The sequence below is a fragment of the Myxocyprinus asiaticus genome, chromosome 35 (assembly GCF_019703515.2).
Source record: "Myxocyprinus asiaticus isolate MX2 ecotype Aquarium Trade chromosome 35, UBuf_Myxa_2, whole genome shotgun sequence".
NCBI classification, from domain to species: domain Eukaryota; kingdom Metazoa; phylum Chordata; class Actinopteri; order Cypriniformes; family Catostomidae; genus Myxocyprinus; species Myxocyprinus asiaticus.
In genome coordinates this window covers 41,000,596-41,072,684 of record NC_059378.1, presented here as the reverse complement: position 1 = coordinate 41,072,684, position 72,089 = coordinate 41,000,596, and the positions used below count along the sequence as shown (strand labels likewise).

Genomic DNA, 72,089 nt, shown 5'->3' with positions numbered 1-72,089 from the left:
CAAAATGTGCCTGATATTTTTTATGTTTTATATTTATTTATTTATGACAACAAAATGGCAACCTACATGTTGGTTGCACAAAATGAAAAATATGTAAAAAAAAAATGGTAGCTTTTTTTTTTAAAGAAATAATAATTAAATATTATTCTGCACTATTAATGCCAACATTTTATTTTTCAAAAAATATTAGCTTTAAATGAAACTTTGAGTTTTGTTTACTGTCTCAGGACAGTATAAATAAATAAACAGACAATTAAGGCCAAGATAAATATCAAAATGACTCTATTTAAAAACATGTTAATCATATTTAAGTGTTTTTCAAGAAACTGTTTGGTGTGAATTGCATATTTAATGTTTTTTTGAATTTGAACTGAATAAATCTGGAGCATCGTGTCATTGACATTTAAACCTTTAACCATTCTTAAACTCTAAAAAAAGGTTATGAATAACACTCTGTAAAGACATGTACAGTGTGAGAAAGCTAAAAGTTTGGACAGTTTAATCTCTCATTCAGAAAGAGAACAGCTTTGACACACTGAGATTTCATTAGAGTAAAGTGAAAGTAAAACCTTCACTTCTGTCCGAAGATGTCCTTCACCTAAAAGTTCAGACTTGATTGTAAAAATGAACAATGGGAATTCTGAAAACATTTGATTCAGGAACTTTGAAAGATATTAGTCCAGGACTTTATAGTTCATTAACTGACATATATTCATAATTATTGAGCTTTCTAATTCACTTACAGTACATGTTTACTACAGTAACCTGAGTGTAAGTGTTTGAGGGTTTGAACCTACAACCTTTCACTATTCACCCAGGACTAAACCACAGCTCTCAGAATATGAACTTATGACAGGAAACTGTGTGTGTGTGTGTGTGTTTGTTTGTTTGTGTGTGTATGTGTTTGTGTAAGTGTGTCTGAGTGTGTGTGTGTGTGTGTGTATGTGTGAGTTTGTGTTTTGTGTATCTGTGTTTGTTTGTGTGAGTTTGTGTAAGTGTGTGTATGTATGTATGTATGTATGTGTTTGTATCTGTGTGTGTGTGTGTGTGTGTGTGTGTGTGTGTTTGTGTAAGTGTGTCTGAGTGTATGGTTTGTGTGAGTGTGTTATGTGTGTGTGCGTTTGTGTAAGTGTGTGCGTGTGTCAGGCCTCCTGTTGCCGTTTCACTATCATCAACAGAGAATAACTTAATTAATTAGCTGTTAGTCAATATTTTAACCACAGTTTAATCCCAAGACAGTACAAAAAAAAAAATTCGAAGAACTTGCCATGCGTTAAAATGACCCAACAAGCCTTTTTATGCGCTTTTTACAAGCAGGAAATACACCAGAAAAGAGAAACACAGCGAGCGATTGTTTTTCCTCACCTGAATCCGGCTGGCTTGGTCGGAATTGGGCTGTCTTCAGAACCCTCGCATGTTGACAAGAGCAAATATAACATTCAATGCATTTAAAATTAATCTGAACTAAATTTTAAACACATTTAAAGGGCCACGCACCCCTCACGCGAGCTGAGAGCCAATTTTCACAAGCGGTCTCGTCACCACACCCATAAGGAAACCGGGAACATGGCAACAGACCGTTGGAGGGGTGCTACAAAAACACCACCAATCCATAAATCATAAATTAGCCGTTTAAAAGCATGATTTCTACTACTATTAACTAAATAGGTGTAAAGCTACAATATGCTTAAAACTCTTAGCTTTTTGTGTTTATTCAGTCGAAACGGTAGTAGTTTGAGCTATGGTGTCCCCCCACAGAGGAATGGTTCATTCCGTCAGCTGCCTCGTCAAAGCGCCTGTAGGAGAAACAGGAAATGTGTCCGCTACGTGTTTGAGTGTCAGTGGGAAACTGTTGTTTTTGTCGTAGTAACACTTACAGTTATCATCTCTGATTTAAAATTATAGTTTATTTGCTGGCCTTATTCTGCGAGTTTATTCGAATATACTGTTTGTGAACGTTGTATTTTATAGTTAGATTAATTACATTATTTGGTGCTATGGTACATTGTATCAGATGGTATGATGATGCAGTTCATGTTCTATGGTATTTACATCGTGGAACTTAAAGGTGCTTCCAAAAATGGTAGTATAATGATACTTTTTTTGTGACGGTCATAGACAGAATGTTTTTATTTTGTGTGTGAAGTAATTAAAATTGCTTTTTTTAATTTTTTTTTATATATCTCATGTTAAAACTCATACTTGGCCAGTAAAATTCAGTATTGACCTGTTTAATCTAAATTTTTGTGATTTACACACTATTGTTTCATAAGATAACTTGGTGTAATTGTTTATACACCAATCAGCCACAACATTAAAACAACCTGCCTAATATTGTGTAGGTCCGCCTCGTGCCACCAAAACAGTGCCAACCCGCATCTCAGAATAGCATTCAGAGATGATATTCTTCTCACCACAATTGTACAGAGTGGTTATCTGAGTTACTGTAGACTCTGACAGTTCAAATCAGTCTGGCCATTCTCTGTTGACCTCTCTCATCAACAAGACATTTCCATCCACAGAACTGCCGCTCACTGGATGTTTTTTGTTTTTGGCACCATTCTGAGTAAATTCTAGAGACTGTTGTGTGTGAAAATCCCAGAAATACTCAAACCAGCCCATCTGGCACCAACAATCATGCCATGGTCCAAATCGTTGAGATCACATTTTTTCTCCGTTCTGATAGTTAATGTGAACATTAACTGAAGCTCCTGACCTGTATCTGCATGATTTTATGCACTGCTGCCACATGATTGGCTGATTAGATAATCACATGGATGATTGCTGGTGCCAGATGGGCTGGTTTGAGTATTTCTGTAACTGCTGATCTCCTGGGATTTTCACACACAACAGTCTCTAGAATTTACTCAGAATGGTGCCAAAAACATCCAGTGAGCGGCAGTTCTGTGGATAGAAACACCTTGTTGATGAGGGAGGTTGACAGAGAATGGCCAGACTGGTTCAAACTGTCAAAGTCTACGGTAACTCAGATAACCACTCTGTACAATTGTGGTGAGAAGAATATCATCTCTGAATGTTATTCTGAGATGCGGGTTGGCGCTGTTTGGCGGCACGAGGGGGACCTACACAATATTAGGCAGGTGGTTTTAATATTGTGGCTATTACAGTGTATATTATGAGGTCTGAAATGAACAAAGATACACTCACATTTGGACATGTTAAATATTTAATGACATCAATAAAAGTGAACAGTGGGTGAAGAATCAATGCAGTGCAGTTGAAAGCGATCTCTGTTTGTATGGGGTCTTTAAGGCTTTAAGCAGCTTTTCAGCCAGATGGGCTCATGGCTTCTCAGATATTGTCATTATGACAATCAACATCTTATTTAATTGTGTGGCATAAACAGTAGCCTATTTTTCCAATTCTCTTTTAGGAAGAGGGACTTAATTACTGTAATTTTTATTTGTGGTTTTATTTTATAGATTTTTTTTTTATATAAATACTTCCTTGCTTCCACTGAAGCACATAAGTTGCTCTTTGTTACATTCTCAAATCATGTTAGTATAATCACCAGCTTTTGTTGCCAGCTTCATTCACATTCTGTCATTAAACCAAAAGAGACATACCAAATATCAAGACATTCTCAAATATAAATTTTGCAATTAAACTTTTCACTCAAATTGTTAAACTGATATAATTATAAAGTATGACAATAATACATTTTCTAATGAAAAATTCTGTATTATATTAGACAGAAATATTGGCAAAATAGAAGCATTTTCACTAGTGGTCTCAGACTATATATAAAAATAAACAGTGATCCTCTTGTTGTGTTTTAACCCTCTGTGACAAGGTCTCTTAAACGCTCCACGTAAATCTTTATTTTACACACTTTTTCTTTCTAACACACAAAGGACTGCTTTTCAGCACACCAATGAACACAGACACACTGGACTGCTGCATGCGTCTCTCTCTCTCTCCTCCGGTGGTTCAGACTGCTCTTTAAACCCTCCCAGCTCTCACTGCAAACACAAACAGCTGTTAGAGATAATTTCCCACAGGTGTCAATCCTTATCGTTCTTCCTCTCTCTGCCTTGCCCTCCACAGACGTTGCTTGGCCACGCTCACATCCCAACACCCTTCTATGGTATTCGGTCATTTTTGACCGAAATAAATGTTAAAAATGTAATTAAAATGGTATCCTTTATCTGAGCAGTACAAGACTTGTTGACTTTTCCTCCATTTGCCATGTGAACATACAAAACAAAATTGGGCTTGATTCGACAAGTCTAAGTGGTCATTAAAAAAAAGCAACACCTTTGGTATTCGCACTCAAAATTGACCGACCATTTTAAAAAAATGAATGGGAAAGACCAAAAAACAGAGCAATTTTTTGATCTGTCAAATACAATCAATAAATCTGCCACAATGCAGAAAAAAAAAAGACAGAAATTACAGGGTGAGACTCTAAAACATCCTCAGTGCAAAACATACACACCCACTCACACACAAACACACTTACATACCCACTCACACACACACTCACACACAAAAAAATGAACCGGTGAGACTATAGCAAAGAGATTTTTTTACATTTGTCAAATAAAACCAATAAATCATCCAAAATGCTAAACACACACTCTCAGAAATGAAGGGCTGAGATGATAACACACTCACAATGCAGAACTGTTACGTCCCCTTTGTTGTCTAGGGGAATGAGGGGATGGAGACATTAAAATAAATGTATGGGTACATTTCAAAGAGTGAATTGGTTGGTGTGCTGGTGTGAAAACATCAACAGAGGCAACTATACAGTGAACTTAGTTGGTTTTTATTAGATATAGTGATTTTAAAGGTGTAATTAAAGTGATAAGTGCTAGCATAGATATTAACAATATGTACAAAGAGTGGTTTATCAGAGAGGGGGAGAACAAAACAAAACACTCTATCTCGCGGTTTAAACCCTCTAACTAAGAAAAACAAAGAGAATGAAAACAAAAAGTCTTCAGCGTCAAGTGACACCCTGACTAAACTACACTCCCTATTTAAACACAAAACATACAGTGGGTAGCGCACACTCCTAACCAGTATTGTGTGAAATGCATTACTAAGTCATTAATTACTGTAATTAAATTACTTTTTCCTTTAAAATAGTTAAGGGATTACTCTTCATTTTTCATTAGTTTAATTACTGTTACTTCTGATATAATTGCGTTAAATACTGTATAGACTATAGAACAATTCTATATAAATCAATAGTAAATTTACAATTTAACTTCTGATGTTAAAATTTATGTTTTCCAATGACTGGTTCCTAGGTAGTGAGAGTGAGATTGCAGTAAGAATGAGAGACAGTACATATTAACACAGTCAAACACATTACAGAACGTAACAAGAACACACACACACACACACACACACACACACACACACACACACACACACACACACACACACACATGTTTGCTAAATAAACTTTTACCACAGAAAGTTTGAAGTTGCAAAATGTTTTACTCTGTTTCTTCTGTTTTATACTCTAATTGAATTTTCAGAATTTTGCAGTTCATTTCTGTTTCTTAATGTTCATTTTCTTGACATTATTATGCATTTACTTTGAGTTATTAAATGTTTATGTTTGAAATAAATTATTGGTAGAAAAATGTTTATTCTGTGTCTTCTGTTTGTAACACCATGGTCAGGTTTGATTGCAGCATAATAACATTAATTGCAAAAACTGACACTTCAAATCAATTTAAACTGCTAAACTTTGACAAATAATAGTTTGATAATGTCTAAATATATATCCAAATGCATATCTTGTGATAAAATATAAAATTAGGTTACAACAAGTCATCCGACTACACAGTATGTGTCTACAGTCATCTACTGGCATGACATGGTGTTCAAGTCATGTTATTTATATTTTGTTCACCTGATGGCAGCAATCTGCCTCCAATCTATGTCACATTCTCATATTTTCTTCATGTTTCAACTTATAGAAGTGTAGGTTATGAATTTGTTTTTTCTCCAAAAATGAGCTTATTTGTAAATGCAAATTAATGGTAACATTTATAAATGTACATGTAAATAAGGTCAAAATAGCATAAAATCCCAAAAGAAATGCATAATTTTATTGTTCTTACTTCAGGGAAGAATAAATGGTATCAATATCATCATTAAAAAAAGGTTACACATCTGACCCTTCCGGTCAAAAATGACCGCGAATACCAAAGGAAGGTGCCATTTTTAATACCATAGGAGGGTTAAAGGAATATTCAGTGTTCAATACAAGTTAAGCTAAATCAACAGCATTTGTGGTATAATGTTGATTACCACAAAAACATTTTCGACTCCCTTTATGTCCCTTTTCTTTAAAAAAAAAAGAATCTGGCCTTATTCTGCGAGTTTATTCGAATATACTGTTTGTGAACGTTGTATTTCTGGTATATAGTGAGATATTGACATGGAATATATGACAATGGAAGTCAATGGGGCCTATTTTTGGAGGGTTTGAAGGCAGAAATGTGAAGCTTGTAATTTTATAAAAGCACTTGCATTAAATTTTCTGTTAAAACTTGTGTATTATGTATAGCTGTAGAGTTGTTAAATCATCCTGTTTAAGTTCATTTTATAAGTTTTGTCATCATGGCATGAAGTTTTAAAGTTGGATTTAACTTCACATAGGTCTATTCTATGGACCTCTACTAAACATAACATCTTGTAAAAAGCTTTTAACATTTCATTTTAGTGAAACACCACTATAGAAAGATCTGGGGGGCTGAAATATTATAGAATGACCCACAAATAAATGATTTCAGAGTAATTTTGTTGTTATATTCATGTTCACTAGGAGGCAGCACTGTACTTTGAGACTTTAATGGCAGTGTACTGGACCTCTGCTTCTTGTACAGATATTGCAGTAACTTGAACATTTGTAAAGTTGCTGAAATGAACATGAAATTACTGAACTTCATCCTGATTATCTGACCTTTCTCTCTCCTCCAGGTCAAAGGTCGTGGCCAGTATTGGGGCATTTGAGTAAACAGTGTCGTTCTGAAGAAAAAAACAGGAGTACAAAGTAATTTTACTTTGTAACTGAAAACTTGTAGTTTTACTCAATCCTTTTATTTCCACCTCCAAAATACAAATTGCACATTTCACTGGTCATCATGATGAATATCTTTCCTAGGGTAGCCAACATTTGTTCTTTTATAAAGTCTTTGACCTAAAGCAATGCTAGTGATGTTTTAAGCATCATTAAAGACAAACTGGACTCAAGTGAGAACATGGTTGGTGATCAAATGTCAAATAAGTATAAAATGAGCTGTAGCTGAATTTAAAGGGATAGTTCACCCAAAAATAAGACTTTCTTTCTTCTGCAGAACACAAATGAAGATATTTAGAAGAATATTTCAGCTCTGTAGGTCCATACAATGCAAGTGAATGGTGACCAGAACTTTGAAGCTCCAAAAAGCACATAAAGGCAGCATAAAAGTAATCCATAAGACTCCAGTGGTTTAATCCACGTCTTCAGAAGTGATATGATAGGTGTGGGTGAGAAAAAGATCAATATTTAAGTCCTTTTTATTTTAAATTCTCCTCCCTGCCCAGTAGGTGGCAATATGTACGAAGAATGTGAATAGCCAAAATCACAAGAAGAAGAAAGTGAAAGTGGAGATTTACAATAAAATTTATTTATATATTGGTCTGTTTCTCACCCACACTCATATCGCTTCTGAAGACATGGATTAAACCACTGGAGTCGTCTCTTCTATGCTGCATTTATGTGCTTTTTAGAGCTTCAAATTTCTGGAAACCATTCACTTGCATTATATGGACCTACAGAGCTGAGATATTCTTCTAAATATCTTCATTTGTGTTCTGCAGATGAAAGGAAGTCATACACATCTGGCATGGCATGAGGGTGAGTAAATGATGAGAGAATTTTCATTTTTTGGTGAACTATTCCTATAATATGTAACTATTTCAGGAACACATTGGGTGTGTCCAAGAGCCTTACATAGCCATTAAACCAATTAAAAGCATTATAAATGTTTTTTACCTGTGTGTTGTGCTCTTTTCCTTCAGATCTTTTTTTGTGTTTTGAGTTTTCCCCTCTATTTAGGAAATACATAAAAATGCCTAAAAAAGTTGTACAAATGACATAGGGGCAGCTGTTATCTAAAGATAGTGGAAGATAGCTGAGGAAGTGATGTAAGAAGAAGAACATGATGAAAGACTTACTTCATCCACAGAACTGCACGAATAAACAGTCATAAGAATCATGAGGTGACAGCGTTATGGCTCCAGCTCTTTTACACCACAAATCTGAGTTTGACCCTGAACAAATGAAAGATGAATTAAATATATGGTCATATTTTAAAAAACAACAACATCTACATATTAAAAACACTCATTCAGATGAAGAAGAAATTGATCATGTAATTAAAAAAGAATTACCTGTGACATGAACAGTGATTCCAGATGAAAAGGTAACATCGGTGAGTCTGTCATTTGTATGAGTAAAATTCAAATAATATGTGCCAGTATCTCTTTTTCAGATTTTTAATAATAAGATAACAATAATTGCAGCTATAATTTCTTGTATATGTGTACTGAGAGTCTTTTCTGGGATCTGCTAGCGTTTCCCCATTATGTGATATTTTTCTCCGTGAAAATGCTGGTAATGAAAATCCTTTGGGCCATTAACAGCTGGAGCGCAAAAGTACCATGGTTTTACTACGTGAGACCGTCACTGAACTACAGGATGGGTTTGTTGTGACTAGACTTTGTGTAAATGTATCATTTGAACAGGCTTTACCTTGTGATCAGTGGGCATTTTGGAATTTTTCATCTTGGTGATGGTGAGTGACAGTTTGGATCAAAGCTGAATGCTTCTGTAAGTTTCTTTAAACATTTGTTGCTGTCCTATTGAACACTTACGTAGATCCCTTCTCACTTTACTGTGTGTTTGGTTTGAAAACATGACCCTATCACCACATCCTGTAACATTCACTTTCCAGGCCTGACACCCTACGATATGCCTCCTGAAGCAGTCTGTTGTTCATCTTGGAGTGGAGATGTTTTGACATCTGTCTACTGAAGTGAATGTATCTATGTCTTCATTCTATGGGAGACGTGGTCCGGATATGGTAAGAAGCAGATATCTGCTCCAAAGACCTTTGACTGACAGCTCATGCTTTTTGAGTGTCCAGTTTCAGCTGAAACTCTAGGTGAATTTGCTGTATGTATGTGGGTAAAACGTATTATGCTGCTTGAAATTTTTATATATTTATAACACGTTGCACAGTTATGCTGCTAATATAATTTGCAATAAAAAATAATAATAAATGAGAAAAATGCAAAACCCCACTGTGTTGTTATGGAGATATAGGGAGTTTTTGGAGATCCTATAGGAGGTGCAGGCAGTGCCAGGAGCCTCAGAGGAATTTGTGTGATTTGTGGGACTCCAAACATACTGAACTGCCCCGTCAGCGAGCTGTGAGGTCAGTGATGAGCATTCATGAGCTGCTGGAGGATAAAATTAACCCTGGGTTAATGTAAGCATTTTTGTAAGGCCTTAGTTTTCTCATTGTGCACACAACGATGATAAACTGTGCTCTCAGGTGATTACATGCAACTGTAATGAATGTTAGCTGCTGTTCCCTTTTATTTTTATATTTATAAAACATACAAATGATCCAATCAAGTGGTAGCACTGCAACTGTTTGGTCTTTGGATTTAATTGAATATAATTTGGAATAAAATTCCTAACATTTTTTTATACAACCTTATTCTTGTATCATGCTTAAGCAATACTTTCAGCAGAACACTATGCAAGATCCTTTTCCCCCCACTATTTAAACAATGTTTTTAAACCATTTTTCTGCATACTTTTTCCCCACCTGTCTCATAGTGTTGAGAAGTGTAGTGAACTACTCCTCAGATCTGCAAAACTGCTTTAAAATAAACTTTCAAATTCAAGCTTCACACGTGTTATCAAGTGAATTGGACTCAAGATGGCGCCGAGTATGGCTGCTGCGTTGCGAGCTCCGACACAACATTGTAGTTTTTTGTTTGTTTTGTTTACAATTCTTATGTTTTTTGTCTTGGATGTTGTCTGCCTTATTGTCTATGACAGACAAACACTTTTGGACAATGGTTCTGCAATTACACACCGTAAACTGGACTTCAAAATTCCTCAATGCCGACCCGCTGTTTACAAACACGCCAGCGGAGCCCTTTGTCTGTGCAGCCTGGCTGCGGAAACGTAAAAGGAAAAGGGGAAACAGAGCTGACGTTCTCATCAGAGTAAGACGTCGCGCAAATCGACCCCCGCTAACCAGTATTCTACTAGCAAATGTTCAGTCTCTGGATAACAAGCTCTGCGAGCTGAAAGCGTGGATCTCTTTCCAACGAGAGACGAGGGACTGCTGCATTATCTGCCTTACAGAAACTTGGATGTCTGCAGAGATTCCAGACTCAGCCATTGAACCCGCGGGGTTCTCTGTGCACCAAGCGGACAGAGTGAAAGACCTCTCAGGTAAAAGCAGAGGTGGTGGTGTATGTTTTATGATCAACAAATCCTGGTGTGATCAGAGGAACGTTCATTCTATCAAGTCTTTCTGCTCTCCTGATCTGGAATTTCTCATGCTTCTGTGTCAACCATTCTGGCTACTGAGGGAATTCACAGCGGTCATTATCACTGCTGTGTACATCCCCCCACAAGCTGACACAGACTGGACACTCAAGGAACTGTACAGGATTATAAGCAAGCAGGAAATTGCGCACCCTGAGGCCGCGTTCATTGTGACCGAGGACTTTAACAAAGCCAATCTCAAATCAGTCGCACCAAAATACCACCAGCACATTAGTTTCAACACACAAGGGTACCGGGATTTGGACAATTGCTACTCTCCCTTCCGTGATGGCTACAAATCCCTCCCCCGCACACCATTTGGCAAATCGGACCACTCTTCCTTTCTGCTTCTGCCCGCTTACAGGCAGAAACTGAAACGGGAAGCACCCACCCTCAGGACGATCCAGTGTTGGTCGGACCAATCAGACTCTACGCTACAGGACTGTCGGAGTGGTGGTGGCGTAGTGGACTAAAGCACTGAACTGGTAAGTGGAAGGTTGTTGGTTAAATCCCCACAGCCACCACCATTGTGTCCTTGAGCAAGGCACTTAACTCCAGGTTGCTCCAGGGGGACTGTCCCTGTAATAAGGGCACTGTAAGTCGCTTTGGATAAAAGCGTCCGCCAAATGCATAAATGTAAATGTTTTGATCACACAGACTGGGAGATGTTCCGGTCCACCTCTGATGATGACATCGAGCTTTACGCTGATAGCGTAACGCGTTTCATCAGAAAGTGCGTAGAGGACGTTGTTCCGACCAAAACAATACAGATCTACCCAAACCAGAAACCTTGGATTAATAGCGATGTTCGCGCGGCACTTGATGCGTGGACCTCCGCTTTTAATTCAGGGAACGCGGAGGAGCATAAACGAGCCAGTTATCAGAACAGCAAAACGTCAGTACCGGAACAAGATTGAAGGACAGTTTAACACCACCAACTCTAGAAGCATGTGGCAGGGGATTAACATCATCACAGACTTTAAAGGGAATAAAAACTCGGCCATGAACACCACTGCTTCTCTCCCGGATGAGCTAAATACTTTTTATGCTCGTTTTGAAGGAAATAACACCGCCCTCGCAGAGAGAGCTCTGGCGGCCGAAGCTACAGAAGTTAGTTCACTCTCCGTCTCTGTAGCGGATGTAATCCGATCCTTCCAATGGGTGAATATCCGCAAAGCCGCGGGTCAAGACAGCATTCTGGGCCGCGTCATCAGAGCGTGTGCGAACGGACATTTTCAACCTTTCCCTCTCTTTGTCTGTAGTCCCCACATGCTTTAAAACGTCCACCATTGTACCTGTACCAAAGCACTCCAAAATCACTTGCTTAAATGACTGGCGTCCTGTTGCTCTGACCCCCATCATCAGCACATGCTTTGAGAGACTAATCAGAGATTACATCTGCTCTGTGCTGCCTTCATCACTGGACCCATTGCAGTTTGCTTACCGCAACAACCGCTCCACTGATGATGCCATTGCATCTACAATACACACTGCTCTCTCCCACCTGGAAAAAAAGAACACTTATGTGAGAATGCTGTTTGTAGACTACAGCTCAGCATTCAACACCATAGTGCCCTCCAAGCTAGATGAGAAACTCCGGGCTCTGGGCTTAAACAGCTCGCTGTGCAGCTGGATCCTGGACTTCCTGTCAAGCAGATGCCATGTGGTTAGAATGGGCAGCAACATCTCCTCATCACTGACCCTCAACACTGGAGCCCCGCAGGGCTGTGTTCTCAGCCCACTCCTGTATTCCCTGTACACACATAACTGTGTGGCAACATATAGCTCCAATGCCATCATTAAGTTTGCTGATGATACGATGGTGGTAGGTCTGATCACTGACAATGATGAAACAGCCTACAGAGAGGAGGTGCACACTCTGACACACCAGTGTCAGGAGCACAACCTCTCCCTCAATGTAAGTAAGACAAAGGAGCTTGTGGTGGACTTCAGGAGAAGAGAAAGAGAACTCAGTCCCATCACCATCAATGGAGCACCAGTGGAGAGAGTCAGCAGCTTCAAGTTTCTGGGTGTCCACATCACTGAGGAACTCACATGGTCGGTCCACACTGAGGCAGTTGTGAAGAAGGCTCATCAGCGCCTCTTCTTCCTGAGACAGCTGAGGAAGTTTGGAATGAACCACCACATCCTCACACAGTTCTACACCTGCACTGTAGAGAGCATCCTGACTGGCTGCATCTCTGCCTGGTACGGCAATAGCACCGCCCACAACCGCAAAGCCCTGCAAAGGGTGGTGCGAACTGCCAGACACATCATCGGAGGTGAGCTTCCCTCCCTCCAGGACATATATACCAGGCGGTGTGTGAAGAAAGCTCGGAGGATCATCAGAGACTCCAGCCACCCGAGCCATGGGCTGTTCTCACTGCTACCATCAGGCAGGCGGTATCGCAGCATCAGGACCCGCACCAGCCGACTCCATGATAGCTTCTTCCCCCAAGCAATCAGACTTTTGAACTCTTGATCTCTCACGATCAATATACATCAGCACTGCACTTTATTAATCTTATTACTCTTATATCTCACACCGGACTGTAATAAATTATATCCTCTCTTAACAACACACTGGCAACTTACTATCAACCGACAGCCTGAATGTCAATACAGTACAATACAACCTACTGTATATTTTATATATACTTTATATACCATTTTTTTGTATAATGTGTATTCTATATTGTGTGTATTGTATACTGTACATTGTATGTTATTATTTGTATATTGTGTTATGTGTAATTATGTGTATAGTAGATTTTAAATTGTGCTGTGTAAATCTGATGTTTATTGTAAATTGGTATATGTCTCATCACTGTCATGACTACTATGTTGCTTGGAACTGCACCCAAGAATTTCACACACCATTACACTTGTGTATATGGTTGTGTGACCATAAAAGTGATTTGATTTGATTTGATTTGAAGACAAGCTTTCATTCATTGCACAGTTGCATTTTATCCAAAACCTAAACCACAGTTTTATCTCCACCAAAGCCACATTTCTAAACACTACTGCCCGTTCACTGTCTACAGCAGAAAGAGGATGTTTTAGGAATAAAACCAACCTTGCAGTTTTTGTCTGAAATCAGCTGCCATGCTCTCCTGGAGGTGTAATAATCTAAAGTTGAACCTACTAAATTTTTTAACTGCTGTGCTCAGGTTTCCTTTTACTGTCTCAGCGGAGGAAACATGACAGCCTGCTGAAGGCATCTGATAGGATGTTTTACTGTTTCTTACGTTCAGAGTTGTTTTAGCACAGTGGTCATGCAGGTCGAATGATATATTCATTGTTATAAAATGGATAGTTTTGGTCCTGGATGCTGATTGGTCAACAGCCATGTTTTATTCATGATAAAGCACAGCTTGGACCTCTTCACAGAACTTCTGTTTCAGTGATGTCATTTTTTCCCCGCAGCCGCCATATTTGTGATCATCAGCGGGAGGAAACAATGCCGGTGAATGGAAAAACACAGAAAAACACGTCAAAAAATGCATTTGATCCATGCCAAGTCCCAGGAAAGGTGTATACAGGTCTGAAGTCAGCACAGATTTTACTTTCGCATACTTTTAAATATATTTTATCCACGATTCATCTTCGTATGCCGGCAAGTCTGATGTGAGACCAGCGAGAACCGGTATATCACCATAAACATCTCTCATTCAGAAGTTACAAATGTTTGTGAGGTTTTCTGCTCTGATTTGGTCAAAATATTACAAAATATCTGTGATGATCCAGTCAGTATGAATGTAAGAGCTGCTTTTACTCATGAAGAATACACAGAAAGAAACCAAGGCATATTAGTGTTTATGACTAATGTGTTTACACTGTAGTCTGGTAGTGTGAATAAAGTCTGTGCTTCATAATCTTATTATGTGTTGTTTATTGACTAACTATACAGTATATTCACATTAAAGTGCTTTTTTATTTATTATAATGTGTTATGACATACTGGGTGTTATGAATAACATCGTCCTATCTGCATTTCCAGTTTATTTGTATCTGAATTGATGATGTTATAAATATAACTGACATGTGTACAGATAACTGACATGTCTGAATGTACAAAGACCCACAAGTGTTTTTATTCCTGCTCTCCCCCTTCATCACTGCTTGACTTTGGCGAAATGAAGCCGTGTCACTTCAGAGATAAAACTTTATTAAAAGAAAAATGAAATTTTTTGCTCTGGTAATTAAACAGCACTATCACCTTTTCAAGATTTAAAAACAGAAACAAAAATTTAGCTGGCTTTTGCCGCATCCCACAGTGCAGCACAATGAAGAAATATGGAATTTTGGTCACATACATGGCGGTGGCGTGTCATACGGTGACGTCACATGAAACGGGTCAATTTGTATCACTCCGCAGCACCCATAAATGACAGTTATTCTCACATTATGTTTACTGTTTACTGGCAGGGACTATATTTTCTGGCGGAAGGATGGCATTTAATGACTTTGTTTACAAAATATAACATTTTAACGAACATTTGTGTCCTTTATATTTTTATTAGGTGGAGTAAAGCTCCAAACATGAATTAAGCAATAAGACACTCAAGGCTGTGCCATATTGTGAATATAGTCACGGCTGAAGTATCATGCCTAACAACACCCTTCAGCCGTGACTATATTCACAATATGGCACAGCCTCGAATGTCTTATTGCTTAATTCATGTTTGGAGCTTTACTCCCTGCTGAGTAAATTTTTTTTGTTTTTCCTTGTTGAGGACTCATCCCACATTTTTTTTTTCATAAAATATCACTAATTACAACAAAATTACTACTGTTTATCTATTACTATACCAATAACCATCAAGTAATTACTCTTGGTTCATTACAAGTCAACTGTTAATGGAACAGTAAGTCATGAAAATCATTCGATTCTTAGGATAGACCTAACCGAAATGACCTGCCGGTTGAACTGTGATGCACCTAACTGATCTCTGCCTGTATCACCTTTGTCTATTGATGGACAACACTCTTGAAATGGAATACATAGACTTTCAATTAATTGCCAACAGAAGCCTTCATCAGCCAACTAACAAAGAACAATGCATCTATGTGAATTTCTGCAGTTAATCCAGGATGAACTTCAAAGACATTAATCATTAATCTTACAGTTCATACAAACATTTTTAAACCATGACTTGCACTGCACACAAATAACTAATATTGACAATATATTCATGTTGTTTAGCCAGAGGTGAACTGGCCCTGTGAGCCTGGTTTCTCCCAAGGTTATTGTTCTCCATTAACCAACATCTTATTGCCAGAGTTCAGCCAGTTATGTTGATTGTGTTTTGTTGTCTTTGTGTCTGAACTCTGACATCCTTGTTGAGTGTTTTTGTCTAGTCTATGTGAGAATGCATGGCTCGCCCTTTTTGGTGCTGCCATGCATTCTCTTGTCTTGTTGGTTATTGGCACGATTGCATTGCTCTTATGTCATTCTTGTGGCATGTTCTCGTGTCAATTGTTTTGTGTTTGTCTCTCGCAACCTCAGGCATGCTTCGCGTTGCACTCGCCTAAATACAATTATGTGGCAGCGGGGGCGTGGTTAAGCGTCCGTCCGGAGAGAGAGAAAGAGGTAAGGGCACTTGCACCTGAGCTAGATTATGTGTAACACCTGTCTCTAATTCCAGTGAGCATGGGGAGAGCGGCATATAAGCAGCCATGCCCTCTGCTCGGATCACGCCCCACTCCAATGGCTCCACCGCATGAAAGATGGCAATGCGCGGATCAGCCGTTGGTATCTGGCTCTTCAGCCATTTAATTAATCAAGGTGGTCCACAGACTGGGAGCATAGATGGCTGTCGGCGACTTCCTTTCCAGAAATGGGGGGGAGTGGTAGACAGGCCGGATGTCTCCCCGGCCTGAGTCGGGCGGTGGGGATATGTGGCAGCTTGTTATATGTTATCCGGAGAGAAAGAAAGCTGTAAGGGCGCTTTCACCTGAGCTAGATTATGTTTAACACCTGTCTCTAATTCCAGTGAGCATGGGGAGAGCGGCATATAAGCAGCCACGCCACCAGCAGAGGACAGAGAGAGTTTGGCACAAGGAAGGCCATGGTGCTCCTGAAGCTGTTACGTTCGTTCTGTTGTATTTGTGAAGTTGTAAAGCATTGAAGTAGCCAATTAAAAGTCTTACCTGAGCCTGGAAAACCCGCTTCCCTGTGTTTTCCTTCGCTTCTTCTGTGAAGATGTTACAAATTATGATTTAATTATTTATTTTTATACACAATTTACAATCATATTTAATCAAACTACACAGTGATGACTGTGAGACTTTATAGATATTACAGTTTCATTGTCTGTTAAAGCATGATTTTCTGTAAAGCTGCTGTTGTGAAAAGCGCTATACAAATAAAAATGACTTGAAATGACTTGACTTAATAAGAATCAATTCTCTGTTTCTAACCCCTATCTATTATTAGCATTCCATTTGTGACTAAAACAAAAGAGGGATTATGGCATGAGTTTATCACTGTGAGTTGAATATATTTTTTGTAAGAAATCGCCAAATAAATGTATAAATATGTTTTATAATGATGACTGCATTTTGGTACTTATCATGTATCATTCCTGAGCAGAACTTCCCTTAAGAACTCCAATCAGAGACACAAACCACAAGCATCCTAACATGTAAACTGCCAGGAAAAGCCAAAGAGTATTTTTTATTTCCCACATTGTTATACACAATTTCGGTTTGTGTCTCACCAAACCTTATCGTATTCCTTCAGAACAAGTCATAAGTGGCATACCATAATTTATTAGATGTCTGAATTATACTTTTGTGTTCTTTTGAAGCTTGAGGAGGTGGTCACTATAAACTGCCATTGTATGACATCACTGAGCACAACATTATTTCACAATTTCTCCCTTTGTGTTAAGAAAAAGAAAACATAAGGGGTTATAACAACACAGGGGTGAGTAAACAATGACAGAATTTTCATTTTTGGGTCAACTAATCCTTTAAAGGAATAGATCACCCTCATGTCATTCCAAACCTGTGGGCTGTTATTTTTTCAGGATTTAAAAAAACATTTTGTTATAAAATAGTCCATATGACTTCTATGCCAGATTGTAAGTCATACAATAGCTTTTTGTGAGAAAATGTAGTTATTCACTAAAAATGTTCCCCTCCGCTGTAGCTCCCAAAACTCATTCTTCATTCTGCATATTTGAACTCACTTGTTGCATTTGGCTACAATAACCAATGCTGACATTTTTTTTTACCATTTTTATTGCGTAAAGATTCTTGAAAATTTCTCCTTTTGTGTTCCACGGAAGAAAGAAAGTCAAACAGGTTTGGAACGATATGAGTGTGAGTACATGAGGACAGAATATACATTTTGGGATGAAATTTTCCTTTAAGTGTTATGTCCTATCCAACATTTAACAGATGTTAATAGTCCTAAACTCCTGTTTTAAACTGTATGTTTGTTTGTTTTGTTCATTTGGCAGAGTGTGTCAAATACACCCGAATACACTACAACATTATGTTTTGATCTGTTGCCATGACAACACTATTTAATATATCAAGAATCCCCTCACAATTTTACATCAGCAGGGTCTTGACATTATTCTAAAAACTTTTGAAAGGTTTCGGATGAAAATAACAGGACTTTTTCAAAGTCTGTTATAAGTGCCACACTTCCTGCTTCCAGTTGGTGGCACTATGACCGTTACCCACAATAGCCACGTCCATGTGATCAGCCCCCATTACCAAACATAGATCTCAATTTTGATCTAAATCACACATCGCACGCAGAAGATATAAGACACTTCCTGTTTTTCATTTTTTGCCATTAATTTATTGCCTCGCCATGGCAACACCATTTAATATATCAAAAATCCATTCACAATTTAGCATCTTCAATGTCTTGGCATAATTTTGCCTAAATTTGGTGACAGTCACATGAATTCCCTTGGATGAGTATTTAAAAGTTCAGGGCCTGCAATTCAAAAAAATAAAAATTCAATCCTAAATAGCCGACTTACTGTTGGGTGGAGCTAATGACTGTATGAAAGTTGTTCGGCTTGATGAAAACAATATATGTACCAAGTTTGGTGACTCTAGTTGAAAATGGGGGTGCTACAGAGACCCTGTTACATGCCCATTTTAAAGGGGGCACTACAGAGCCCCCCCTACATGCCCATATGTGACCTTTTGCCCAGTCCTAATGGCCAACGACTCTGATGTGTGTGCCAAATTTCATGAAATTTTAAGCATACCAAGTGCCTCAAAAACACCCAGATATAGGAAAAAAGGAATAATAACAATTAATCCGTTGCCATGACAACACTATTTAAGATATAAAATATTCCTTTACAATTTTACATCAGCAGTGTCTTGACATTATTCTAAAGAATTTTGAAGCAATTCATTTAAAAACAAGAGGGCTATTTAAAAGTCTGTTAAAAGTGCCATACTTCTACTGCCATTTGGTGGCGCTATGACCGTGACCCATAATAGCCACATCAATGTGATCAGCCCCCATTACCAAACATACAGCTGAATTTTCATAAAAATCACACAATGCACACTTCCTGTTTCCCATTTGTCGCCATAAATGTATTGCTTCGCCATGGCAACACCGTTCAAAATATACAAAATCTGTTCGCATGTCTTGGCATGATGTTGCACAAATTTGGTGCCAGCCACATGAATCCCCTAGAAGGATTATTTAAAAGTTCAGAGCCTGCAGGGGGCCTGGGTAGCTCAGCGAGTATTGATGCTAACTACCACCCCTGGAGTCGTAAGTCGAAGGTGTGCTCACTACAGGGTGTGCTGAGTGACTCAGGCCAGGTCTCCTAAGCAACCAAATTGGCCCAGTTGCTAGGGAGGATAGAGTCACATGGGGTAACCTCCTCGTGGTCACGATTAGGGGTTCTCGCTCTCAGTGGGGTGCGTGGTGAGTTATACATGGATCGCGGAGGGTAGCATGAGCCTCCGCGGTGTCATGCACAATGAGAAATGTGATAAGATGCGCGGACTGACGTCTCAGAAGCTGAGGCAACTGAGACTTGTGGTAAGTAACCGCACCACCACAAGGACCTACTAATTAGTGGGAATTGGGCATTCCATATTGGGAGAAAATAGAGGATAAAAAAAAAAGTTCAGAGCCTGCGATTTTCAGAAAATCCAAAATGTCTGACTTTCTGTTGGGTAAGCTAATGACTGTAAGTATGAAAGTTGTTCGACTTGATGAGAAAAATATATGTACCAAGCTTGTTGACTCTAGGTGAAAATGGGTGTGATACAGAGACATGAAATGTGCTTATAAAAATCTTCACTTCGGTTCTGCTGCAGAAGGAAATACATACACATCTGGGATGGATTAAAGGTCTGTCAATCATGAGAGAATTTTCATTTTTGGGTCAACTAATCCTTTAAGTTGCACGAATGGTTTGTGGTTTATCTTTTGTATGTTGTTTGGTTAGAACGTTAGCATAGGTTTAAAATGTACCAAAGAAAATGAAAGGATGGAGAAACCTGGCCTGTGAGCTTTGTTGTTGGCCTCCTTTGTGATCAAGTCTGAAGCTGCCAGTTTGGGTTTTACAAAGGCATTATGGCAGAAATCACCATGACGGTTGTGTGTAGGTGAAACCATTTATTTGACAATGTGGAACAAAATGGGCGCTATTATTGTGTTTAGGTGCACTGCTGCACGCTATCACACAAAAGAAGCCTGAGGGCCAACTATTGTCTGTCCTGCTGGGCTTCATAAGATTCCAGTACCGCAGTTCAGGGGCCTTTGAGTCTCGCGTTTGCCCCAGACAGCTGGTGGGCTGTTCTCACCAGAGCTCTTCTGGGAATCTGAGTGTCAGCCGATGGGACGCGTCATGAGTCATCCGGAGGTCTATTGAGGTAATGAGACTGAAGAGGACAGTCAGGTGAAACATCCTGCTGGAGCTGTTGTTTGGGTACTGAGACGGAAATTAGATTTATTAGTGGAGAGTAGACATGATGAACAACTGCAGAACCACAGTAGTACTTTTGACATACAGAGTTGACAAGATTTTACAAGTGGACCAACTTTAGTGATTTTCTTAATCAGAATTTTTGTCTTGTTGTGCAGTAAAATCATCTAAAAATCCTTAAAGAACAAACAAGGCCTACTGTAGCCTAACTATTCCTGAACACCAAAGGGGACCCATCTGGACTATTTCAATTATTTTTGTATTTAAACATGCACAAACAGATGTCTCTGAGCGCTTGATACAAATCTCGGGCCACTTAATAAAGACGCGGTGTCAAGTTACAACTCTGAAAAGGAGAAGTCATTCGGTTTCATTTATTCATTTGTTGTTTTGAGCACAAACGCATCATGGACGCTTTCTTTCGCCCATCTGCGCTATTTTTAATTGTTGCCGTATGAAAACATGCACTGTACGGACGTCTTTGACTGTTTAGATGCATTTCCTGGATGTGGATGTGTCTTTAGTGTATTTCAGCGTGGATTGCATGTTTTTTTGGCTCATATTAATGTGAACAAGTCATAATACAATTCAAGCTTTGCAAAGGAACTGTTACTGGAGGATGAGGCAGTTGAAAACACTTGGACCCGATGCAAAACAGTAAGTAAACAGTTCCATTCATGAATATTTCAAATGTCATGTCTGTTTACACCGGGCGCGTCCGTTGACGACACAAACTTTCTAAACCGTTTTTTGTGTTGTTGGCAGTAGTAGTGCCAGCACGTGCAATGCAAAATGGAACTGGACATCTGTTTACTGTCTGCGCAATGTGACACACCGCAACGGACGCTTCCATGGTAAACAGCATCATTGATTATAATGGGCTCTATTGCTTTTGATGCGATTGTTAACACTTGGCTTGAGATGAACAGTTTAATTTATTCAGATGCAACATGTTGGATGTGCGTTATATGTAAACCCTGAAATTTAGTTTTGTAATGTTGTGGAGCTTGTTCATTCTCTTCAGATTGAGTTTCAAAAATTCGAGGGGCTGCACTATGTTAGCCAATCATAACAGTGGGCATTTACGTTGAAGTTTTAAGGAGGTGCTTAGACCAAAAACGAGTGTTTCAGACAGAGGGCCAGAGACAGGGTGGGAAATTATCATATATTACTAAATTATGACTGTTTTAATTACTAACATTATCAGTGGACCTCAGGGAAGATAATAAAACTATATATATATATATATACAGAGAGAGAGAGAGAGAGAGAGAGAGAGCATTTCATGACCCCTTTAAGACCAGAAATGTGTAGTAAGAAGTTTTAATGTCATGTTGACTTTAATTGCAAAAGATTTGTGCTGAGTAAAATGTCCTACAAATATGTGCACGATGTTGTTTGATAAATTTGTAATCCATTACATCTGACTCTATAGCGCCTATGTATATCATCTCTGTTTATGGACATTGTTGCAGGCTGTGTTTTGGTTTTACTTTTACAAGAAGTTGTGTAGCAGAGATTTACCACCAGGAAAGCAACAAAGACCAATTTACATACAACAAAAAAAATCCAATATCTTTACAAAAAAAATCTAATTTCTATAGACAAGGTACATTTTTTTGTCCATTTCAAATGCACGTTTTTGGCTTGATGTCTGTGTAAGACTATAAGCTCCCCCTCTGGTTAGAGGAATGGATGAGTCCATTACCTAGGTGAGTTCATTCTGCCTGCTGTGATTGGCTGTTGGGTGTGAGCCCATTGTTTGGTGTACCACTTTTGGAACATACAGTGGTAAGCAAACAAAACAGTCTGAACAGTCTGCAGCAGTGTACACACTATGAAGATCTATGGATGGGAATACTGCTCTCCTAGATTCAGCTGAACAGGTATCAGCTCTTTAAATTCTTATAGATGATCTTTCACAATGTCTCATTGTAATAATGTGTGTCCTGTGACATTTTACACACCTTTACCTGTGCTTTACATATATTTTTATGCATTTTAAATTTCTGGATAAGTCCAACACAGCAAAAAATCATTTTCTTAATCAGAATTTTGACTTGTTTACTAGTAAAAATATCTAAACATCCCTAAAATAAGATACTTTTACTTGAAAACCCCCCAAAACAAAGTCACATATATATAACAAGACTTGTTTTTAATGTATAGAAAAAAAAAGTTTACTTTTCTTACCTCACTGGCTTTTTCTTGTTTTAAGCATGATCACAAAATTGTTTTTGTATTATTTCTCTAAAAAAACAAACAAAAAAACAAAAAAACAACAAGACTTAATATCTAATTTTATTTAGCTTCTAAAGCTTCTTATTAAATAATCATCTATCACGGACATTTGATCTAACCATGGTTATTTAAGATAACAGTAATTATTGTGCACTTTAAATTCCAATCACAATTTACTGTCCAAATAAGGGAATGAACGGTGCATTTGAGTGTCTCATTCAATTGAACTTTGACCACCTCACTGAGCGCACGGCGGACCTCACTGAGCGCAGCTCCTGAAGAGCGCGTGAACATCAACCCCTTCTGAACAGGATTTGCACATGCCATCTGCAGAGGTTCGTGCCAAACTCCAGCGAAAATATAAACAAGGATTTTAGTGAATGCAAAGCACTCCGGTTTCACTTTAATTTAATGATCGTGTAATGGCAAATGTTATTTGTTGTTGTGGGTTCATACACGCCTGGTAAAAGGTGCATGCAAAATGGCTAGAAATAGCATTTTAGCTTAGTGCAAAGCTAAATGTTCACATGACAATTTACACAAGGTTTATTTAAATTTCAGCTGCTCCAAACTTACTTCAAACGTACTTCTCTGTTTGCTCGTGTAAATGTCATCATAAGAAAGTGTTTCACCGCTGTTTAAACGCTCATCAGATCGCATCATTTATATGGATAAATGTTTTCCAAAAGACTAAATATTAAATAAAACAAATGACAATAAAATGCAAAGTAATCTCTTCAGTAATCAAAATACTTTTTGAAAGTAACTAGATTTTGATTGTAGTGGAATACAGTTACTTATATTTTGTATTTTAAATACGTAATCCCGTTACATGTATTCCGTTACACCACAACCCTGAATATAATATAATATAATATAATATAATATAATATAATTAGGGCTGTCGATTTAACACATTATTTCAGTGCGAATAATTATATAAAAAAATAACGTGTTAAAAAAATTAACACATTTAATCATGTTCCCGGACCGTAATAAGGAATATTCCTTCCATATAAGCAATTCAAGCATGGAGTGTTTTCTCCATTTTAATTGTCTGAATTATAATTTTTTTAAATGTATATCTTTTATTTATAATTATTTAAATATAACTATTTATTATCATTTAATCATTGCAATTTAATTAGATTAATTAATCAGCATACCATGTAATTAATTCAATTAAAAATGTAATCGATTGACAACCCTAAATATAATATAATATAATAATAGCTATTCAGGTTGGCTGGGTTCCAACAACAACAGTGTAAATGCAAAATTGACCAAGACAAGACTTGAAATATTTTGATATTTAAAATATTATTTTCAATGTCACTCATATGTTTTTAAAGCCATAAAGGAAATCATATAAAAGTTAAATATGAATAAATGACTTCTTAGGTTTATGAAGCACACATAAACCTATGACAAAAGCATGACTATTTGTATGACAATTAATCGTCATAATCGTGACAGCCCTATCTGAAGTTAATGTGGCATATCAGCTTAATCTTTATTTCAGTAACCATGAGTTCATCACAGACTGGACAATATGACAGAGAATGTGATCATAGAATGAGATTATAAAGAATAGACTTGTTTGATTGTGGTCGTCACCCCATATCACCCTCTACTCGGACTGTCCTCAGTTACCATGACACCTGTTACATCATGAGCTTGTTTGACGAGTGGCTGTTAAGCTCAGGGATTTGAAACGCTGCCATATTTAGAGACTGCAAGAGAAACTACAGGTTTCAGTGGTGATCTCATGTGGGCTGTTGATTGTAGATGATTGTAGATATTGAGGTATGTTTTTCCTCATAGTATTGAAGATTCAGGTTTTGGTTTGGGAAGCTGCTCCCGGAGGAAAATTGTTCAGAGGTTGCTCTTGTATAGTTCAGGAGACTGATGGAGCTATTAGTTGTGTTTCATTAGGAAAAAATGAAAATGGACAGAAATTAGTCCATTGCTGACATACTGTGAGAGTATTTAGCTATATAATGAGATCTGTGACTTTCGATTGTAGACTTTGAGCACGGTCTGATATTACTTCTGAAACTAAAGCCCAAAGTATACTTCGGTTTTGACGCGAACGCTTGGCATCTGCATACAGTTGAACGCCTGCCTTTCAAAGTATACTTCATTTGACTGCGCGCGCATACACAGGCGGTTGGGCACATGCGTGCTACAACTGCTATGAGATACTGGACTATTTCTCTTCAAGAGTTTAGACCCATAAAGATGTCTTTATATTCCTTCAGACTCAAGTTAAACAAAGGCATGTATCTCCTGATCTCCTCACACACGTGCTCTTAACCTGCAGATCCACTGTTGTTGTTTTCACATTCATCTCTTGAAGTTTAGCGGCAATAACTTCTTCTTCTAGCGTTTTTTTGTGACAGCAACGGCTCAGTTGTGAGTGTTGCCACCTTGTGGACCCACTAATTAGTGCAAATAATTCCAGGCGCATGCGCATACTGCACGTCCAGAGTATGCACGGTTAGAAAAATGAATATACTATGACATCTAACACTATGACATATCCACTATCGGGCCAAATGAGGGCGTGCTAGTGTGTGCCATGGCCAGTTGCGTTCCCACTGTCACTTCCGGGCTTCATCGTGCTGCCTCAGGGCTTTCTCAGGGCCAACAGACAATGGCTTTTGGCCCTCCAATTACCCTTGGGCCAAACAAGGCCAACTGGGGATTGAGGTGGGGTCAATGTCAAAGGCAGAGTTTCGCCGAATTTGCCAGGTCTTGTATCCAGCGCACAATGGTACAAGTCAGGAAAATTTTCAAAACTGCGGCTAGCTAGCTAATGTTTACAAACTATATAAACTTGATATTCTAGATAACTAGAGAACATGATACCTCAGCTTGAGTTTCCCTCTTGCCTGTGAAATGGGCGACATGTGTGACGTTAGCACCAGGGTGGCGCGTTAAGGGCTGGATTTAGGGCAACGCTGCAGAGCTACGGGCTATTGCCCGATGGTGGGAACGCAGATCGATTTTGATCTCGTTGCTCGAGGTCCAAGGTTATTGGCCCGGACTGGCCAGTTGATAGCCCTGGCTCGCACTGGCCCAATAGTGGAAAAGTGACTTTGAATTGCATTTATGTCTTGGAGAAACAATTGAGATATTAAAGAGATCCCATTTGTTGTTTGTCTTTATTACAGGAATTGCTCAATTTTCATAAAGATGACAGTTCCATTAGAAGCCCATTGCATTGTTTTTAGTTTAATTGCTCTCAGATCATTTGTGATCTCAGTGTTTGTAAAGATGGAAGTTTGCTCTCAGGATTGGAGTAGAGTTCATGTGGAGTTTGAGGTTTAACCAGCTCGCTGTGAGATTCCTCTTAATTTAGGTCTCTCTCCTTGCCGGACATGGCACATGTACTGCAGATATTCTGTGTACGTTTGAGGAACGCAGGTGGAATGTCGCAGGAAACGTGTGCTCAGCACTTCTGATGTTTGTACTGTGTTCTCATAAATAGCATAAGCCTAGTACTGTTTGAAATGTTTATTGTGAAATAATGCATTGATTCACATACTATTTAGCAGGCAGTATACTGAGCAGTATGCAGTATTCCATTTCAAACACAGCCAATGACAATTGAGTCTAAATATACTGTATATAAATCTATATCGGAAATGTAATAATGAACATGTAAAGAGTCATTTTGGAACGTAGGTATATCTTTATGATCATTCAGTGCTTAAATATGCTGTAGTGTATTAACATTTATTTGAAATGGATGTTTATTATATTGGTACCTGCTGTGGTACAGGGAGTGGAACACACTGACTTAGTCAGGCTTTATGTGCCCTCTATCATCAGTAATCCTGCCTGTGATTATCACTGCACTTTCTGTTGTGTTGTGTCTCACTCTATTCAGTATTTAGCCCAGGATCATGACTGCGCTCTACATGGTGACTCAGCTATCAAAGAATTTCACTAGTTGTTAATTACCCTTGTTTAACTCTAAATAAAAACTGTCCAGAAAGTATATGGTGGTGCTTCCCTGTCAGTGATAAAATGATGGAGAAAGCACCTCTTAACACAATTTGATGTACAAAACAAGCACAGATGGGACTTGTGATAGAAATCAAGTATTTTTCAGCCTTTGTAAGGCACATTTTAATTACCACAGAAGCACACCAAATCTTTTTTTTATTTTTTTTTATCCTCTTTTCTCCCAATTTGGAATGCCCAATTCCCACTACTTAGTAGGTCCTCGTGGTGGCGCGGTTACTCTCCTCAATCTGGGTGGCGGAGGACAAGTCTCAGTTGCCTCCGCCTCTGAGACCATCAGTCCGCGCATCTTATCACGTGACTCATTGTGCATGACACCGCGGAGACCCACAGCATGTGGAGGCTCATGCTACTCACCGCGATCCATGCACAACTTACCACACGCCCCATTGAGAGTGAGAACCACTAATCGAGACCACGAGGAGGTTACCCCATGTGACTCTACCCTCCCTAGCAACCGGGCCAATTTGGTTGCTTAGGAGACCTGGCTGGAGTCACTCAGCACACCCTGGATTCGAACTCGCGACTCCAGGGGTGTTAGTCAGCATCAATACTCGCTGAGCTACCCAGGCCCCTAAGCATACCAAATCTTAACGATCACCAAAATGCAAACTGAGACGTTTTTAGTTGCAAGTGCTTTTCATGGTGAGTTTAAAGCGGTGCACGACACTGACGTTGATGCTCTGACGTGAATCATGAACGCAGCTTCACGATTGCTGTGACAAAGCGGATAGCCACAGTCTACTGGCTGATTAATATTGTGGAAGATGAAAGTTTAAGAGATTTAATGCCCATTGCAATAAATATGCACCCTATGTGGAGACTAGTTCAAACTCCCACTTAGACTTTGGGAAACATTTAATGTTACTTGAAATGGTGATATTTTAGTGCATTGTCTTTATATTGTGGAAGGCTTTGTTTGAAAAATGTTAATAACGCATTATATTGCTACATATTGTTTTGTTTTCTTTCCTAAGATAGAAATAAATCCATTTTGACAAGAAAAGAAGTATATACAGTGTCAAATTTCAGCACTTTCAAAATCTGCGATTAATAAAAAAAACAAACAGTTAAAATGAATTGAAATTTTTTTTTGTTAACTACAAAAAATTATGATTAATCGATTAAATTTTAATCGACTGACAGCACTTATATATATATATATATATATATATATATATATATATATATATATATATATATATATATATATATTATAAATAATTTAAAATGTACATTTAAAAAGAATAGTTTTAGAATACAAACTATTTAGCACACATCATGCATACACATCATATGTTCTTAATAAAAAAAATTATTGTGTCTGGTTTGGATGATTGTCTTTACTGTATTACATTAATGAGAGTACAATTTTTTTCTTTTTTTTCACATTACAGTAAAGAGAATTTGAGAAGAAAATGTGCTTAATTGTCATGAAAATAATGTCAAAATTCAAAGAATCTAAATAATCTAAAAATAGGCTTCTAATTTCTAATTTTTTCTTTTGTTTTTTTGGGGTGAAATATGAACTGGCAATTTCTTCATTAGATTTACCCGGGAAGTATGCAAAGAGTATCGTTGGTAACACTTTACAATAAGGTTCCATTTGTTAACACTGAACAGTGAACAACACTTTTACAGTATTTATTCATCTTGGTTAATGTTAATTTCAACAAAGTAATACATTTTTAAAATCAAAAGTGTTAACATTAGTTAATGCACTATGAACTAACATGAACAAACAGTGAACAATTATATTTTTATTAGCTAACATTAACAAAGATGTTTAAAAGCTGTATCATTCAGACCATTAGCCGATTTTGCAGTGTGTTACTATAATACTCCTACTTGCCCCTCCCTCTGTCTGAAACTTCTCTAATCCCTCAAGGAAATCTCCTGTTGACTGGGACGCGCAGTCAGCTACATACTCAGTGTTAGTGTGCAATGCACAGCTGTATGCTTGCATCATGCTAAGTGTATTTGAGCATATATGGGTTAAAGGCCAGCTCGTTAACCTACATTTAGCTGTTAGTTGTAGATGCATTGGAGGTCTTACTACACATGCCTTAAAATTCCTCCTAGAGGTTCCTATTTTGTCCACACATCTTATAAAGCATCACAGGAATGCAGCTGGCTGGGAAAATATGCAGCCAAGCAAAGTCAACTCTGTAAAGAGGCTACAGAAATAATCAGGCCTTTCTGGTTTGTGTCAGATTCACTTTGAAAGCAACTGGGTAAGTGGAGTTTTCCATTATTTGTTGCCAGGGTTTTGATGTACTATAGCTTTTGTTGATTTGTTTTAGTGTTTTTGTCATTTGCTGCTGGATAGTTGATGCATAACTAGATCTAGTCTCTAATCTAAAATAGTTAATTAAATTTGCATGCAAAATAATTATAAAATAATTAGCCAAATGTTGAATAAAATAGTTTTAGATGGAGTGCAGAAGATCATGCCGCAAGACATGTTTTCTTTCTAGAAGTATTTTATGTCAAACATTCTCCTATCTTATTGTACTCCAAAGTTCCTTGAAAGAATAATGTATGTGACATTTCATATATTTTTCACAAGTGAAGTGAGTTCGGAGTTCAATGTTTTCATTGCAAGATCAACTCTTCTAGAGTTTTGTCAATAATCTCTCTAATTTCATTGTTTTATGAGAAATTTAGTTTGACAAGACAGAAGGTCAATCCTTCATTTTACTTTCAACTTTCACCTTAGGAAAGCAGCTGGTTGCCTTTTAGTTGGTTTCTCAAATCAAATCAAATCACTTTATTGTCACACAGCCATATACACAAGTGCAATGGTGTGTGAAATTCTTGGGTGCGGTTCCGATCAACATAGCAGTCGTGACAGTGATGAGACATATACCAATTTACAATAACATCAAATAAACACAACACAATTTAAACATCTGTTATACACATAATTACACTCAACAATATACAAATAATAACATACACTGTACAGTATACAATACGCTGTTCTTGTTTTCTAAAAGTATTTCTCTTTCTGTCAGAGGGTTTACTCTCTTCTCGGGAATGTTCTTGTATCTTCACTTGTCTCCCAGAGCATCCCAATTTGCATTTGTATAGTGTCTTACAGCCAAAAGTCTCAAAAGTTTAGAATGACCCCTAACTTGACCTGATGGAGTCATTAGATGCTATTCCACTGTCGGACCAGTGCGAGCCAGGGCTATCAACTGGCCAGCCGGGACCAATAGACTTGGACCTCAAGCCGCGAGACCAAAATTGATCTGCATTTCCACCATTGGGCCAATAGCCCAGGGGCGTTGCCCTAAAACCCGCCTTTAACATGCAGCCCTGGTGCCAACGTTACACACCCCACCCATTTCACATGTAAGAGGGAAGCTCAAGCAGAGGTATCATGTTATCTAGTTATCTAGAATATCGAGTTTAATTCATTAGCTAGCTAGCAAGATAAGTTAGCATTGACAACTCACCGACTGTAACTGCCATGGTGTCCCGAGCGATCTCTTCACTAACAGCAGGACAATGTCCCAGTTCATGATCTCGAATCATGGAAAGTTCTTTCTTTGGGCACCGCTTTGTCCATTGTGCGTTTTAACGCATTTTCATTGTACCCGCAATTTTAAACTTTTCCTGAATCTGTACAACGATGCGCTAGATACACAACCTGCCGAGTTCGGCGAAACTCCACCTTTGATGTTGACCCTACCTCAATCCCCAGTTGGCTATGTTTGGCCCAAGGGTAATCGGCGGTCCAAAGGCCATTGGCCGTTGGCACCGTGAAAGCCACGAGGCGGCACGATTAAGCCCAGGAAGTGACAGTGGGAACGCAACAGGCCCTGGCACGCACTAGCACGCCCTCATTTGGCCTGATAGTGGAAATGCGGCTACTGCCAGCTTGAACAGCTCAGTTAAACCCAAATTAGATACTATACTAATATAACTACATATAACTATATGACAAGTACAAAGATTTTGTTAAAAGACAATAATATAGGGTAAATTCCACGCTAGAATGAATTGAGGCCAAGTAATGAAGTCCACAAAGCCTTAAACAATCCAAATAATCTTCCATATCAGCCATTATTTACCAAACTGCTCTATACTATCATGCTGAAACAGGCTCACAGACAGACAACAGCTTGAGAAGAATGTGTAACTACTGATCTCCTTTTGTAACAGATTAAAAAGCTAAGCTCCCATTTATCACATGTAGTTGCTCCACTGTTATACGGATGGCATATGTTGGCCCCTTTCCTTCCGGACAAATGGCTTTACCACAGTTACCTCTGAGTGCACTGTAATTGAATTAGGAGACAATCTTTCTATTTTTATGTGTAAGAACATTACATTAAATTAAAATTACATTTATACAATGAAATAAAATACTATACACAATCCAGTGCAAATACTGTATATAATAATATTGGGTGATAAAGTATACAATAATAAATAGGATATTTAATACGGCCGTAAAAAGGGTTTTATATTAAATAATACAGTAGCATTGATAGTCAGTTTATTAGGTGGTCAGTAAGGTGCCATCTATAGTGCATTGTCTTGAAATACGTTATGGAATCTAGTGTTTTACATATTGACGAATGACTTTGACCTTGTGGAGTAATTTGGATCTTATACTAGTGTAAACAAGCCTAATTGGTATGCTACAAGAGCTTTTCATATAAAGTCTCATAAAAAACTCAATAAATCCCCCTTTCTTATGTTCATTTGTGTGTTTTGGTCAACATTAATCATCACTGAAATTTGTTGTGGCCCTCTTATTTATTGATCTAGTTCAGGAGAGAAATTGTCAGACTTACAGCTCACTTTTGCGTTAAAAAGTTACCACCTTGACTATTTTTTATTTTTAACCCTTGTGTTGTGTTCGTTTGTGCTATCACCTTTTGTGTTCCAGGTCAGAAATGACTGGCCCACTAAGATTGTTAATAAATCTCTCACATTTACATGTAGTCATTTAGCAGACGCTTTTATCCAAAGTGACTTACAAATGAGGAACATAGCAAGCAATTTGTCATACAACGTTCAACAACATCTACAGTGTTGTACTGCCAAGCTGACAAGGTGGCTGGAGTAGTATATGTGCTAGTGCAGAAGAAAAGATAAATCTTGTTAAAGATAAATATCTCATTGCATATATTATCACAAGATATTGCATTAGATCTTTTTGCCAACTTCTTTTTTTAGTATTCATGACAGTTTTTTTTACTCTTTTTTTTTTTAACGTATTTAAAAAATATATTTTTTTTACTGATATGATTAATTGAACTGAGCTTATTTCGGGCTAGTGGGGGGCACTCACTGCAGAAAAAAATAATAATAATTATGTAATAAATTAGTAACCACTTGCCTGATCTAAACAAGGTGTCATTTTAAAGCTTAAAATCTGGACTTTACAATGCATTTAGCTGATACCAATTCTTAAATAATGCTTTTTAATTTGCTGACAAATTAGAACTGTTTTGTTCTCATAATTTGCAAATTTATTATCACAACAATTATATTCAGAGTTGGTAAAAAAAATAAAAAAGATGAGATAGCCATGTGTTATATATCATTGGAAAGGTCTCAATTAGTAAAATGCAATGCCAAACTGCAGTGAGTATTAGTGTACGAAAGTCACACCGACACACATAAACATAATAAAAAAATCGTCTTCTTGTCATGTTTTTCCTTATTATTTCCTGAAACATACATATATCGTAACTTACAACAGACTATCCCAATTCAAACGAGCCCAAACACAACATATGATAAGTAGACCTTGAGATATTCCTCAAAGAGTGTACATGGAAAGATGATGCACAAAAGGGTGCTCAACACGTGTGTGTGTGTGTGTGTGTGTGTGTGTGTGTGTGTGTGTGTGTGTGTGTGTGTGTGTGTGCGCATGTCCGAGGACTTTGTGTGTGCAAACACACATCCACATATGTGGTCATCTAAAGGATTGGGATGCTACTGAACACTTAATATTTCTGTGTTTTGTAGTCTAACTCATTGATTTCCAATGGTCGGTCACTTTAGACCGGGAATACGACAGGTGTAACAAAGTGAAATAAAACCAATACAGTTTTATGAAAATGATCTTTAATAAATGTTGTAAATTCAGATGTCCTGTGTGAACAAAGTCATGGAATTGTATTCCAACTGGATGTAATAAACTACAGTTTTCAGAGAAGTTAATTGGTAAGTTTTGACCGGAACACAGTATAAGGGTTAAACAAAAATTCAGTTTTTGAATGAATATATCAGTAATATATCATATATATATATATATATATATATATATATATATATATATATATTATAGCGTAATTATAGCTCTTCAGAATATATTGTAGTATATATTATGTTTTCTTCTTGTCACCCAGGAACATTAAAATGGTGGACATTGTAGCGCAAAAAATGCCTGCAGAAAGTGAAGTTCATGTGGCCAGGAATTTTCTCACGAAGATTTTGAGAAGTTCTATGAGGTATTGTGCACTGTTGGCCCCTGCCCTGCACATCCCTATCACCCATCAGCTTGTCCACCCCTCCTGACCTGAGTGTCACATCCTCTGCCATGTGGTGTTTTAGCTGTAGCTGTGCTGTTCACGTGCAAGACCAGGATTACAATCTTAATCTGATTAACGTGCTGTCATTTCACTGGCTTCTCTAGAACTTGTGAGCAGTAGCGGATCCTGGCATAGGCAATATAGGCAGGCGCCTAGGGCTAGCTCGCAAGATCGTGATGGGGATATAGGTGCCCCAAATCGTGCCACCCTGCCCCCGCACAGCTTGCAAGATCACGATGGGAGAAAGGTGCCCCGACAGGCTACTTGGCCTTAAAGGCTCTATATGGTTAGGATTATGGATGTATTCTTACATTATAAACAAACATAAGATAACCATGATAAACAGTAGGCCTATAAGTAGGCTACACGATGACACAGGATCTTCTTAGTGGTCTTGCAATAATTAGTATCAACCATGTGACTGCTGGGCAGATATGACGAAGTCATTGATGATTTTGCATCAATGAAAACTAGGAGGGGAGGGTTAAATTTAAAATTAGGGATTAGGTGTAATAGCACAGAGTAGCAGCAATTTGTAAGAATTCTGCCATTTACTTTAATTATTGACTCTATAATTTAATTGTGCAATTTAAGTTATGTACTGTATATACTGTATAATGTCAATGTTAATAGAATGTGCTATTTATTTATATATAAGGGGCGTTAAGGGGGGGCACCACGTCCGATCTCGCCTAGGGCACCAAGTAAGCCAGAACCGCCACTGCTTGTGAGCATCAGTGCAGCATCTTCTATATCTCTAAGTGAATTATTGTGTTTGAGTGCTGATCAGTTGTTAAAAAAAATAAAAATTCTGCTTGTATTTCTTGAGCAATATGTCTGATATTTTCCCCCTGTCTACCTCCACATTCAATGCATCTCAGGAAGAATCACTTCAAAGGGTACGTCATGTTTGCTGCTCCATTAGTGATTATCATTAAATGATACTCCGGTACAGTAATTAAAGAAGGTTATTCACAATTCCTGATTTTTAAAGGTAAAGTGTGTAATTTCTGTGCCACTGGTGGCACCAAATGGAATTGCAAAAATAATGACACTCTGTCTGTCTTCCATTGGTTAGCCAAACACATAATTCTTCTTCAAACTCACAGCATTGTTTGCTGTCAATGTTGCTGTGTCTCCAACTTTAAATTTGAAATTCTGGATATAAAGCTCAAAGATGTGAATCTCTTGGTATCTAACCATTTTTTAAACCTGCCTCCTTGTATGCATTTCAGGAGGAATGAATCTTCATGTAGACCTCATTCCTGGCACTCCTCAAAACCCACAGATAACCCTACTACAGACGTCCCTAAATCTGAACTCAACCCTGCAGCTGAACCTACTTGCCAGACACAATATGATGCAGGGTGAGATTTTCAGGGTTTAGACGGAATCGATGTAGCATTGAACTTTGCCACTATAGTGGCACTATAGTTTGAACAGATCTGTTAGAAACAATAAAATCTGCTATTTTCTGATTACTTTACCAGTTCACCTACAAAAGGCTACACCAGCTGTTGGGGACAGACAAATCTACGACAAGTGCCATGCCATTTCAGCTCAGTGGGAAATATGGAAAGTGTAGAGCCCTCATCTCATGCTTTCTCAAAAGAGCCAGCATTATCGAACAAGCTCAACGGTGTAGGAGACCACCCAGCAGTTGAGAAGGGTGTCAACAAACCTACCTCTGCATGTAATGCATTTTTGTCAGGCACAACTGACCACAGTGCACCTCGGGTTATCATCCCTACAAAGGGTATGTTTTACAGAGGCAGTCTGAGTGAGCTTGGAGTTTCCAGTGATTGCCACAGATACCTGCAGATTCCCATGGGCAATGGTGGACGAGTGAGTCCCAGCGTGGAGGATCAAGCTGGCTCTAAATTCTCCTCCTCTGGGAGATCAAACCATGGGCCTGTGTGGCATATTCCTGAGAATATGTTGTTAACTAGTGCAGCTTTACCTGCACCACCTCCTCCACTGCGTAGTGATAGTTTCACTGCCACCAGAGTTCATGAGAAGACCTTGGTGGGGTCCTTTCCTGAAGGACATTCTGCTTTTCCACAACAGAAATCTCACTGTAGAGCTGTGGACCGACAGATTGATGACCACCATGCCAGTGACAGAGGACATGAAGCGAGACGTAGCTATAACCCCGCTCCAAAGAAGGACTTTCTTCATCCATATCTTTCAGTTGAGAACTACATCCCAAATCAGCAAAACCCTAACAAACAATTTTCCCATTCAAGCACTGATGTAAGACAAGGTCAGAATCCATTTACATATGAGGTTCAGCATCAGAGACAACATAGCGATGAGAGTACTTTCTCCGTGTACCCTGGTACTACAGTCACTTCCAAGACCCAGAGTGTTGGGAGCTACTACCGAAGCCTTCAAGATTTGCCAACCAATACTGGCAGTCTAAATAATGCCAGAACCTTAACAGCTTCCCTCTCAAACACAGCTTTTGATCACAACCATGAAGGCCAAGCTCATTTCCGTTACTACTGCATCACTGCCCAGCAGCCATCCTTGGAATCATCTTCCTCCCCACAGGGATGGATGGAAGATGAACGTGGGTCAGAAATGGGAACTACACAAAGTGTCACAGGAAGAAGCTTTGTTTGTTCTCAGAAGTTCATAAAGACAAAGTATTCCCAACCATACCTTAGTCTTCCTGAGAACAAGAGCTCCAGTGTTTACAACAAACAGCAGACCGTCGGTCCTCTTTCAACCGAAGCTGCATCTCCTGGGCCAGGTCATGTTATCTCAAAGTCCAGCTCTGGGGAGAGGGAAAGAGAGTGTCAAATGAAGAAAGATGCAGTTGTTAGGCAGCAGCCCTCCAGGCAGGTACCAAACCACCAGGCGGAGCAGAAAAACCCTGTCTCCACTTATCACCAAGACAATCCATGGATTATCATGCAAGATCAAAAGATCTGTCCAAAGAAGACCCCCATGTTGCACTCTTTGGCCCAGGAGAGCAAGAAGATGGCAGAAAAATCAATAATATCTGCCAAAGTAGGAGGCAATCAAGAATCAACCGATTCCATTGGTGGCAAACAGGGAAGACGGGGTGACCGCTTTGCCACTACTCTGCGCAATGAGATCCAACAGAAGAAAGCGCAGCTGCAGAAAAGCAGAAGTGCAGCTACCTTGACCTGCCCAAGCGAAGTTGAGGAGGACTCTGATATCTGGAAGTCCAATGAGACCTCTACATCCTCATCTGATGGTTCCTTCACCAACACCTACAAGGATCATCTGAAGGAAGCCCAGGCCAAAGTTCTGAAGGCCACATCTTTTATGAGGAAAGACCTGGAGCTCCCTGGGAATGAAGCTTCATCTGGCCAAGCTCCCAAAAGGCTTGGGCCTGGTCATGGCCATGTCATGTGCATTGGAGGACACAAACAGTTTTCCATGGATAAAAAAATACATTCTTTCTCTGAACCGAACAAGATCAATGAAGTAGGAGTTGAAGATAAACTTGGGTCCTTTTTGGACAGATATAAATTCTTTGAAGGTTCCTGTAAGCTGACCCACCAGAAGCCCATTCTAAAGCATTCCCTGCTCAGCCCCAGTGAAGACCATGATAAGAGAAAGACCAAATTAAATGAAGATGGTGAAAGTAACCTCAGAGCTCCCATCAAACAGAGTAAATCAAGCCATTCTAACCTTAATACTGAGGAGCAATGGCGACTGGGTACATTTGCTGAATACGAGGCTAAATGGAACCTGCAGAAGAAGCCACTGGAAAAAAGAACCACTGGTAGATACCACTCAGCTGAAAACATTCTGGACTCAGGCTTGGATGAATCCAACAGTGCCGTGTGTATTCACGAAAGATCTCGTTCCTCACCTTCTGCTGACATATATGGTCAGGTACGAATATGAGATTGTTTTGTGATGATACTGATAATGTTTTTGGTCCATTTCCAAACATGTCTTTGGTTAATAATTCAAATTGGTCCACATTATAAAAATTCCCAATAGTAAACAAGATGGGAACAATTTTATTGCTGGCAGAGTTGACCAAGATATGAAATATAATCTTGAAGAATGGCCAGTCTGCCCTTCAGGTAGAAGAGTCTTTGGCATCCATGTCAATGCATTAAGTGAACACACTCCACATTCTTTTCAGAAAATCCCTCTGTCGCCCAGAGAGTCTGCTGTGGAATCTCCACCTGAATCCAAGGACCAACAGGAGACCTTTATTACCAGGTTAGGATCTCTCATTTGTTCAGCTTGGTGTCTAGAAACTAGTAGTACATTTAGGTAAACAAATTATGTGGCAGGCTTGTACTAAAAAATGGGTAGATGGGCAGGGTGACTGGCCCATGGTGGTGTGCTGTTCTCCCAGCCTGGCTAAGATGGTCTACAGCTGGTCTAGCTGGTCTCCCTGCCTAACCAGCTGAGAAGTGCCCCAAACCCCTCTAAAACCATCAAAACAGACCAGCCTGACCAGTTTGACCAGACTGGAAGACCAGCTTCACCACCTTTTTAAGCTTTTTCAGCAGGGCGGTTAGAAGACATACCTTGCTCTCTCTCCCTCTCTTTGTATGTGTGTGTTTTAACATAATTTCCATGTTACAGTGCACCTGAAAGGGAGCATGATCCTGTTAGCATCTTCGAGCCTCTGGAGTTAATCACCCTGAATGTTCTGGAAAAAGAACACGCTGCAGCTCCTCTTCTCTCGAACCAAAGACCCAGACCCGATTTCAGGCACCCACCTCCCCTCTTCTTACATAATCTCCAGGTTCCTGTGTCAGAGCAAGAACTTCCTAAAAACAAAGGGCCTGAACCACAGGGGCCTGCCCAGCTCAGAGTGGACAAACAGTTGGAAACCATGGGCCCCTCCAGAGTCACACAGAAAGTGCATCCCATTGCACAGGGGATCACAGCAGTTCGAAATCCTTCCCCTGACCCAACTCAAGGATCTGCAAGGCTCTGTACCTCACCTTCCCCTTCAGAGCACCTGGAGAAAGACATTTTCTTGACTACATCACCAGAAAATGGTCAGAAATCTGACAGCGGGGGGCCGTTTTCACTTTCAGGTCAATCCTCCATTTCTCCCCAGAGGAATGCTGACCTGACCATAACCTCAGCCAACAGAACATTTTCTCCATCTCCTCAGTTCTTTCCACAGAGACTTACTGATGAACCACCGACAACTGTGCAGAAAAAGGATCCACATAGGTAAGTAGAATGAATAGATCACACCAAAAAATGGAAAATTCTGTCATCATTTACTCACCCTCAGATTGCTCCAAACCTGTATGACTTTCTTTTCATACAGAGTGTTTCTTTGGAACACAATAGATGAATTTTTTTAAAGTATAACTAGGCAGCTCTTTTTTCATACAAAGATGCGTCAGGTCAGGTTTCAAGTTTGAGCATGAGACACACAAAAACCAATAACGTTTGATGTCACTGCCGTCAAACTTGATGCAATGTGTCAAACTGTACCATGTTTTATTTGAGAGCTAATATTTTCAATGAATAAAGACTAATTTTTAGCTTTGAAAGGTTTCGGAAAGCCTGGAATATAGTGTCATATGGACAGCTTTTATGATGCTTTTTGGTTATTTTGGGTCTTGATAGCACCTGTTCCCATTCACTTTAATGAAAAAGAGTGGCCAGTATATTTTTTAGAAAGTCACCCTTTGTATGCCATGGAAAAAAGAAAGTTATACAGGTTTTGTACAACATGAAGGAAAGTAAATGATTCTTTTAATACTCCAAGAACAGCTTCAATGCTAAAAGTTGCCTGAAAGTGTGATTCCTTTTGATGTTTACAATGTTTGTAAAAATGTCTAACTGAAGAATTGTACCCTAATGTAGTCATAATACAGAGGAAACATCAGAAATAAACACAGATGGGTGCAAGGTCCCCATACAGATCATCTGTACAGAAAACGGTTCAGAGAGAGACAATATGAACTCTCTGCTACATGGCGAATCATTGGGAGGCCCTGAGGTTCCGAAAACTTTCCAACCAAAACAACTAGATTCTCCAGAGCAACTGAAGACACTGTTAAGTGCCTGTGTTCACGTGGAGACCAACAGAAATGCTGACAGAACTTCTTCAGAACGTCAAACCAACAACGAGACCGCATTAGAAAACACAGAGCCAGTGAGGACCAACGGTGTGACCAAGCACTCTGAAGAGGACTTGAAACGAGAGGAACTGGCCAAAGATATCATGGGAAAGGATAACAGTCTGGTGGACATTTTGGATCAGAGTAAGATGAGGACCACTATGGATCTGATGGAGGGAATCTTTCCTCAAGGGGAACAGCTCCTGGAGGGGGTGCAGCTGAGGAGAAAGGCCACCTCCAAACAGACACCTCCCAAAAATACACAGCAGAGGTAAACTGCATTTTATTAAAAAACATTTTTGTTGCATGTGTTTTCTACTTTCGGAGCATAATGGAAATTTTTTCAAACAGCATTTGTTCTTAAGCATATAAGTTTCCTAAAGATTGTGTCATTAGACTAGTTCCATAATCTATTATAAAATAATTTGTGAGCATAAGAGTGTTAAGACAGAGATGAGCTAATAGTTTCTCTGATTTAAATTTCAGAAGCAAAATGCCGTTACAGTTGGCAAGTTCAATTCATTTCCATGAATCAGTTCAATCTGTCAGCTTCAGTGAATCAAAGCACTGATTCAACTATTTGTTTGCACCAACATTCAAAAAGGTTGACATGTGGGATTTTTTATGTATTAAAATGTTTTAGTAAAATTATATGTACATTAGTAAATATTGCTGTTAATGACTGGGTATTTTTATTTTGGTGCATTAAGTTAAAATTATTCAATATAATTCTTGTGTTCATTTAGTCAAGAACTAGATTTTTTGCCGTTTTAGTTCTTACATTTAAACATTTTCAATCTACTTTGTAACATTTACTGTTGAAATAATGGTTCCTCTGATTGAGCCATTCAAAGCAAATACCAGTAGATAATATCAAGATACATACTGTATATTGAATTTCGCCAAAAGGCTGACAAATATTGAGATGGATATTTTAGCTATATCACTCTGAACATGACTGCCCTCTACTGGTGCACATGCAAGTAAAATGTAACTTACAGTTTTCTCAGGTGTAAGAGTGAATTACTCTGTATTTATCTCAATGACTGTATGCTAGAATCATCGTATTTATTTTCTGACACAATTCTCAGTTTTAGTAACACATGTATGTTTGATTTCTGCAGGGTGGAGGACAGTTTGACTACATCAGTGTCGTTAGTTAGCAGTTCTTCATATTACAGCACATCGGCACCCAAAGCTGAGCTGCTTATAAAGATGAAGGATCTCAAGGAGCACATGGAAGAACAGGATTCAGAAGATGAACTCGATTATGACCTGTCCAACAAGAAGGTACAATGTCACACACAGTCAGACGGTTGACCTAGTAATTGGAAGGAAAGATATCTGTAGCCTACTACATTTATTTGGGTACTGGGTAAGGCTGGGTGATATATTGAATATTCACAATATATACACAATGATATTGCTAGGCAATTTTTTTTATTATTTTTGTATTTATTTTATTTAATTTTTTTAGTTGAAGATGAAATTCCCCAAACATGCTTATTATTCCAGACAAATTGTAATGTTTTCCAGTTATTTATGAATGTCACTTTGTGAAGCTGGTATTTTTTTAAATTATTGTATTGTTATTAAATTTGGTTGAAATTTTTGCTTGTGCTTGTAGCAAGAGTTGATCGACAGCTTAAGCAAGAAGCTCCAGGTTTTGCGAGAGGCCCGTGAGAGTCTTCAAGAGGACATGCAGGACAATAATCTTCTCGGAGAGGAAGTGGAGGCCACCGTACAGACAGTCTGCAAACCAAACGAGCTAGAGAAGTTCCGCATGTTTGTGGGGGATCTGGATAAAGTGGTCAGTCTGCTGCTGTCGCTGTCCGGCAGACTCGCTCGTGTGGAAAACGCCCTCAACAACCTGGAAGAGGGAACGTCAGCCGACGAGAAGGTATACAATATTAAAGTCAAGGTTTTTCATAGTTTAAAATGATGCTTTGTTCTGTAATCCAGATTTAGTCATTAAGCAGATTATTACTATCCAACTGAAGTTTATGTCACTCTCACTGATGTCTGTCGTGTCTCTTTCCTTCAGAACAATTTAACAGAGAAACGCAAACTACTGATTCGCCAGCATGAAGATGCTAAAGAACTGAAGGAGAACTTGGACAGAAGGGAACATTTAGTGTATGACATTCTGGCCAGTTACCTGAGTGAAGAGCATCTTGCAGACTACCAGTACTTTGTAAAAATGAAGTCAGCACTCATTATTGAGCAACGCAAACTGGAAGACAAGATTAAACTGGGTGAAGAGCAGCTCAAATGTCTGAAGGACAGTCTGCCACTGGATCAGAGACTGCTGTACTGAACAATGCTACATTCTATACTAATCTATGCTATGCTGTAATGGACTATACTACACCCTGATAAACTATACTAATCTATGCTGTGCTATACTGAACAGTTCTACACTCTATACTGATCTATACTGCGGTATACTGGACTATATTACACTCTGATAAACTATTTTGATCTATGCTGCACTATACTGGACAATACTACACTCTATACTGATCTATGCTATGCTGTACTGGACAATACTACACTCTATACTGATCTGTACTGCGGTATACTGGAGTATATTACACTCTGATAAACTATTGTGATCTATGCTGCGCTATACTGGACAATACTACACCCTGATAAACTATATGAATCTATGCTGTGCTATACTGAACAGTTCTACACTCTATACTGATCTAAACTGTGCTATACTAGACAATACTATGCTATTTACTGATCCATACCGTGATATACTGGACCATATTACACTGATAAACTATAGTGGTCTATACGGAGATATAGTGGACAATACTACACTCTGTGCCGATCTATAATGCAGTATACTGGACCATATTACACTGATAAACTATTGTGATCTATACTGCGCTATACTGGACAATACTACACCCTATACTGTGATACGGTATACTGGACAATACTACACTATACTGATCTACAGTCATGTGAAAAATAAGTACACCCTATGGAAATTGTTGGCTTTTTTGACATAGTTTGACAAGGAAACATTTGATCCTCTTTGAAACAGATGTTTTAGGGTTTTCTTGCATGTACTGCACTTTTCAAATCCCCCACAACATTTAATGGTATTCAAATCTGGGCTTTGACTAGGCCATTCCATAACCCTCCATTTCTTCTTTTTGAGCCATACCTTGGTGGATTTGCTAGTGTGTTTAGAATCATTATCGTGTTGAAAAGTCCACATCCGGTTCAGCTTCAACTTTTGGACAGATGGCCTCATATTATCTTCAAGCACTCTTGGATGTAATGCAGAATTCATAGTTGAATCAATGACTGCAAGCTCCCCAGTCCCTGAGGCAGCGAAGCAACCCCAAACCATAACTTTCCACCACTGTGCTTCACAGTTTGTATGAGGTTCTTCTGAAAAGCTGTCTTTGGTCTGTGCTAAACGTGTGTACTGTTACTGTGGCCAAACAACTCTATCTTTGATTCGTCTGTTCAGAGCACATTATTCCAAAAGGCCTGGTCTTTGCCTATATGTTCACTGGCAAACTGTAGTCTTGCTCTAATGTTCTTTTTAGACAGCAAATGGTTTTTCCTGGCACGCCTCCCATGCAGGTCAAATTTGTGCAATCTCTTTCTGATTGAGGATGAATGCACTTTGACACCAACAGTTGCAAGAGGTACCTGCAGATCCTGTGATTAAATTCTGGGGTCCTTGGAGACTTCTTTTTTCATCAAACGTTCTGTTCTTGGGCTGAATTTGCTGGGAGGGCCAGTCCTGGACAAAAGTCGTTTGAAATCTACGCAACTTGTAGATTATTTTCCTTACAGTGGAATGATTTATCTAAAATAATTTGGAGATCTTTTTAAATCCCTTGCCGGACTCATAGGCATCCACAATCTTTTTTCTGAAGGCCTTACAGAACTCTTTAGATCTTGGCATGATGACACCACACACATCAACAGCAAAGAGAACACCAGACACTGTCTGTGAGAGGTCTAATTAATACAGGTTCCACCTGCACTCCCTAAGGAAGTTCTAATCATTGGCACCCAATTTTGAACATCTGATTCTAATTTTATGGATTTGAAGGTGTAATAAATGTAGGGGTGTACTTACTTTTTCCATGTGACTGATCTGTTTTTTTTTTTTTTAATTATTATTATTGTTTTTTAAATTATGAAAATGACTACAAAAGGTCAATTTTATGTATCATTTGTTTGAGTATATCTTTATTAATAGGCAATGTTTCAAAGCGCATCAGATGTTTGCTTGTCCAAATATGTCAAAAAAAGCCAACAAATTCCATGGGGTGTACTTAATTTTTCACATGACTATATACTGCTCTATACTGGACAATACTACATCCTGATAAACTATACTAATCTATGCCTAGCTATACTGAACAACAGTACACTCTATACTGATCTATACTGCACTATACTTGACAGTCCTTCACTATACTGATCTATACTGCACTATACTGGACAATACTACACTCTGATAAACTATTGTGATCTATACTGTGCTATACCAGACAATACTACACCCTGATAAAATATACTAATCTATACTGCACTATACTGAACAATTCTACACTCTATACTGATCTATACTGCACTTTACTGGACAATACTTCACCCTGATAAACTATACTAATCTATGCTGCACTATACTAGACAATGCTGCACTCTATACTGATCCATACTGCGCTATACTGGACAATACTGCACTCTATACTGATCCATACTGCGCTATACTGGACAATGCTGCACTCTATACTGATCCATACTGCACTATACTGGACAATGCTGCACTCTATACTGATCCATACTGCGCTATACTGGACAATGCTGCACCCTATACTGATCCATACTGCACTATACTGGACAATGCTGCACTCTATACTGATCCATACTGCGCTATACTGGACAATGCTGCACTCTATACTGATCCATACTGCACTATACTGGACAATGCTGCACTCTATACTGATCCATACTGCGCTATACTGGACAATGCTGCACTCTATACTGATCCATACTGCGCTATACTGGACAATGCTGCACTCTATACTGATCCATACTGCGCTATACTGGACAATGCTGCACTCTATACTGATCCATACTGCACTATACTGGACAATGCTGCACTCTATACTGATCCATACTGCACTATACTGGACAATGCTGCACTCTATACTGATCCATACTGCGCTATACTGGACAATACTGCACTCTATACTGATCCATACTGCGCTATACTGGACAATGCTGCACTCTATACTGATCCATACTGCGCTATACTGGACAATGCTGCACTCTATACTGATCCATACTGCACTATACTGGACAATGCTGCACTCTATACTGATCCATACTGCGCTATACTGGACAATACTACACCCTGCTAAATTATTATTAAATATGCTATGCTGTAACCAGATGTATTTTATATCAGCTTGTGTGAATTGATTTGATTTCTTACTATTAGTACAAAATCAGTTCCCATTACTGTACAAATTCTTTGGAAGTGCTGTGTAGAAATGCTGTATGCTTTTTGTATGTCTGATTTTCATTAATTCCATTTTTCTTTAAAATAGCTTTTAATCATAGTTGAATTCCTGCTTGGAATGTTCAGGGATATTCTTTATGAAATCTTCTGTTTTTTTTAAGGATCTCTTTAGGTCCACATGAAAGTTCTTTTCTACTCGAGAGTGTAATAGTATATACATGTTTATCTAATTTATTTTGCTACTGAATGACAGATTGAGCAGTGTATTACTGTGCTAATAACTGAAAGGTTTCTTTGCCATTAGACCTTGTTACATCTGGTTCTTCTTCTTAACTAGTAGCAAACTGCACATTGAATAGCTTGATATCTTCTTTCCGATCCAGACTGAAACGTTTTTAAAGCTCATTCTGACATTTGTTTCTTACTTCCTGAAATAATCATAAATTTATGGGAAGGAGCTTTAGATATGGACTGAGTTGTATTCCAGAATATCCAATTATATATTTGTGGTGGATATTTCTGCTATTCCCTTCTCACTGTGAACAAAAATAATGTGAACTGTATAAACAACAAAACATACTGGCAAGCAAAGTATTGTTCATAGACAATACTGCAGTGTACTTACTCAATTAAATGGAATGAAAACATATACTGCAACTTTTTTTATTAAACAAAATTATAATTATGAGTAGAACAAAACTTGCTGCTTGAAAATGCTTCATAATGTTTTGCCATATGTCTAAGTAGGTTTCATATTTGCATTGTACATAAATATGTCAGCATAAACATCATTGCACCTTATAGTTTACACATTATAGTTTAATTGCATCCTTGTCCACCATAAAAATTGTATTATCTGTATGAGTCACTGTATTTTCCGAATTATTATCTGAATTTCCTTATACAGTACAGATTTTATGATGTTGTTAAGGACCATGAGTCATGGTCAATCATTTACAGATATGTGTTCACAACATTATTTGCACAGTATTTCTGAGGAAGAGGAAGTCAAGTGTTAGACGGTTTCCAGAACAACACTGAAGTACAAATATTATGACGAATGAAAGAAGATTAATTTCAGAAAACATCTGTTAAGTCTTCAGGATAAACGCAACATGAACTGATTTGGTAATGATTGTTTAAACTTTTAGATGATCTTTTTTTTTGTGCTATTTTGTTAGATTTTGATACATTTGATACATTTTACTGAAAAGGATATGCATGTTTAATCTTGATACATTTAAATGACAGTGTTTAAAAACATTTTTAATGTCAGTTATGCACAATAGTATTTGATTCTGTTGCTGTAACAGGCAAAACACTGAGGCATTGAATATCTTATGAAAAAGATATTCAAAAATGGGTTAGTACATTATAGTGCTAAAAGAATAACTTTTTTGTCTTTTTCACAGCGTTGATGAACCTTAAAATTTTTGTCTAACTGAAGTGTTTGTTAATGTCTATTTTTGATCTTTTATCATATTAAAATTAAATTAAAACTTTTATCAAAACAAAATTGACCATAGGAACCATAGTTTTTACCAAAATGCAGTTATTTTTACTACAATAAAACCAAAGTAAATTGGTATCCGCCTCCAGTGTTATCTAAAAAAAATTGGAAATTAGAAAATGAATTGACAGAAAAATTATTTTTATTTATCCATATCTATTTATTGCGGTTTTAATTGTTCCTGAGGTGTGATATTTTTTTTCCATGTAGTCTCTCATTTAATATTCATTAAAATCAGGGCCTGAGTAGCTCAGGGAGTATTGACGCTGACTACCACAACTGGAGTCGCAAGTTCAAATCCAGGGTGTGCTGAGTGACTCCAGCCAGGTCTCCTAAGCAACCAATTAGCCTGGTTGCTAGGGAGGGTAGAGTCACGTGGGGTAACCTCCTCATGGTTGCTATAATGTGGTTCTCGCTCTCGGTGGGGCATGTGGTGAGTTGTGCATGGATGCCGCAGAGAATAGCGTGAAGCCTCCACATGCGCTTGGTCTCCGCAGTCACGCACACAACAAGCCACGTGATAAGATGCATGGATTGATGGTCTCAGACGCAAAGGCTCCGCCACCTGGATTGAGGTGAATCACTATGCCACCACGAGGACCTAGAGTGCATTGGGAACTGGGTATGCCAAATTTGGGAGAAAAGGGGAGAAAATCCCCCCCAAAAATAAAAATAAAAGTTTTATTAAAATCATTAAAGTTACATGCATAATACTGTTAAAAAAAAAAAAAAAAATAGCAAAATGCTGTTGCTATGGAGTATTGCATGTCACGCTGCAAGACACAATAAAGTATTTCACATCAACTAGTATTTCAAGTTTTTATGATCTCATATTAACTGAGAGACAATGAAATATTTATACCTAGTATTCAAATATACTTGCACTCAAATAAAATACAAATACTTCAAAGACTATATAAAAATCGAAAAGGCCAAAAAATGTACTAGTTACAGCACTTCAAATGTAATTTATTCCTTTGTACAACAGCCCAATCTCACTCTCAGTGTGAATTCGGCAACAGCAGGTTGTTCTGTGCTTACCGAAATTCGAATTACTGCCCCCAGTGGTTGAAGTTGGAAGTGTTGTTGATCGTATGGGCATGTGTGAGCTCGTTTCTGTGTGAAATGTCCAGAGTGGTGCCAAAAGCGAGTTTTATTTTTAGCTGATGTAATACAGTCAATAGGAATGTATATTTTATTAACTCCACCCCTAAACCTAACCATCAGTGGAGAAAAATGTAATTTTAGAGCGAAAACATGCACTCTCCAAATGGCACTCATTATTGTTTTTGTGAACACGATTACTTCCTGAACCCGGGTCTAGGAGGTTGCTAGAGGGAAATGTATTCACAAAAATGTCTGATGGGGGATGATGGTTGTCACTAATTCACCTGAATGGGGTTGATTTCAGGGTATGTGAACTTTCGAAAGCAACATGTCGATTTTCCAGTGTGACCAGGTTGCGTGCTTACATGCAAATTCTAACCTAAAATCATGATGTCGAAAAGGCATGGACATGTTATTTTTCAACTATCTAACTTTTGTATCTTTAGTATTTTGACTACGGTTACCATGGTACATTTTTGCAAGGGTATCAGCAGCCTTTAACCGATGCATTGAATTTCTTAGGTTTCTGAAACAATAGCAGCAGGCAGTTTTTGTGATCTAACAAAGTCTCTCTGTCTCTTTCTCTCTCCCTCACTCTCAGAGGGATGTGAGAGCTTTGTTTTCCAGGTTTCTTAGAGACAGCATGGGTTAGTTAAAAACCACAACATCCTCCAGTGCGTCAGGTGTACGTGACTTGCAGTGAACTCCATAAAGTCATTGTACACGCACTTAACTCGTTCTGAGAGACGAGGCTTTACCTTCAAGATGGACCTTTGCTTGAAGGAAATGAATTTGTTTTGGGCAGAGTGAAAGTACGAGACACATCATGCCTTACCTTGTACACACGGCCCACGCTCAGTTTGTGGGTCTTTGCCTTGGTACAGTTGGTTGGATACTCATCATAGTGACCATCGGACTGGTGGAGTGGAGGGTTTGGGAAGTGTCCGATCTGTCGGTTATCAGCTCCGGGTTGGCTTGGGTCGGCATCTGGAGAGTATGTTTTTACAGTCATGCTCCAATCTTATCTGGAAGAGAAATAATGTTTTGCCAAAGAATTAGTTTAAAAGAATCATTCCCGCCACCTGAGATAGTTGCGGCGCAGGTGCTCATGATAGTGTCTTTTATTTTAGGGCTGATGGGTAATGCCAGCGTTGTTTACGGCCTCAGGAATATTTACTTTGGACTGAGCAAATTCAAACCCATCAGAATTGCTTTTTGTGCTGGTGGTGTTTTGTATATTCTCACTGGAGTTACTACAATGGTTCCCGTTTTTTGGAATCTCAGTTCAATTGTGAACAACCAGACCATCGATTTCCCTTCAACATTTCGAATGCCTTCTGCTCCTGTAAACCAGTATGTTGGACCAGGTATCGCTGTTGGGATTTTCGCATCTGCCCTGGTGGTTTGTAGCGGAGTGGTCTTTCTATCCTACAGGCTTCCAGTTGTGTTGGAGCCCAAAGTGAGTCCGTCCAGGCCTGGGGAAGGATGCTTGGAAAAAAACAGCCAGGAAATTGACAATCCAGCTTTCTTAACTCAAGAGAACTGCTGAGTAACTGCAAACTAATTAGTGGTATTTGCTAAGGCGAGCACCACTCACTTTACAATACACCTAGTGACACTCAGAACACCCTAGCAATGCCACTCAGATCACCTTACCAACCACATAGCAACATTTTGGCAAACACCAACAACACCCTAACATTGTGGTGGCAACTTTGTGCACAGGCAATCACCACTCACATTTCCTTCAGAAAATGTAGTGTTTTAGCTGATGTTTGTGCAATTTGGATTTAACTTTAAGGACACATCCACACTGATAAACTTTGTTTTCCTTTTCCTAACATCGTTTTAAGCCTAATCTCCTGAAAATTACGTGGCTGTGGCAAATTGTTTGCACAATTATGTTACACAGCTCCTTGAATGTATCGCGGCAGTTCCGAGTTGAAATGTCCACTGTGTGGCGCTAAAAGTGAGTTAAATACTCTCCCAAACAAATGAGGATTTAAGGTTAATGCTCTATCGAGTTTTAAATCATCAAAACTGACCTCTTTACCCTAAACCTTAAACCTAAACCTAACCGATAGTGTCAGAAAAAGCAAATGTGAGATGACAAACACAACCACGTCATTTTGTGGTGTTTCTATGACACATATTCCATTCATGTGTCGACACGTGTACTCTTCAGGACTCGTACCCCGGTCCTTTACATCACAAGTGCAACACTTTATCAGTTGAGCTACCATGCACAATTTAATCACACTTGAACAAGCTTGTAAATGTAGTTGGTTATGTAATGCAAACATTAAAATGAGTCATGTACTATAGTAAAAGTGTTTAGATGTCATAAGATAACCTTGTGTGAGGAACAGGTGAAAAGTAAGTGTCTCGTGATTTGTCTGAATATGAATAAAAGTAATTGTAGTTGTAGCGCCTCTAGTGTTCAGTTCACCAGGAAACTGCCGCGATAAGTACAACAAGCCACGTAAAAATTATTTAGCAAAAATTTAGGTATAGTAACATGATTATATGAGATCAGGTTGATCATTTTGCAAAGTATGCAGTACTAGAGAGCATTTTGAAACCTCTCCATTTTCAGTAAAGGAAAAATACTGCTCTAGTTTGAGTAAACGTAGCAAAATCATTTTGTTTTCAACAAAAAACACTATTAGAGTGGACATGACCTATAAGGTACAATACTTCAATGATGAATGTTTTTTATTGGACTGCAGCTCTCTGTTCTGGGTATGTAGTGTGTATATTTTGTATTTTGATGTGTCATAAGTGTGAGATTGTTTACATGACGAATGTGAGTCTGTGGTGTGTTCTGTAGGGGGCAATCAGTAATTAGTACGCTGTGTTATCTGAAGACATTGGAGACCATTACTGTGTAACCCCCCAAGGAGACAACCGTAATCTAATTTAACCTGCAAAAAATAAATATGTAAAAAGATTTACTAACCTGACTGTTAAAATTTTTTCAAAACCCAGACTTTAATTTATTTGAATTGTTAAGAGGGTTTTGTCTCTCATTGTTTATTGCACTCCCTTAAGACGCCTATAACAACAAACAAACAAAATTCAATTTGTTGATATTTGGACTGTATATAGTTATTGCAAAAAGGTTTAGATACTTCATCATTACATTAATTTATTTTAAGTAAGGTATAAATAAAAATGGACCATTGTAAGTAAGGGGCTTTCATGTAATTCAATCGTGTCAGCGTTGCCGAATACGTTGAAGTCTATGGAATTTCAGTTCCTGTTGACCTTCCAAAGCATCAGCCAAGGAATACTTTAGATGGCATATCATTACTTGGGTGCTGCCAGCACTAAAATTAAATTAAAGCGAGTAGTTCTCAGCTATGCTTTTCATGAGGAGGCGTTGAGCAGTATGTTGACTTCCCAATTTAAGTCATGTTAAAGCCCATTTATAGAAAATAAATGCACACCCAAGGTGGTAAAGCTAAATAATATAAAATTAATGAACAGCTCGGACAACCAATCAGAATCAAGAATTCAACAATGGCGTGTCATACATAATGAAATTCAATGATATTTCTGCAAGAAAACAGACAAAAAAATGTATTTCCCCCTAACTTCTTCAAGAGATAAGTGTAGTGGAGGACGGCCCAGTTATCCTTGTTGCCTTCACATGCTATCGGAATTATCGTAAATACGAGTTTCCCACTCTTTAAGTTGTGCATGACCGACCCCTCAAGTTGTAATTAAGACTCGGAAAATAGGAGATAATTTTGAAACCCGAGTTTCCGAGTTGAGAGGAGACGTAAACCTCTAACATGGTGGAGGAGAGGACGGCTTCTGTAGTGAATGATTACATTTTTTTAAATACAGCTAATTGTTAGTGCTTGCTGTTTCGGTTATATAAATGTATGGATATCAACAACCATTTGATGCATGTTGTACATTTTTACACCATGCAAATAGCTTGTATTTGACCCAAATTCCATTATCATCAGCAAGCTGAGTAATATGTATTATGGTGTCAAAGTAAAAGTGCCTCAAGAAATATGCATGAACAAACCTGGCATCATCCATGTGTCCTGTTCTTTCCAACAACAAAGCAGTTTAACACAACATACTGGTAATTACCACATCAGAAGTGGGAAGTGGATTTAAATTATGTGGCTTCTGCAAAGACAGACTGTAATCCTGATGATTAAGACAATGAAGGAATTAAAGGGATTATTATTATTTGTTTTTTGTTTTTTGTCTTGATCCTGCGAGTACTTCGCTGTAATCATCGTATGTTTTTTTCTCCAGTTTTAGCTCATTGAACAGTGATTTTGAGTAAGAAGCTTCAAATGGACATCACACTGTGAGGGGCCCGTCCGCACTTTAAAGTTGGCTTACATTCAGTGGCTCTAAAGAGGGAGATATTTTCAACTATTTGTTTTACCTGCAAATAAAGACTATGTAAGAAAGACAAACGGGCCTGGGTAGCTCAGTGAGTAAAGACGCTGACTACCACACCTGGAACTGCGAGTTCGAATTCAGGGCGTGCTGAGTGTCTCCAGCCAGTTCTCCTTAGCAACCAAATTGGAGTCACTTGGGGTAACCTCCTTGTGGTCGCTATAATGTAGATCGCTCTTGGTGGGGCGCATGGTGAGTTGTGCGTGGGTGCCGTGGAGAATAGTGTGAAGCCTCCACATGCGCTATGTCTCCATGGTAACGTGCTCAACAAGCCATGTGATAAGATGTGTGGAGTGATGGTCTCAGACGCGGAGGCAACTGAAATTCGTCCTCAGCCACCCAGATTGAGGCGAGTCACTACGCCATCACAAGGACAATTTGGGCATTCCAAATTGTGGAGAAAAGAAAGAAAAGAAAAAAAAGAAAGACAAACAATACAATGAGTGTTAAATGTATAGTCAAACCCTCTGAGCAAACAACATTCTTGCCATTAAACAAAATGAGACTGGCTGCCATAAGTGGTCAGTCAACGGTTGCCTATGACCATAGCCCTTTTACTGTGCATAAATAGAAGGAACTGTTGAAGAAATTGATCTTAAAAATGGGATCCTATTCCTGGAGATCTACCTGTCTGCAACTGTGAACCTCAAGACCTTAAAGGATAGCTCATCCAAAAATGAAACTTGAATGTAAATATAAACATGCTCAACGTCAAAGTTCTATGAAATAGTACTCATTTTAATCTCGCATGCTATTATGAATAGAGGGTGTGTGAATTGGGACACAAACCAAGACCTTAATTAGCTTCTTTAGATATGTTTGATTGGGGTTGGAGCTTAAATCTGTAGGAAGCTTGATCTACTGGTACACAATGAAGCCATCAGTTAAGGAATACTCATACGGGAAGTGATGCAGGACCCTTGAACATGCGTCATTTAGGGCCTCTGTTGGCTTTGGTCCATCGCTGGTAGGTGTGTAGCTCACATTTTGCCCTCTCTCGGGACCCTGCTCATGTGAACTCGGGTGGAGGATGGCAGTGATGGGGCACGTGAAAAAGTCTCCAGACTCTCACTATGCCAATTGTTAGCCTGGAAGTGCAGTCTGTGCCAAACGCATTCTCTCTGAGGTCCACATTGTGCCGAGACTGACGGCCGCAGAACAAAAGACCTCACTGACAGGCTAGCAGAACGCTGCGTCCAAGCGAAAGCTCGGTAAAGCCTGGAGATTTATGTTCAGAAATGATAGCGTGATGCCATGTGCTTTTACATTTGTGTAATGGTTTAATGCCAGAGTTATAATGGCCTCATTTAACTAGGGTTGGGCAATAAAAGATTTTATTACAGAGCTACCAACTAACTCTATGGCCATAGAGAGGATCATTTTACCACATTGCTATTATTCAGTGTTATTATGACTTTTCGGAAAAATTTATAATTGTCTCCAGCTGTCCATGACCTCTCTGTAACTCATCCATTAAATAGATTTTTACTAAAGCTAAACCTTACAGACACCATGAAATGGCTTGATGAGTTTCTTATGCTGACATATTTCTTATTTTTTATTTGTTATTTATTTTAAATAGCCAATAGCCACATCAGACATGAACCGTGAATTGCTACTTGCTATTGCTTGTTGAAGCAGGTGGTATTTACAATTTAGGAGGAGGGGCATTCTCATTTTAGAGAGCATTTAATTAGGATTTTATATATATATATATATATATATATATATATATATATATATATATATACGCCTCTGAGTGCATGATGATGTCATCAGATTTTTTGGTCTGTTTCCCACGAAGATAAATTTTGCTAACAGTGTATTTTGAGTAAAGTACACTAGCATTAAGATGACCTCAAAGCTAATAGGTGTGAACTTAAAGCTGCTCAAAGTCCTCAAATTTTTACTTTAAAGGAATAATTCACCCTAAAATGTAAATTCTCTCATCATTTACTCACCCTCATGCCATCCCAGATGTGTATAACTTTCTTTCAAAATCTTTTTCTTTCTTTAAAAGAATATTTCAGCTCTGTAGGTCCATACAATGCAAGTGAATGGTGACCAGAACTTTGAAGCTCAAAAGGCACATAAAGGCAGCATAAAAGTAATTCATACAACTCTAGTGGTTTAGTCCATGTCTTCAGAAGTGATATGATGTGTGATGGTGTGGGCGAGAAATAGATCAATATTTAAGTACATTTTTACTATAAATTCTCCTCCCTGTCCAGTAGGTGGTAATATGCACGAAGAATGCAAATCGCCCCCCAAAAAAATGAAGAACGTGAAAGTGGAGATTTATAGTAAAAAATACTTAAATAATGATCTGTTTCTGTCTCGCAAACAACAACAAAATATTTCTGTGTAAGTGTTAAGTGTTAAAAAATGCTTATTCATGCTAACACAGTAACAAAGAAATGAGAATTCATGATATATTTTACTGACAAGGAAATTATGTAAGAGTATGGGCAGAAACTATCTAGGATTTTAGTGGGAATCAATGAGTGCGTATACATGCACACCAATATGCTGATAACCACCAAAAATCTGTTTATTGAAAAAATTAGACAATGCAAGAAAATCGTGTTTACATGAGGTTTGAAATCTGCATTTGACATCAAAAGTTAAACAGTCATGCGTACAACATTTGCACACATTGGATAAGATGGAAAAAATGCTGGAATAGGTGTTTACATTAAGGTGACCAGATTTCTAAAATGAAAAACAAGGACATTTCTAGTTCAGTGGTAAATATGTCATTGAAATTTCACATGTTACTTATCTATGAATTAAAAAAGGGGGACAAATCAGATGTTATGTATTTTGACCATGGTGAATGTAGTAATGTCATGAACTATGGTATATCATAGTTCATATTTTGCACATCCGTTTCTGATATTACCCCGAGAAAGGAACGCCATTTAAGCCATTTACATGACCTCACATGTTGTTGGCTTATTAACCCTTTAAGCTCGGGCCCGCAAGAAAAAAAACAATCTTCAAAATATTAATAACTACAGTCTTGACCAACACAAAATAGGTATCGTTTGAAAGCTTAGAAGCTCTACTTTACAATGCATGTAGACATTATGACCAAAACTGAACAAAAGCTTTGAAATTTGAAGACAAATCAGAAGCGTTCCATTTTTACAATTTATGGGGGGGGGGGGGGACTGCACTGCACATATTATTGCAATCAGTAAAAACATCAAACTCATCAAATAGCCATGTGTCATATATCGTTGGAAATCTCTCAAAGAGTAGAATGCAACCATGTTTTGTTTTAATCACAGACTAAAATATAGCGAATAATAGCTACTGTAAATATATGTCTTTGGCAATAATGTTTGTGTTGCTTATATGTCGTGTTTTCGCTTATAACAAAATATCACATAGAATTATTTAAAAGAGGTGATTATCTTTCAAACGAGCCTACACACATGGTAATCAGATGCACAAATCATTAGATAATCAACACAAAGGACAATGTTACATATGGCCACCAGGAGATGGCACCAAGTACATGACACAGACTCAATGATGACTCAAATGACACAGAATGAAACTCATTCTGTGAAATCTCATTACTAAAATCATGTCTGCATGCTATGCAAACCTTTAGTCATTGTTGTGTTTGCATGTGTAATTAGTTCTTATGTACAATTATTATGTTTTATTTGTTTGGAGAGGCTTTTGGACACATGGAGACATTTTTGGACACTATGATAAATTATGTTTGTAATGCTATAACTTTTGATTGCTTTGTCATATCAACACAAAATTTTTCTCAGATTCAGTTGACATGTTTGGGAACAAAACAAAACAGTTTTCAGGAGCCACCTTATTTACACATTGAGATATATAATGTCAAATAAGAAAAATAAGAAAAAAAGATAAAAAATGTAAAACATTTTGTTATTTTTTCAGCAGTTTCTTAGAATGTGAGTCCTAGTCTATATCACCAGGGGCATAACTAGAGTGAGGGCAAGGTGAGAGAGAGAGGGGGCCTGCGAAGGCCAACTAAAAAGAAGCATAAAAAGGGCTGTGGGCTCAAGGAGGGGGTCCGACAGGTTCTTTGCACTGGGGCCTGTAAGATTCAAGTTACGCCACTGTGTATCACTAAAAAATGTGAAAAGTTTTCTTTACAATGATAACAAACACTTGATCCTCCTTGTTTTTTTTTTTTGTGTGTGTTTTTTTTTTTTTTTTTTTTTTTAAGTTATAAGCCTTTAATTTGGGGTATGCCACTGAAACAGGAAATATTCAGAGCTGAAGGGTTAAGCATAATTGGTGAAAGGCCAGAAACACATTCTATGCAAGTACGCACGCAAATGTAAGCGCTTGGCCACCACATTACCAATGCACGGTTGCACATGCTTATGTAAACATGAACGTGTATTCTTGCCTTTCTGTGGTGGTAACAAACCTCATTACTCAGAGTTACCTTCAAAAGTCTGTGACATTAAACTGGATATGCTATTATTCTTCATTCTTAATGTTGCTATAAATATATTGACTTTAACTTACTTAAGATTCTCTACAAACTGTTGCGCCGCCATGAGTGTAGTAGACGCAGACTGTGCACACTTATGTTTGCTGTAGCATAGCACCCCTTGTGGCAATGGTGAGAATGCAATGCACACTTGCATTGCTTTATACATTCTGACACATTTTGGAACGCAACTACACATGAAATCAAGCTGCGTTCACATAGTTATTTATATTTCAGCCATAAGATTGTGCATGTAAACACGCCCAATGGTAAGTATATGATCAATCCTTTGATCTCACTGAAGAAAAATCAGGATTTAAGGGACGAGTTTCATCCATATGGTTCATTATCATAAAGGAAGTGGGCAGGAAGTTGACGGCACCATGTACTCCTGATGCTGAAGAAACCGTTGTATGTAAAAGATCAGAAGATTACCATACAAACGTTATAATGACTCCATTGTAGGAGCCCAACAAAGAGAACGTTCATCTGCCAGTATAAACTCGGGCTGGGGCAGTACAGCTTTATAAAGATGAGACTGAGAGCCAGCGTGAGACGATCCACAGAACACCAACAGTTAAAGCATACTGTATAAGAGAAGACACTAAAGGGATTTGTGAAGTACATGACCTGCTTAATGCTATCAAAGACACATTCTTCCTGTAGGACATTACTGTAAGAGAAGGAATCAGTCCGGTTAGATCAGATTATACACTTGTTTTTGAGAGGTTTTAAGTAAATGGACTCTAAATGGATATCTCGAATATAATATTTTGTTATATAATCGTTATAACCTTCAATAAACCTAATGAAGACAATTGGGGGTTTGATGGAATTAAAATATTGTGTGTTAGCAATAATAGTTTCTTTCCAGTAATATTAAAAACTCATTTTGATTGGCAGGCACATCTAACAAGTGTTTGACTAAATGAAAGTAAGAGGAATTCTACTGCACATCATATAGGAGATTTAAGAATGGTTTGTAATCAGTATATTTGTCTTATTTTCTAGTAAAATAATTAAATCCTTGAATCAAGACACATTTACTTGAGAAGAAAAATTGCACGAGATACTTAGATTTGTTTATTATTACTGAATGTTGAATTAAGTTTATTTTCTTACTCCATTGGCACATTGCTTTATTTCTTATAAATTTTTTTCTTGTTGTAAGAATAAATCTAACAAGATTTAGTGAGGTTAATGCTTAAAAAAATTTAAAAAGATAAATGCCAATAATGTATGAAAAATACAGTTAATTCAAGATTTATTCTACAAAAACAAATCTTAATATTTTACACAAATTTGCTTCTCAGGCATGTCTCTGTAAATGCCTTTTAATATTTCACCTCTGAAGAAAACTGCAAATCAGTTCATATTATCTACAATATCACTAATATGTGATCATTTTTACTTTTTTGACATAATGCCTCATATGTTTCTTACAGATATAGCCTAATAAATATGCATGTTTTTAAAAAAATAATTAAAGCAAATTGCACAAACCTTTATAAGAAATGAAAAAAAAAAAAATCATAAAAACTGACATTTGTTGGCATATTGTGAGCACTGACTGTTACATCACAATATATACATAAAATCACCTGGTAACCTTTTCATATATCACACAGAGAGAGACAAACATTCAGTTAATTTATTTACTAATCACGGCAGCTTTGGTACTTTGCTCTGAGATATCAAACATCATATATGATGGTTTTAAAAAGTAAAAATAGACACACTGACAAGCTTGATGTTGCATCTGGTATCACAGTAATATTTGGATAATTAGCATAAAATTGTCTTTCTTATAATGACTTTGTAGTTATAAAAGTCTAAGTTGCACTTTCTTGGAAAGTTTGTATATTTCATTTTCATGATTAATAAATTACGAAAAATGTCAGTAGAATTGCAAGAACATGTTCACATATGTGCAAACCTCACCAGTGTTCAACCATGTTGAAATTAAAACTTCAAGCTTTTAAAGTGATTTACAAAAATGTTGCAACGATATATACAGATGATTTAACATCTAAATTATTACATGGAAATTAAGTCTAATCTGCCAAAAGAATGTGCAGGAAACAGCAGCACTGTATTCACATACTACTTTTTAAACTCAAATCTGATCTATGCCGATCATTAAATTATTATCGACGCAAAACATTAGTTGATGCCAAATGAATGATACGTGCCTAACCGACCCGAGGGAAGGTTCATAGACTCATTTCCTCACACATATTCTGTCCTTCTTCTTGGAGAATGTTCTGGATTCATAATTTGTGTTCTGTTAAGCGTCATTGATTGGATTAGCTGGCACTCTTCATTTTGCAGCCATATGCAGGAGGTGACCAGTAGAAAACCAGCGACCAAATGTAAACACCCTGCCGTCCAGCCGAAGAAGAGTGCATCCCCAAACTCCCAACGTGGAACCACACTGGGCACGCTTTCATCGAAGAACCGCAGAACCGTCAGGTGTGCAATATATGACACGGGCACCAGCCCGAGTATTCCTGCGACAAAGCAAAAAATTCCACCAAGCATTTTAAGGGTCCTCTTGGCTTCGAGGGTCTCGGTGCGTTTGCAGCTGTTGACCAGGTAGATGCCTGGGATTGCAAATAACAACCCGATTAGACCGATCGCCACTGTCGTACACATCAAAATTCTGGCCAGGCGGATATCAGAAGGGAGACCCAACAGACTGTCGTACGGTCTGCACTCCGTAATGCCCAGTTCCTGGACCACACAAGTTTCCCACAATCCCAGCTCGAACCTCTCTGTCGGAAGGAGCTCCGTGGAAAGCGTGAGCCATTGGGACATCATGGTGGTCATGAGAGAACACAACCAGGCGCCTAATGAGAAAAAGACCCCCAACAACTCCAGAGCACAAACTCCAGGGTCCATAGCAGCTCTGTCTGTGTGCTGCACTCCACAACTCTCCTCCTCCTTTCAGTCTTCTAGTTTATCCGCAGAAAGGCCTAAAAAAAAAAGACACAACCGACCACTTACTTGAGCTTTAATGAGGAGGTTTGTGTCTGCAATAAGCCTCCAATGAGAATCGCACGTCATCTTTCCTCGAGTGGGCAGAAGCGTTCTGAAATGTGGCCCTCCCTTGCAGTGACTGCACTGACCAGATCTCTCTCAGAGACAAAAACAACAACATCATTCACACATGCAGATCATTTCCAAACACACAGTCACACATCGAGCAAATGCAGACAGAATGCAATGAAAATGTACACTGTTTTGGAGAGATTAAGAGAGAATTTGAGTGTGTGATCTTCGAATAGCACACAGGTTGTGCCACTACACAGATTTTGACACTGAGAGACATTTATAATAAAAAGAAGCAAGACTCAACAATACAGATGATTTTTTGTTTGTGCTGGCCCAGGTAGACCATTTTGGTCAAGAATTGCTGGTACTGCTGGTTCAAGTCCTCCTGGGAAGTTACGATGTGTAAATAATATAATGTTTCAGTTGGAAAGAACGGACCCCTTTTGCAATTTCATGTTTCACTTACTAGTGAAGGCAGGACGTTTTTTAGCACCAATGCAACAAAATGAAGAGCAAAGCCATGCATTAAGTGTGTAAATAAGGCTTTATCTACCTATTTTATTATTCTGGTGCGTCCACATATAATAATGCAAAATGTAGTTTTGTTGCAAATGCTTGTCGCTGCATTAACCATCTAAATAAGGCTTATTTTTCAGGGAAGTTTTATAGTTATTCTTCATTAACCATACAAAAAAATGCATACAAACTAAACTGCAAAGTAAAACTGAATTATTACCAATCACAATTTGCTTCTGCCGTGATTCTTAAATTGACACGCCCCCCAACTCGAAAAGTTGGGGCTCGATGAAAATTCATTTGTAATTATGACTTTGTGGTTCCAATCATTCCGACAAGAAATGAACACACCATCATACTATATATCAAATTACCATCTGCTAAACCAGAGACAGTTTTGCTGAGACAGACCACATTGAATGGGAGAAATACCTACATCCAAAATGGTGCGTGTAGGTAAGGATATCGCCTTAAGCTGGCGTCACACTGGCAACTTCCCCCGACTCTCTCTCTCTCATTCTGTCACGTGAAGCTCGCCGAAATTAAAACAGAAGTACCACATGAACATAAACTATTGAAATGATTTAGGATGTGACTCATGGAGTAACTTTACCTTGTGAATGTGTGTAACTGTGTATTTATCTAAGGGGCTTTCTGTTGAACGTGTTTGTTCACATGCTTTCAGTTAGTAAACGATTTACGTAAAAGAAAAGTCAGTTCTGCATCTTCTTTCTGATTTTATCAGTCATTTTAGGGTAGGAGAACCCTAGAAAAACACTTGTTAACAGAATTACTAAGGACTACAATCGCCGTTTGATATGCGGCTCTGAGAGCAATCGCTGATGAAAACGTTCATATCAAAGTGAGATGTCTTCAGTTAAAAAAGAAGCTTATTGGTCACTTGACTAGACCACAAGAGTCTGCCACGAGAACAGAAAAAAAAAACATTCTGTCATGTTTGATGTGCTTTTCCAGTTCTCAGAGCCATTAACTCAGGATTGGGTCCTGCTGACAGATGCTAATGTATGCTCCGTCTCTCACCTATTGGCAGCAATTATGTAAATGAAGGTTACACTTTAAAAATGCTGGAAAAAGAATCAGCTAGTGTGAAGCCGCTTTAAAGGTAAAAGAGCCAATCACCATTTTAATGGAGTCATCGCTTGTCGGTTAACTTGAGAACGCATAAGTGTTTTAGGTGGACCAGCCTACAACAGTATGATTGTTGTCAGATTTTACAATATTAAGCTTGATCGTAATCTTGACCAAGAGTTTTGGAGATATTTATCTTTTCCCATTCAAGTAGATATGATGCCAGGGAGATCTCTCAAGATTGCCTTAAAAAGGGACTTTGGCTAAACCAAACAAAAACTTAGTCTCTATGTGGGCAGGATACTCATGTGTTGAACATGAAAGCTGAGATTAGACAAATACTTCTAAATCCAGATAAAATCCTTCTCCCACTCAGAGCTCAGTGCTGATCAGACTCTGGTTGCACAATAATATACATGTCCAAGACTTGAATTAAGTCTTTCATTTAGTTTCGAAAAAGGCTTGATGACTCTCATGTTAACTCTGGGTCATGTAGACTGAACCAAGTCTAAGAGTTTAACCCCTCTTCTCCCCCTTTACAACAATTTACCATAGTAACCATAGTTTTTGCCAAAATGCTATAGTTATTGTTATTACTGTAAAATCCTAATAAATTACTTGGGGATCTCTTTAAAACAGTTTAAGAAGCTTTCAGTCATTGTGATATAATGTTTAAACTATCCTAAAGTGGTAAGCTGGTCTCCTGTCCTGGCCAAGCTGGTTAATCTGGTCTGGTTTGATGGTTTTAGAGGGATTTGGGGCACTTATCAGATAGTCAGGCAGTTGGCTGACCTGCTCAATCAGCTAAACAATACCTTGGCCTGGCGAGGAGACCAGCAAACCACCTAAGACAGCGTTGTGTGAGGTGGGGCTAGGTGAAGCGCGATCTGCTGTATTGTCACAGTCAAGTTGCATTTTGGGATATGGAGCTAGCTGAACCAAGGTATACTTCATTTTTCTGCATTCAGGTGTCGTAATCAAACGAGTCCATCCCGTGAAATCGAGTACCCATCTGACGTCATAGCGATACCATTGGCTCATACAACTTCTAATGGGTACTTTATTCACTGCCTGAGTAGAAATCCTACTAAACCTTTTGCGATGTATGTCGATATAACTTTGTAAATACGATATTTAATGACCTTTAAATCATAATTTACACATACAGTGGCAAGAAAAATTATGTGAACCCTTTGGAATTTGCTGGTTTTCTGCATTAATTGGTCATAAAATGTGATCTCATCTTCATTAAAGTCACAAGTATAGACAAACACAATGTGCTTAAGCTAACAACACACAAACAGTTATAATCTTTCATATCTTTATTGAACAAATCTCATTTAACATTAACAGTGCTGTGGATAAAGTAAGTGAACCCTTGGATTTAATAACTAGTTGATCCTCCTTTGGCAGCAATAACCTCAACCGAGTGTTTCCTGTAGCTGCGGATTAGACCTGCACAACGTTCAGAAGGAATTTTAGACCATTCTTCCTTACAGAACTGCTTCAGCTCAGACATATTCTTAGGATGTCTGGTGTGAACGACTTTCTTAAGGTCATTTCACAGCATCTCTTTTGGGTTAAGGTCTGAACTCTGACTGGGCCACTCCAAAAGGAGGATTTTCTTTTTATGAAGTCATTCTGTAGTGGATTTACTTTGATGTTTAGAGTCATTGTCCTGCTGCATCACCCAATTTATATGGAGCTTCAGCTGGCGCACAGCCACCCTGACGTTATCCTGTAAGATATCTTGATAAACTTAATTTTTCCATTTTCAGGCCCGAATCAGCAAAGCAGCCCCAAATCATGATGCTCCCTCCACCGTACTTCACCACTGGGATGTTGTTTTCATGTTGGTATGTGGTGCCCTTTTTATGCCATACGTAGTGCTGCATGTTCTTCCCAAACAATTAGGCCATACGTAGTTTCATCAGTCCACAAAACATTTTCCCAGTAGCATTGTGGAGTGTCAAGATGGTCTTTGGCAAACTTCAGGTGCGCAGCAATCTTTTGTTGGAAAGCAGCGGCATCCTCCATGGTGTCCTGCCATGGACGCCATGTCTGTTCAATGTTTTCCGTATAGTAAACTCGTGAACAGAGATGTTAACCAGTTTCAATGATTCCTTCAAGTAATTTGCTGTCACTCTGGTGTCTGGAGAATAGCATAGGATTTATAGATAATTGGAAGAGTTTTTGGGGTAGACCTGACCTGCTAAAGAGAGACGGACTCCATTCCTCCAGGGAAGGTGCCACTCTCCTCTCTAGTAATTTGGCTTATATTAAAGTCTTAATAATGATAGTATTTGACTAACTGGGGCCTAGGTCAGGAAGCAGACAAACTGGTTAATCTGAATGTCTGCTAGCTGCCTTGAGACGTCACATAGGTCACATAAACTACAACACATAGAGACTGTATCACCTAAATATCTCATAGAGACTGTGTCTGTTCCCCGAAGTACCAAACACAAAACTCTCACTAAATCATTTAGAAAAAATCTGATTAATTTCAAACTTAAAAAAAAAAAATAGATAGGGCTACTAAACATTAGATCTCTTTCTACAAAAGCACTAATTGTAAATTAAATTATTACAGATCATAGTTTGGATGCGCTCTGTTTGACAGAAACCTGGCTTAAACCGGATGAATATATTAGTTTAAATGAATCTACTCCCCCAGGTTATTGTTATAAACATGAGCCTTGTCTGAAGGGTCGAGGAGGCGGTGTTGCTACAATTTACAATGAGGTTTTTGGTGTTACTCAGAGGACAGAATATAAGTTTAAGTCTTTTGAACTAATAATGCATAATATGACAGATATAAATTGCCCTTGCTCCAGTATCACCCAGGCATTACTCTGTTTTCCTTAGTGAATTTGCAAATTTTCTATCTGATCTAGAAGTTAATGTAGATAGAGCTTTAATTGTTGGTGACTTCAACATTCACATAGATAATGAAAATGACTCATTGGGATTAGCATTTATCGATATTCTCAACTCTCTTGGAGTCAGACAAAATGTGACAGGACCAACTCATTGCCATAATCATATGCTAGATTAGATGTTGATACTAGAGAAATTCTATAGCAGAGTGATGACATCTAAGATCATTATCTCATCTCTTGTATGCTGCGATCAGCTAATGTCACTCAATCTACACCACGCTATCATTCAGGCAGAACTATTCTTTCAACCACTAAAGCTAGCTTCACTAATAATCTTCCAGAATTGTCTCACATACTCAGTAAGCCAAAAAGTCTAGAAGAACTTGATGTAATAACAGAAAATATAAATACAGTCTTCTCTAGCACTTTTTTTTAATCCCCTTTCCTCCCAATTTGGAATGCCCAATTCCCTGTATTTAGTAGATCCTCGTGGTGGCACGGTACTCACCTCAATCTGGGTGGTGGAGGACAAGTCTCAATTGCCACACATCTTATCACGTAGCTTGCTGTGTTTGACACTGTGGAGACTCACATCACTGGAGGCTCATGCTATTCTCTGCAATCCACGCACAAATTACCACGTGCCACACTGAGTGCGAAAACCCCAAATCGTGACCACGAGGCATTTACCCCATATGACTCTTCCCCATATGATCACACTCATGCTCTCAAGAGAGCAGCTTGGAAAATGGAGCGCAAGTGGAAGAATACAAAATTAGAGGCATTTTGCGGTGCATGGAAGGATAGTGTCTGTAGCTACAGACAGGCACTAAAAGCTGCCAGGTCAGCATATTTTTAGCAAACTCATAGAAAATAACCACAACAATCCTAGGTGTTTATTCAGTACTGTGGATAAATTGGTTAGGAATAAAGCATCGACTGAACCAGATATTCCGTCGCAGCACAAGAGTAATGACTTCATGAATTTCTTTACTGATAAAATTGAAATAATAAGAAATAAAATTTAAACTATGCAATCAATTGTCACAGCAACTCAGAAAACAGTGTCTCATAATTTTGTTTACGAGCAACTTCAATCCTTCGCTGTCATAGGTCATGAAGAGCTAACAAAATGTATAAAAAAATCAAAAGCCACAACATGTATGTTAGATACAATACCAAATAAGCTCTTAAAAGAGGTATTCTCAGTCATTTCAGAACCTCTTCTTAATATTATTAACTCCTCGCTATCCTTAGGACATGTCCCAAGAAACTTTAAAATGGCAGTTATCAATTCGCTTATTAAGAAGCCACAGCTTGATCCTGGAGAACTGGCTACTTACAGACCAATTTCAAATCTACCATTTATGTCAAAAATACTAGAAAAGGTAGTGTCCTCCCAACTATGTTCATTGCTACAGCGAAATAGTATATATGAACAATTTCAGTCAGGATTTAGGCCCCATCACAGTACAGAACTGCACTTATCAAAGTTACAAATGACTTGCTCTTATCATCTGATCGCAGCTGCATTTTTCTTCTAGTGCTTTAATATTTTAGTGCTGCCTTCGACACGATAAATCACAACATTCTCTTGAATAGGTGGAAGAATTATGTTGGCATCAGTGGACTTGCATTAGCATGATTTAGGTCCTATTTATCAGACCGCTACCACTTTGTATGTGTAAATGAGGAATTGTCAAATCAAACAAAAGTTAAGTACGGAGTGCCACAGGGATCAGTTTTAGGACCTCTGCTTTTCTCATCATACATGCTTTCCCTGGGAGATATGATCAGGAATCATGGAATACGTTTCTACTGTTATGCCGACGATACCCAACTTTATATTTCTTCTAAACCCGACGAAATTTCACAATTCTCCAAATTAGCAGAGTGTATCAATGGAATCAAAGATTGGATGGCCAGAAATTTCCTTCTACTCAATTCCGACAAAACAGAGGTACTAATTATTGGACCAAAAACCTCTAAAAATAAGCCGCTAAAATATAATTTGACTCTCGATGGATGTACTGTTACATCGTCTTCAACAGTGAAGAACTTAGGTGTTGTATTTGATACCAATCGGTCCTTTGAAAATCAAATTTCCATTGTTTGTAGAACAGCATTCTTCCACCTTAGAAATATTGTTAAGTTACAACACATGCTCTTTGTTGCTGATGCCGAAAAATTAATTCATGCGTTCATGAACTCAAGACTAGATTATTGTAATGCATTACTGGGAGGATGTCCAGCAAGTTCAATAAATAAACATCAATTGGTTCAAAATGCAGCTGCCAGAGTGCTGACTAGAATCAAGAAATATGATCATATTAGCCTAATTTTATCATCGTTACATTGGCTACCTGTTAAATTTCGTATTCATTTTAAATTCAGTTAACTACATACAAAGCTTTGAATGGTCTAGCTGCGCAGTACTTAAGTGACTTTCTTCCACGCTATATTCCATCACGTTCATTACGATCACAAAACTCTGGCCTGTTAATAGTTCCTAGAATATCAAAATCCACAAAAGGAGGTAGATCCTTTTCCTATTTGTCTCCTAAACTATGGAATAGTCTTCCTAACACTGTTCGAGATGCAGACACACTCACTCAGTTTAAGTCTAGACTAAAGACTCATCTATTTAGCCAGACATACACCTAATTTATCCTTCAACTCACAATTAGGCTGCTTTAGTCAGGTCTGCCGGAACCAGAAACCAGAAACATCGATCATGATCTATAACTGCAATAAATTGAATGGCATCTATGCTAATATTATTCTATTTGTTACCATGATAACATTCATATCCCGAGGTTACCAGAGCCTGCCAGATCCAGCTCCGTTCCCGCTTGGTGTTGGACTCCACTGCTACGTGTCGCTGAGAGATGACAACTAACTACAGCCGGTGCTAGCCAGACGTCACTTCGGTCTTTTGACTTCAGACGATGAACTGATGCCAACTTCAACTGTAAGACATCGGATACTACATATGCCACTGCCTGAACTTTGGACGTAGGATAGACCCCACTGAACCTCACCGAAATGACCTGCCGGTTGCACTGTGATGCACCTTATTAATCTCTGCCTGCATCACCTTGGTCTATTGATGGACTACACTCTTGAAATAGAATACATAGACTATCTATTAATTGCCAACAAAAGCCTTCATCAGCCAAATAACAGAGGACAATTGCATCTATGTGAACTTCTGCAGTTAATCCAGGATGAACTTCAAAGACAATAGTCATTAATCTTACAGTTCATCTTTTCTTTTTCTTTTTAAAACACTGGACCTTAACGCTTAATTAAAACCATGACTTGCACTGCACACAAATAACTAATACTGGCATTATATTCATGTTGTTTAGTCAGAGGGGAACTGGCCCCCACAGTGAGTCTGGTTTCTCTCAAGGTTATTTTTCTCCATTAACAACATCTTATGGAGTTTTGTGTTACTTGCCACAGTCGCCTTCAGCTTGCTCACTGGGATTATAAATACAATTATTGTTTAATTACTTATTTTTATACACAATTCACAATCATATTTAATCAAACTACACAATGATCACTGTAAGACATTATAGATGTTACAGTTTCATTTTTTGTTTTTGTTAATGCATGATTTCCTGTAAAGCAGCTTTGAAACGATGTGTGTTGTGAAAAGCGCTATACAAATAAAGATTTTACCTCATTGAGCATTCTATGGTGTGCCGTTTGAGTCATCTAGGCTGGACAGCCACTTCTAAGGAGAGTAGCCACAGTAATAAATCATCTCCATTTATAGACAGTTTGTCTAACTGTGGACAGATGAATATATAAGCTCTTCGAGATAACTTTGTAACCCTTTCCAGCTTTATGCAAAGCAACAGTTCTTAATTGTCGGTCTTCCGAGATCTCTTTTTTACGAGGCATGGTCCACATCAGCAGATGCTTCTTGTGAATAGCAAATTCAAAATTGTTTGAGTGCTTTTTATAAGTCAAAGTAACTTGCATAGTTTATGCGCATTCTCGAGTTGATTGACAGGCAATGTCTATATATAAAAGGTGACTGGCTCTTTTCTGTAAGGTGGGACTTACTTTTCTACATCCATTGACCGTTGGGTGTAATTTCTCCCATTTATTTTAATAGAAGTGACCTGTCTCTGCTAAATAGTCTCTGGCCTGGATCTGTTTAGCCGGATGAGACAGACTGCAGATTTTAAATGCTTATATCTTCTAAAAACTAATTTTGTCAATGTTTAGAAGTACACTAGCATATACCTTAAAGCTAACAGATACACAGATAGCATATGCCCATCTATGAGGTGTCTGTTTTAGATCTGGAAAGCATCACAATCTAATTAACATCTGCTAAACATTTTTAAAAGATCAGATTTACAAACATTCTAAGTCATGAATATCTCAAAGACATCTGCTGATGCTGAATGTCTTATTGACGTCCGAGACATACTTATTGACATATGTCTTATATGGGTCTTTAAGATATTTTTCTGCTATTTTGTTGAATTTATTTTTTTTGATGACAGTGCAGGTAACACCAAGGCCATACTCATGAGTAGACCGCTTGTAAAACAACAGCAACTCAAAGATACTTGTTACATTTCTCAGCGCTGCAGAAGATAGACCAATCACTGTTGTTTGTGATTAGCGGATAAGGATTTTTGTAAAATAATTTTATACAAATTTCCATTTTTATATCCGGTAACAATTTTACCAGTTGATAGATATATATAAAATGATACTCTCTACAGTAAAAATATCGCCAGTAAAAAAATAAAAATAAAAACGCCCTGAGATTTCAATCCGGGCCACCGAGCGCCCCCTGCTGGTCTAGAAATAGAACCTGCGCAGAAGTTGCGTCTCCTGCATCATCGGAAGCGTCCTGACGTCATCGCAGTACTTGCTGTTGCTGTTTGTCATCTGTGAACTGCATCACAATAATCACATTAATCTGATATTATGATGGATGAAACCCCAAAACAATCACTGCAGCACTGATTTAAACACAAATAACGGATATGGCGGAGGCAGATGGTAAGATGAAGCAAAAATCTGTTTTTTCGTATTATAATTACGATGCACCTGCTATAATGCTATACATTATGTTTATTATGGCTTCATTTGAATGCATTTAATGTCGCATATGTGTGTATTTTTATATGTTGTTGTCTGTCCTGTAGATATATAAATACATATGTAACAAGTATTACTGACAGGCCTTCAGTTCGTTTTGTCCCTGTTGAGCTACTGTGTTTTTCTAAATTTTTGTGATTAATAAAACTTGGTTCAATCTTAGCAACACAAGGCCTATAGAGGTTTGATGATAAAATCTAAACCAATAACAAATGGTAATACTGTGGTAATTGTAGACATAGTATTCTTTAAAGTACCTTCCCAGATAGCAAAATGGGCTTGGGCCGGATCTGGGGCGAGTTTGGCCCACATACCACATGCAATTCCGGTCCAAAATTGGCCCAAAAGTCACTTGCCGATATTTGACTGGACCCACAACAGAAAGCGGCCAAAACTAAGACATAAATTGGAGTACCATGTAAATACAATAGTATTAAATGTATTTTTGTAATACTGTTTTACTGCAATATTCACTGTGTTTTACTCTGCCAGTGAAAAATACACTAAATGAAATATGTAGACAAATGTAAACTGTGCCAATGTATATGAATTGTAGAAGATAATGAAGAAAAACACAACTTTGAAAGGTCCTTGTGGTTTTGTGGTTTGTTGTCTGTAGGTCTCAGCAATGCCACTCCCACAGAGGAGATGAACGGTGCTGGAAACCTGATGGACTTTCTAGACGAGCCGTTCCCAGATGTCGGCACTTACGAGGACTTTCACACCATTGACTGGCTGAGAGAGAAATCCAGAGACACAGACAGACACAGGAAGGTAAAACATACGCATACAGCAACAACAACAACAACAACCGCCATTCGCCACTAAGTGGCGGTGACATCACCATGACGCTTGTGCCAGGCTATGTTCACTTTGAGCTGGCAGGAGGTCACGGGGCAGACCCAGATGCCACGGGTCGACTGACTGAGACGATTGGCTGATGGACAACCTGTGCCCCTTACTGTGCCAACTTGCTGTGCTTTAGCCACCCGATGCTCCGCTCGTTGTTGTGAGCGTCGCTCCTCTGCCCTCCGTTGTTGTTGGAGGGCGACTGCCTCCAATTGCCCAGTAGCGTCCTTCACGAGCCTCCTCCACAGAGGCCGATCTTGACACCGCTGGTACCAGTCAGTGGCAAGTCCACTCAGCTCCAGATCCTCCTGTACCACATCATTCCATCTCCTCTCTAACCCGTGCTGTGCCCGTTTAGCCCCCTCAATCCGGCCGAACAAAAGCTGTTTAGGCATGCGGTGGCTGGGCATACACGCATACACACACACACACACACACTGTCAACAGACACAGATACTGACTGTGATAATCTGGGAATTAAACATCAGTCTTTGGAGATCTCTGGTCCGGTGTGATTTAATTGTTAGTACAACTGTGTTTATGATGTTTTGTGTATGTACTGTATGTGAATGTGACATTTGAGGATTCAGGTATTTAATTCATTTTTGCAGATCACCAGTAAGAGTAAAGAGTCGATCTGGGAGTTTATAAAGAGTTTGCTGGACGCCTGGTCAGGATGGCTGGTGATGCTGCTGATTGGACTGTTGTCAGGTACAGAGACACGCCCACTCATGACATCACTGACGGCATAGGTAAATAAACAACTGGATCTGACCCATCTGATGGGCATTGTGACAGGCACGTTGGCTGGAGTGATCGATCTGGCTGTTGACTGGATGACGGATCTGAAGGAGGGGGTGTGTCTGTCTGCATTCTGGTACAGCCATGAGCAGTGCTGCTGGACGTCCAATGAGACGACCTTCGCTGACAGAGACAAATGTCCTCAGTGGCAGAAATGGGCTGAACTGATGACGGGATACACGGAGGTACAATTACACAAATAAGTGATGAACATATTAATATGAAGTGAAACAAAACGAGTTTTCGCTTGAACACCCCATCTCGCCTGTGTTGCTCTCGTACAAAGATCTCTAAAGCTTGCGTACAGACTCATGAACGTGCACAAGAGATCAACCGTCAGTCAAGAGTTTAACTTAATAATACATTAGATTTCAGTTTGTTTCTCACCAAATCTTATCGTATGCTTTCATAACAATCATGAGTCTCATGAATAATTTATTAGACTTCTGAATTATACTTTTATGTTCTTTTGAAGCTTGAAGAGGTGGTCACCATAAACTGCCATTGTATGACATCACTGAGCACAACATTTTTACACAATTTCTCCCTTTGTGTTAAGAAAAAGAAAGAAAGTCATATAGAGTTATAACAACACAGGGGTGAGTAAACAATGACTGAATTTAAGCTTAATTGACAGCATTTGTAACAATGTTTATTACCACAGAAAATATTTTCTACTTGTCGCTCATTTATCGTGGTTAAGGCACTTGCACGCTGGTTTAAAGTATAGCTGCAAGACGTAATGTAAATGTTATATGTGTTAACATGACTTTAATGTGATAAAATTGCTTACGGGGTTTACCAACAGCATTGCGTCATCATGGCAATGAAATTGTAATATTGGATATAACTGTAAACAGATAAGGTTAGTGAACGATTTGATCACATTATATTTTCTTGTTTTAAGCATAATTGAACTACATTTTGTGACACTTATCCTTTAAACTTTATTAAAAAAGAAAGAAGATTTGCCAGTGGAGTAAGAAAAATATACTTAATCCATGATGTATACTGACAACAAGTCTTTTTATCTTACACATTTTTTAGCTTGGAAATTTACAAAATTTAGATTTGATTATTTTTTTTACATTATAATTTACATTAAATCATTTTTACTAGAAAACAGGACTGATTAGGATTTTGATGTCATGGTTGCTTATATCTGTGTAATCTTTTTATCAGGGTGCAGGGGTGTATGTGCTAAACTACTTCCTGTATGTGCTGTGGGCTCTGTTCTTCTCTTTCCTGGCCGTGTCTCTGGT

General features: G+C 38.4%; 5 protein-coding genes across 7 annotated transcripts in view; 3 read left to right on the top strand and 2 right to left on the bottom strand.

Annotated features, from left to right (window-relative positions):
- Positions 1-1,550, bottom strand: part of LOC127426508 (guanine nucleotide-binding protein G(I)/G(S)/G(T) subunit beta-1-like) — a 16,214-nt gene extending 14,664 nt beyond the window's left edge. Inside the window, exon 1 of the mRNA XM_051673367.1 lies at positions 1,366-1,550. The gene's annotated coding sequence lies outside the window, so the exon portion shown is untranslated. The remainder of the gene's footprint in view (positions 1-1,365) is intronic.
- Positions 1,551-22,325: 20,775 nt separating this feature from the next.
- On the top strand, positions 22,326-45,609 carry LOC127426465 (protein Shroom2-like). 3 transcript variants are annotated; one of them, XM_051673298.1, is made up of 10 exons: positions 28,707-29,039; positions 33,180-33,281; positions 34,598-34,729; positions 34,853-37,235; positions 37,495-37,574; positions 37,947-38,549; positions 39,195-39,722; positions 40,576-40,741; positions 41,079-41,351; positions 41,496-45,609. In XM_051673298.1, exons 2-10 carry the CDS (start codon positions 33,190-33,192, stop codon positions 41,766-41,768), a joined length of 4,530 nt encoding a protein of 1,509 aa, XP_051529258.1. In that variant the 5' UTR covers positions 28,707-29,039; positions 33,180-33,189; the 3' UTR covers positions 41,769-45,609. The 3 variants fall into 3 exon arrangements, with proteins under 3 accessions (XP_051529260.1, XP_051529258.1, XP_051529261.1); XM_051673300.1 differs by lacking the exons at positions 28,707-29,039; positions 33,180-33,281 and adding an exon at positions 22,326-22,418; XM_051673301.1 differs by lacking the exon at positions 33,180-33,281 and having other exon boundaries at positions 28,708-29,039.
- Positions 45,610-48,403: 2,794 nt separating this feature from the next.
- On the top strand, positions 48,404-49,126 carry LOC127426409 (claudin-34-like). Its single transcript, XM_051673192.1, has one exon. It carries the CDS (start codon positions 48,404-48,406, stop codon positions 49,124-49,126), a length of 723 nt encoding a protein of 240 aa, XP_051529152.1.
- Positions 49,127-58,130: 9,004 nt separating this feature from the next.
- Positions 58,131-59,455, bottom strand: LOC127426518 (putative claudin-24). Its single transcript, XM_051673384.1, has one exon. It carries the CDS (start codon positions 59,399-59,401, stop codon positions 58,730-58,732), a length of 672 nt encoding a protein of 223 aa, XP_051529344.1. The 5' UTR covers positions 59,402-59,455; the 3' UTR covers positions 58,131-58,729.
- A 9,478-nt stretch (positions 59,456-68,933) lies between these two features.
- The window catches only part of LOC127426478 (H(+)/Cl(-) exchange transporter 4), a 20,951-nt gene continuing 17,795 nt past the window's right edge, over positions 68,934-72,089 (top strand). The window contains exons 1-5 of the mRNA XM_051673331.1: positions 68,934-69,078; positions 69,797-69,951; positions 70,638-70,737; positions 70,825-71,012; positions 72,010-72,089. The exon at positions 72,010-72,089 is cut by the window's right edge and continues 43 nt beyond it. Of these exons, the coding sequence (XP_051529291.1) occupies positions 69,063-69,078; positions 69,797-69,951; positions 70,638-70,737; positions 70,825-71,012; positions 72,010-72,089 (539 nt within the window). The 5' untranslated portion in view covers positions 68,934-69,062. The remainder of the gene's footprint in view (positions 69,079-69,796; positions 69,952-70,637; positions 70,738-70,824; positions 71,013-72,009) is intronic.

Coding starts and splice junctions, on each gene's coding strand:
- LOC127426465 (XM_051673298.1), top strand. CDS start 33,190: ATGGTGGACATTGTAGCGCAAAAAATGCCTGCAGAAAGTGAAGTTCAT. Junction 37,236..37,494: donor CTGCTGACATATATGGTCAG/GTACGAATATGA, acceptor CATTCTTTTCAG/AAAATCCCTCTGTCGCCCAG. Junction 39,723..40,575: donor CCCAAAAATACACAGCAGAG/GTAAACTGCATT, acceptor TGATTTCTGCAG/GGTGGAGGACAGTTTGACTA.
- LOC127426409 (XM_051673192.1), top strand. CDS start 48,404: ATGCCTTACCTTGTACACACGGCCCACGCTCAGTTTGTGGGTCTTTGC.
- LOC127426518 (XM_051673384.1), bottom strand. CDS start 59,401: ATGGACCCTGGAGTTTGTGCTCTGGAGTTGTTGGGGGTCTTTTTCTCA.